The sequence below is a fragment of the Filicampus tigris genome, chromosome 14 (assembly GCF_054856515.1).
Source record: "Filicampus tigris isolate MCC_2025a chromosome 14, RoL_Ftig_1.0, whole genome shotgun sequence".
NCBI lineage: Eukaryota > Metazoa > Chordata > Actinopteri > Syngnathiformes > Syngnathidae > Filicampus > Filicampus tigris.
Window position 1 is genome coordinate 1,788,414 of NC_141230.1, and position 72,089 is coordinate 1,860,502.

A 72,089-nucleotide genomic window follows, 5' to 3' on the forward strand; every position below is an offset into this window, starting at 1 on the left:
CAGGGTAGTATCGGCCGATACCGATACGATACAGATACTTTCTGCTTGGAAACGTTGCTCTCACCGAGGCTTGCCCATCGAATTTTAACTTTTTATTTTCTACCAGGGATGGGAAAAGAGGTGGTGGGACTGCATCAATTTTTAATAATACTCTTTTCTAAAAGGAGATGGTTTTTAACAGCTATTTATCATTCGAACATCATGCATTTGTTTTTAGCAGTCCCCCTATTCTCTGCATTACAATTTATAGACCTCTCCATCACTACCCCTTTTATATTAAGACTTTTCAGAATTCTTATCCATTTTATATACTACGTATAACAGAATTTTAATAACCAGCGATTTTAATGTACACATTGATGATTTCTCGGACCTGCTGTCCAGAGAATTTTTAAACCTTTTAAACAGCATGGATTCTAAACAGCATGTCTCACAGCCGACTCACCGACCGACCCTGGATTTGGTCATAACCTATGGCCTGTCCGCTGGTGTGTCCTCTGTTGTTGACCTGGCTGTGTCAGACCATTACTGTGTGTATTTTAACATCGCTGGTTTTAACCAACTGGCAGGCCCGGTGAGAACCGTGAGGAAACGCTACCTATCTTTTTTCTAATTTTATCTTATTTTTAACTTTTTTAAGTGCACTCCTGCTGACATTTTACCTGCAATTTTATTGTTGACAATTTTAACCAGAATCTGAAATCAGCCTTGGACTCAGTAGCTCCACTTTTAATAAAAACGACAAAAACAAAGACTGTTCCCCCGTGGAGAAATAATTCAATCACATTTTCAAAAAGAAAATGCAGGAGTGCAGAAAGGAGGTGGAGAAAGAGTAAACTTACAGCACACCATGGAATATTATGTGAACAACTAAAATCCTACAATAAAACAGGCAAACGGGCAAGAATTTCCTATTTCTCAAACCTCATGACAGTTAATAAAAACAACCTTAGAATCCTCTTCTCCACCTTTGAACTTTTAACTAGCTCTGATCTTAACAAGTCCCCACAGAGACCAACAGACGCTCTCTGTGAGGACTTTGCAGACCACTTCAGAAGTAAAATCAATAACATAAGATCCAGTCTTTTAGCCCGTCACATCACAAGTTTCAGTAAACCTGGACAATCACATTTGCAAGAGGAAACACTGAATTATCCAGCAGAGAGCAAAGGAAAGTCAGAAGAGCATGGAGCAAAAGACGAGACCACCGGATGTCTCTCAAAAAACAGAGAGAAAAAACAAAAAACAGCTCCTCCGAGGATGTGGTCAGCCTCCAATCTTGTAGCAGTCAGTTGCTGTTGGATCGAAATAGCAACCTCCAATTCGGTCGTCATCACCTAATTCCCAAGCCTGGGAAAAGAGGGCAGAAAAAGAATAGAAGCGGCAGTAAAGAGGCCAAAATAAACAGTTCAACTAAATGCAGAATCATACAAATAAGTCTTAAGTCGTGTTTTAAACATTTCTACTGAGGTAATGCCTCTAATATCTGTGGGTAGGGCATTCCAAAGCATCGGTGCCTGAATAGAAAGTGCTCTAGAGCCTGCGAACTTCTTTTTGGCTCTCGGGATAACTAAAAGGCCAGCATGTTGTGACCGAAGGTTTCGGATCGGAACATATGGTATCACTAAGTCGTCAAGATAGGAAGGTGCTAAGCCGTGCAGTATTTTGTAGGTAAGTAGCAAAACCTTGAAATCGCATCTCAAGTGGACTGGGAGCCAATGCAATTGGCTAATATCGGAGTAATATTATCGAACTTTCTCGTCCTTGTCAAGAGTCTTGCTGCGGCATTTTGAACTAACTGCAGACTTTTAATACTAGACATGGGAAGACCAGAGAGCAAAATGTTACAATAATCGAGGCGAGACGTAACAAATGCGCCCCCATTGTTTACAGCCGGAATCAGCTGTTAGCACTCCGTGCTAACCCTGCGCCGGCTCCCGGGGCGAGACCCGATATCCCCGATGAGCAGAGGAGGATGAGACGGGGATCTCGTGCAGGGGTTAAACGCCGGGAAAGGAGGAGACGATACCATCCCGTCCTCACGTCTGTTATCATGGGGAATGTTAGATCTCTCCCCAACAAGATGGACGAGCTAGCGGCACTTACCCGGCATGAGAGGGACTTCCGGGAGGCTAGCCCGATGCTATTCACGGAGTCGTGGCTAACAGTGCTAACGCCCAACGCGGTCGTAGAATTGGACGGCTTCCAAATGATACGCGCGGACAGGACACTGGAGAGTGGTAAGAGGAAAGGAGGAGGGCTGGCTGTGTTTGTGGACGATAGATAGTGTACTCCTGGGCACATCACGATTAAGGAGCAGCTTTATTTTTTTTTTTTTAGCAGGGATATTGAGCTGCTAGCTGTTGGCGGAGGCCATTCTACATCCCGCGAGAGTTTAGTCATGTGATCGTGGTGACCGTCTCCGTCCCACCAGCTGCGAGCGGCGACACAGCCTGTGATGTCTTGACTGCAGCAGTGAGCAGGCTACTAACACAGCACCCAAATGCCCTGATACTCATCTCTGGTGACTTCAATCATGCCTCCCCTTCCTCCTCTCTGCCTTCATTCACACAGTATGTCACCTGCCCCACCAGAGATAATAAAACATCGACCTTTTCTATGCCAACACCTAGGAGGCATACACATCACTGCTCCTCCCCCCGCTGGGCAAAGCTGATCACGACCTGGTGGCTCTCCAGTCTGTGTACAAACCTCTGGTCCGCAGGCAGCCAGCTGGACCCGCACGGTTCAGAGATGGTCTGGAGAGGCCCAGGAGGCCTTAAAGGACTGCTTCAGAAGAACTGTGTGGGAAGTATTCAGTGATGCTCACGAGGAAGACATTAGTAGTCTAATGGACACTGTCACAGACTATATATATTTCTGCATGTAGAACACCATACGCACCAGGACAGTGAGGTGTTTCTCGGAAGACTGTGCAGCGCCAGCTGAGCAGGAGGATCAGAGAGGGGAAAAGGTCCTACAGGAAGAGGATGGAGGAGCAGCTGCTGCAGAATAATGCCAGGGGAGTCTGGAGGGGCCTGAAGACCATCTCAGGCCACGGACAACCCAAGACCTGGACTGAGGGGGACCTGCAGTGGGCAATTGAGCTGAACCTCTTTTTCATTAGGTTCGATCAGATGCCTGTCCCCACTCAGTCTCTCCTGCTGCAGCCTCCACCTACTCCTCCTGCTGGGTATGTCACCCCCTCCCCTCTTTTCTCCACAGTCCCCAGCTCCCAGCTACACCAGACAGCCACCACTCCCTCCCTCCCAGCCTTGGCCTTCACAACATCTCAGGTGAAGAACCAGCTGAAGAAGATGAAAACGAGGAAGGCAGCGGGTCCAGATGGCATCAGCCCCCAGCTCCTCAAATCCTGCGCAGACCAGCTGTGTGGAATTGTCCAGCACATGAGCTGAGCCTGAAGCTGGGCAGAGTCCCCCAGCTGTGGAAAACATCCTGCCTGGTCCCGGTGCCAAAGACCCCCCACCCGAAGGAGCTCAACAGCTTCAGACAAGTGGCGCTGACGTCTCACCTAATGAAGACCCTGGAGAGACTGGTCCATGTTCGCCTGCGCCCCCTGGTGAGCTCCTCAATGGACCCACTCCAGTTCGCATACCAGCCTGGCATCAGTGTGGATGATGCCATCATCTACTCCTCCACACTTCACCCTCCCACCTGGAGAAGGCGGGGAGCACTGTGAGAATCATGTTCTTTGATTTCTCCAGTGTTTTCAACACCATCCAGCCCACCCTATTGGGAGACAAGCTGGAGCGGGCGGGGGTGGCCCAACACCTCACCACATGGATCCAGGGCTACCTCACAAACCGGCCACAGTATGTGAGGACACAGGACTGTGTGTCTGACGTGCTCCTCTGTAGCATGGGGGCCCCACAGGGAACTGTCTTGGCTCCCTTCCTGTTCACCCTCTACACCTCGGACTTCAACTACAGCACCCCTACCTGTCACCTGCAAAAGTTCTCTGACGACTCTGCGATTGTCGGCCCCATCACAGGCGGAGATGATCGGGAGTACAGAGAACTTACTCAGGGTTTTGTGGACTGGTGCCAGCAGAACCACCTCCTGATCAATGCGGGGAAATCCAAAGAAATGGTGGTGGATTTCGGTAGGCGCCAGCACTCTTCACCTGCACCAGTGAATATCCGGGGACCAGATGTTGAGAGAGTCTCAACTTACAAGTACCTGGGTGTTCATCTGAACAATAAACTGGACTGGAGCGACAACACTGACGCCCTCTATAGGGAGAGTCAGAGCAGACTCTTCCTACTCAGGCGACTGAGGTCTTTTGGGGTTCAGGGGACACTCCTCCGGAACTTTTATGACTCGGTGGTTGCATCGGTCATTTTCCAGGGTGTGGTCACCTGGGCAGGCGGCGTCTCGGCCCAGGACAAGAAGCGGCTGGACAAACTGGTCAGGAGGGCCGGCTCTGTCCTGGGCTGCTCCCTGGACTGTGTGATGATGGCCAAGCTGTCATCAATGCTGGACAACCCGGCCCACCCCATCCAGGGCACCCTAACAGCACTCCACAGCTCTTTCAGTGACAGACTGTTACACCCTCGATATGCAAAGGAGAGATTCCGCCGCTCCTTCTTGCCTGCTGCTGTCAGACTCTTTAACAAGAACATTGTGTATTCTCTACAAACTGGCAGACATTAGTGCAATTGTGCAGTCCTGCACATGATCTTATATTGTGCAATATCCAACATTCCCCACTACTGTAATACCATGCAATACTCAACATTCCCCACTACTGTTAGTCTAGTTTTATTTTTATCCAATGCTGTTCCTTACATTTCACTGCAGCACTGCAACACTGTCACTTACTTAGAGTATTTTTCCTCTGTACTAAGTACAGGCTAAAATGAGTGTTCCTCATACTTTTCATGTAGATGTATGTTGGTGTGTGTATACATGTGTATATACACATAGTTACTGCGTATATTTACATAGGTTTGATCCTGAATGAGTGTTCCTCATACTTTTTATGTCGATGTATGTTGGTGTGTATATACACATAGTTACTGCGTATATTTACATAGGTTTGATCCTGAATGTTTGCCGTTAATGTTATACATTAATGGCTACATTATGCCGCCGTCCCTGTGTGACCTATATCTTTGCTGCTGTAACACTGAAAATTTCCCCACTGTGGGATCAATAAAGGCCTTCTTATCTTATCTTATCTTATATTCTTAATGTGCATGTGAAAAGACAGAGTTGGGTCGAATATAACACCAAGATTTTTTGTTGAATCACTTTGGGTAATACATTTATCAAGCCTCAGAGTGGTGTTCATAAATAGGTGCCGACGACGAGCAGGGCCTATAATCAACATGTTAGTTTTATTGGAGTTAAAAAGCAAAAAAATTGAGGGACATTGATTGTTTAATCTCGGCAAGGCACACCTCTAAATTACAGCAATTAGCCGGGTTTGTTATCTCGAGCGGCATATATACTTGGGTATCGTCAGCATAACAATGAGAACTAATGTTATATTTACGTGTAATATCACCAAGCGGAAGCATGTAGATGCTAAACAATAGGGGTCCTAGTACGGATCCCTGCGGGACTCCACATGTAACTTTACAAAACTCAGAAGTCGCATTGCCATGAATTACTTGGTGCATCCTTTCTGAGAGGTAAGAATTAAACCAAGAAAGTGCTGAGCCTGAGATACCAACACATCCTTCAAGACGTTCTAATAGTATGTTATGATCGATGGTGTCAAAAGCAGCACTAAGGTCAAGTAAGAGTAGTATTGATGAGGTGCCGGAGTCCATAGCTAAGAGAAGACCATTAGTCACTTCAGCAAGAGCTGTCTCAGTAGAGTGATGGGCTTTAAATCCTGACTGAAGAATTTCAAATCGATTACTAGTGGCCATATAGTCACTACGCTGTTGTGCTACAACTTTTTCGAGAATTTTTGCAATAAACGGGAGATTTGAAACCGGCCTATAATTACTGAGGTTCTCTGGATCAAGGTTTGGCCGCTTAAGCAGAGGTCGAATAACAGCGGTTTTAAAAGCTGCTGGTACAGTGAGTGATAAATTAATGATATTTAAGACGGAGGGTCCTAGAGTTGTAAACAATTCTTTGATGAGTTTACCAGGAAGCGGGATGAGCACGCAAGTTGTCTGTTTTGTCGCATCAATTAATTTTGCTAGGCTTTCAAGAGATACTATTTTAAAAAGAGATAGGGTTGTCAGACAGTTATCAGCCATAATACCCCTACTAGCATTAGTATTCGCGGAATTCAACAAGGTTTTAGGAGCGGTGACCTTAATCTTGTCCCGAATGCGCTCAATCTTCTGCGTAAAGAATTGCATGAAGTCATTTGGCTGTATGAGAGAAGCTATTGGAGGTCGGCAGCTGTTGCGTTAGCATTGCCACTGTATCAAATAAATATTTAGGATTGTTTTTATATAGAACAATTAATCTGGAAAAGTAATTAGTTTTGGCTAAGGCGAGTGCTTCTTTATATATTAGTAAACTATCACACCATGCCTGATAGAAGACCTCAAGTTTAGTCGCACGCCATTTGCGCTCTAGCTTCCTACATGATTGTTTAAGTGAGCGGGTTTCCTCAGCAAAACCACGGAGTAGGCCGTTTCGGAAGAGTTTTATGTCTTAATGGTGCAACGGAGTCAAGCGCATTTAATAGAGCAGTATTAAAATCATTTGTGAGATTGTCAATCAAAGCAAAATAAGCAGGTGCCAGGGGCAGTAGCTCAAGACAGCGTAGTTGAAGAACTAATGTTTCGGCTGCTAACGCTTTGATTGTGGTCAAGACGATGGTAATGAGCCCGCACTTCAAATTTTATAAAGTAATAGTCCGACATAACAGTAGTATACAGTAACACCATTACATTTGAGCATGCTAAACCTCGGGTTAATACCAAATCTAAAGTATTACCGTTTTATGCGTCACTTCGTCAATTATCTGTGTGAAATCAAAGCTATCAATTATTGTCTGAAACGTCGCTGTAAGTGGTTCTGACGGGAGATTCATATGAATGTTAAAGTCACCCATAATCACTATATTATCTGCATGAGTTACCAAATAAGCCAAAAACTAAGAACTCATCTAAAAATCCAGCATACAAGCCGGGGGGGACGGTAAATAACTGCGAGAAAAAAGGGCAATGAGGCTGTAGATCGCATGATGAGCACTTCAAATGTTTTAAAGGCGTCGCTAGAATGCGTGCTAAGTTTGACACCAGATTCATAAATAAGGGCTACACCCCCACCTTTCTTATGAGGGCACGCAACATGTGAACTAACGAAGTTTGCAGGCGAGGCCTCATTTAGGGGTAAAAAATTATCAGGTTTTAACCAGGTCTCGCAAAGGCAATCATGTTAAGTTTATGGTCTCTTATGAGGTCATTAACTAACAGGGCTTTCGAAGAGAGTGATCTAATATTTAACAAACCGAGTTTCCGTAAAATAGCTTTATCCGGATAATTGCCCATAATAGGATTCCTAATCATAATATTAATAAGATTGCTTTCCCTGGGTCCTGTATTATACCTCAAAGAACTATAAGCGCGGCGGAAGGGTACGGCTGTTGGAATAGGGTAGTTATTTATCGGCTCTCGAGTACTATTATTATCATATTGCACCACCTCATTAGAAACAATATCGCTATGTGATGCAGAATATGTGCTGTGTACGACTCTAATCTAAATAGAAAACTATGTGTGTTGTCAGAGTCTAGCATATAGCGCTAGTTAACACTATCCTTACAGACTCCATACCCGTTCTTACAGGCTCGCTAATCGCCTGTAGCCCGACCTGCACTGATGTGAACTGTCATGGAAGGCGCAAACAGTAATCTATATCTCTAGAAAGAGTGATGGCGCCTTCCCAGTTAAGGTGAAGGCCGTCCACCTTAAGCAGGTCGGGTCGGCCCCAGAAAGAAGGCCAATTATCTACAGTCCCTGCTCACTACAAAAGCTAGCTAGCCACCGGTTCAGCGAGAATAATCTGCTAAACCTCTCATCATTGCCTTTCGCAGGCAAGGGGCCAGAGACAATTATTTGATGCCGACTCATCTTTCTAGCGAGATCACAAGTCCTAGCTATGTTCTTCTTTGTAATCTCCGATTGCCTCATCCTAGTATCATTGGAGCCGACGTGTAGCACTATGTCGGAGTACCTAGTGTTGTTTGCCCTGTGCTGGTGTCTAGTCCTTTTGCGAGTCAGCGCCCTAAGATTAGCTTCAATGTCGGGTACGCTGGCCCCAGGAATACACATTACGGTGGCTGGATTTTTTAGCCTAATGTTACGGGAGTCACCTATTACTAAAGTGTGGGGGCCAGTAGACCGAGGTGGAATGGGACTAGCTAATGGGCTGAGTCTGTTATGCGTCTGAACAGGCTCACCACATTAGCAGGCCGCTTAGGGCTAATGCTAAACGGACTAGCAGGTTGGATACAACCCATACTAACAGTTGTGTCTGCCACATCTACGGTTACCACAGTATTCTGCTCTAGCTGACGGACACTAGCAGGGAAAGCCTTTCAATGAGACGAGTGCAAGTGAGGCACGAAGACATAGTTGCGTGAAGTCGCCCGGTGGATGAAGGCAGTTGAGCAGCTGAAGGGCAGCCGAGGAAGCCCGCCGGTGTCCGAGTTGTTGTGCGGCCAAGTCTGATGGAATCGGCGATCCGCTGCTTCCAAAAAATCTTCAGAGTAGTCTCAAAAAAAGAAGAAGAAACTCGTAGGATGCGGGGGGAAAAATTCTCGCTCGTTCGTCGTTCGTCTCTCCGGCGAATTTGCGGCGAGTCGGCGTGGCGCGTGTGATACGAGGTTGACCTGCCAAAGTTTTTCACAAGTTACTGTATTATACTGTACTCTTATTTCTATGCATGTTCAAAATACATTGTATTAAAAAAATAGCATTAGAGTTCAAATGGACATGAATTTGTGTTTGTGCTGCGGCCCGGTACAAATATTGATTAATGATGAATGTACATGTATACTTAAAAATTTTCCACATATTTTTTTGTTACAGCCTCATTCAATCAATGAATCAGTCATTCACATTTTATTTATATAGCACTTTTCATACATGAAATTACAGCTCAAAGTGCTGTGCAATAAAAACATCCAAAATACAACATAAATAGAAGACCCGCTCCCTCTCTTCCTCCTTCCCAACATACACAAAGACATATATCCACAAACACATCAGCACTCATACACACACACACACACCCCCCACACACACACACGCACACGCCCGCACACACATGCACACCCCCTGATAAACTGTATTAAAAAGACATGACAAGGCACAGAAAACCTATGAGGAAAGGGTGCACAAAATGTAATGAATTAATTTTTCCTCAAAATGCTACACACAACACCCCATAATGACAACGTAAAAAACGTTTTTAAAGTCTTTTGCAAATGTATTAAAAGTCAAAACTAAGAAATCACATATTAATAGGTATTCCCAGCCTTTGCCACGAAGCACAAAATTGAGCTTAGTGCATCATGTTTCAACTGATCATCCTTGAGAGGTTCCGATAGCTTAAAGGGACACTTGGATGATCTTAACATTGGCACTTATATAAAAGGTTTGCATGTAAAAATGACATCAGTAAGACATCAGCTTGCAGCCACGAGAGTGAAGCGGCATCAGAGTGAGGTAAGACCTCATTGAACACCGGGGGTGTCTTGAACGTACGCATCTGACTCCACAGCCGAGTGTGCATGGGCGCATTGGAACGCACCATTTCAGCTGTTACGTTCAAAATTGGACGCCGTGTTGTAAGTCGAAAAACTGGGGCCATTCTTCATCCAAATCCAATGTATACGTCTACTCATTCCCACTTCAGTCTCTGTAAATATCCTGACTGGTGTTAAATGCCTTGCTCGTCCTAACTGTGATCAGCAAAGAAGCAGTGTTTTTTTTTTTTTTTTTTTTTTTTTTAAACAAAGAAGCAGTGTGCGCTCATCCCAGCATAAATCTATGTAGCTCTGCTCACTTCCACATTTCCTCATTCTTGCATAAATCGGCCATGGAGAAGTTAAACCTTTTGATATGTTGAAGTGGGCATTAGTAGGGATGTCCACATACATTTTGGTGACAATTGATCACCGTTTTTGGACGTTGTGAGAGCCAATGCTTTGAAGCATTATCTCAATTCTGTCATCAATTTTCTCATCATAAAGTAGTACCTCAATTTCTGTCATCATATAGATTTAATGCACTTGCAGTAGTAGTAGCATAGCAGACAGTGTTTTAGTATGTGCTGGTAGTTATGGAAGCAAACAGCTTTTGACCGTGCACATAGTCTAAGTACATGTTATCCACCTGCTGATCTGAATGACATTGCTCACTTTGTTGGATTACAAAACCTTCAATACAAGAAGACAAAAAAGGAACTTGAGTCCGTGTGAGTAATTCAAAGAAATTCAAATCATGGATAAGAAGATGTGCTACTGGACAAGTCAGTACTACCTTCAACTATCAACATTGAAGCTAATGGTAAAACAAAATTTCTGCCATTGTAATAGTCAAAAGCTAGCTAGAAGAAAACGCTGCTAACTGTGAAGAAAAAAGGAACTGAAAAGGCTGAACATAACAAAATCCGATACAGAAGCGTATGAAACTAAAATAAATTAGCACGGAACATTGATGACCGCAATACGTCACGCTTTCTGCCTAACGTGGACCTATAGTGGACCAATCGTCACAAACAAACTCAAGAACGAGCCACGGTTGTTAACTGCTCAGAGTTCAAGACGCAATAAAGGAATCATGTCTGACAAATTTAATCAAAGCAAGTCTGAAGGAGGTGCAAAATCCCCTTCAAGCCGCAAGAGGGAGAAAAAATAAAAGACCTTACTGATGCACAGATAGAAAAGCTGAGACAGTTAACAAGGAAATCTTGTAAAATAAAAATAGAAATGCAAGATGAAGATGAAACCGTGACTGATATAAAGGTCATACAAAAGAAGCTAAAAGAATACAAAAAATTGTTTGATAAGATAAGATAAGATAAGATAAGATAAGATAAGAAGGTCTTTATTGATCCCACAGTGGGGAAATTGTCAGTGTTACAGCAGCAAAGATATAGGTCACACTGGGACGGCGGCATAATGTAGCCATTAATGTATAACATTAACGGCAAACATTCAGGATCAAACCTATGTAAATATACGCAGTAACATGTGTATATACACATGTATATACACACCAACATACATCTACATAAAAAGTATGAGGAACACTCATTTTAGACTGTACATAGTACAGAGGAAAAATTCTCTAAGTAAGTGACAGTGCTGCAGTGCTGTAGTGAAATGTAAGGAACAGCATTGGATAAAAATAAAACTAGACTAACAGTAGTGGGGAATGTTGAGTATTGCACGGTATTACAGTAATGGGGAATGTTGGGTATTGCACGATATGAGCTCAGGTGCAGGACTGCACAATTGCACTGATGTCCGCCAATTTGTAGAGACTACACAATGTTCTTGTTAAAGAGTCTGACAGCAGCAGGCAAGAAGGAGCGGCGGAATCTCTCCTTTGCACATCGAGGGTGTAGCAGTCTGTCACTGAAGGAGCTGTGGAGTGCTGTTAGGGTGCCCTGGATGGGGTGGGCCGGGTTGTCCAGCATTGATGACAGCTTGGCCATCATCACACATTCCAGGGAGCAGCCCAGGACAGAGCCCTCCTGACCAGTTTGTCCAGCCGCTTCTTGTCCTGGGCCGAGACGCCGCCTGCCCAGGTGACCACACTCTGGAAAATGACCGATGCAATCACCGAGTCATAAAAGTTCCTGAGGAGTGTCCCCTGAACCCCAAAAGACCTCAGTCGCCTGAGTAGGAAGAGTCTGCTCTGACTCTTCCTATAGAGGGCGTCTGTGTTGTCGCTCCAGTCCAGTTTATTGTTCAGATGAACACCCAGGTACTTGTAAGTTGAGATTTCCCCGCATTGATCAGGAGGTGGTTCTGCTGGCACCAGTCCACAAAACCCTGAGTAAGTTCTCTGTACTCCCGATCATCTCCGCCTGTGATGGGGCCGACAATCGCAGAGTCGTCAGAGAACTTCTGCAGGTGACAGGTAGGGGTGTTGTAGTTGAAGTCCGAGGTGTAGAGGGTGAACAGGAAGGGAGCCAAGACAGTTCCCTGTGGGGCCCCCGTGCTACAGAGGAGCACGTCAGACACACAGTCATGTGTCCTCACATACTGTGGCCGGTTTGTGAGGTAGTCCTGGATCCATGTGGTGAGGTGGTGGGCCACCCCCGCCCGCTCCAGCTTGTCTCCCAATAGGGTGGGCTGGATGGGGTTGAAAACACTGGAGAAATCAAAGAACATGATTCTCACAGTGCTCCCCGCCTTCTCCAGGTGGGAGGGTGAAGTGTGGAGGAGGTAGATGATGGCATCATCCACACTGATGCCAGGCTGGTATGCGAACTGGAGTGGGTCCATTGAGGAGCTCACCAGGGGGCGCAGGTGGACAAGGACCAGTTTCTCCAGGGTCTTCATCAGGTGAGACGTCAGCGCCACTGGTCTGAAGCTGTTGAGCTCCTTCGGGTGGGGGTCTTTGGCACCGGGACCAGGCAGGATGTTTTCCACAGCTGGGGGACTCTGCCCAGCTTCAGGCTCAGGTTGAACATGTGCTGGACAATTCCACACAGCTGGTCTGCACAGGATTTGAGGAGCTGGGGGCTGATGCCATCTGGACCTGCTGCCTTCCTCGCCTTCATCTTCTTCAGCTGGTTCTTCACCTGAGATGTTGTGAAGGCCAAGGCTGGGCAGGAGGGAGTGGTGGCTGTCTGGTGTAGCTGGGAGCTGGAGACTGTGGAGAAAAGGGGGGAGGGGGTGACAAACCCAGCAGGAGGAGTAGGTGGAGGCTGCAGCAGGAGAGACTGAGTGGGGGCAGGCATCTGATCGAACCTATTGAAAAAGAGGTTCAGCTCATTTGCCCACTGCAGGTCCCCCCCAGTCCGGGTCTTGGGTTGTCCGTGGCCTGAGATGGTCTTCAGGCCCCTCCAGACTACCCTGGCATTATTCTGCAGCAGCTGCTCCTCCATCCTCTTCCTGTAGGACCTTTTCCCCTCTCTGATCCTCCTCTTCAGCTGGCGCCGCACAGTCTTCCGCTCCTCTATGTTGCCAGACGCAAAAGCCCTCCTCTTCTCCTTCAGGAGAGCTTTTATGTCTGGTGTGGTCCAGGGTTTGTTGTTGGAGAAACACCTTACTGTCCTGGTGGGTATGGTGTTCTCCATGCAGAAATGTATATAGTCTGTAACAGTGTCCGTTAGACTACTAATGTCTTCCCTGTGAGCATCACTGAATACTTCCCACACAGTTGTGCTGAAGCAGTCCTTTAAGGCCTCCTCGGCCTCACCAGACCATCTCTGAACCGTGCGGGTCACAGCTGGCTGTCTCTGGTGTGGCAGGTGACATACTGTGTGAATGAAGGCAGAGAGGAGGAAGGGGAGGCAAGATTGAAGTCACCAGAGATGAGTATCAGGGCATATGGGTGCTGTGTTTGTAGCCTGCTCACTGCTGCAGTCAAGAAATTACAGGCTGTGTCGCCGCTGGCAGCGGTGGGGACATAGACGGTCACCGCGATCACATGACTAAACTCACGCGGGATGTAGAATGGCCTCATGCCAACAGCTAGCAGCTCAATATCCCTGCTGCAAAGTTGCTCCTTAATCGTGATGTGCCCAGGATTACACCATCTTCCGTTCACAAACACAGCCAGCCCTCCTCCTTTCCTCTTTCCACTCTCCAGCGTCCTGTCCGCGCGTATGATTTGGAAGTCGTCCAATTCTACGACCGCGTTCGGCGTTAGCGCTGTTAGCCACGACTCCGTGAATAGCATCAGGCTAGCCTCGCGGAAGTCCCTCTCATGCCGGGTAAGTGCCGCTAGCTCGTCCATCTTGTTGGGGAGAAATCTAACATTCCCCATGATAACAGACGGGAGGACGGGATGGTATCGTCTCCTCCTTTCCCGGTGTTTAACCCCCGCACAAGATCCCCTTCTCTTCCTCCTCAGCTCACGGGGATATCGGGTCTCGACCCGGGAGCCGGCGCAGGGTTAGCACTGAGTGCTAACAGCTGATTCCGGCTGTAAACAATGGGGGCGCGGCTCCGAGCCAAGTCACCGGAAACGATCGCGCAAAAAATAGCCACCAGTAGCAGCAAGAATACCGTAGTTTGGGTGTCCATTGCTACGCAAGTTTACCACTATCAACTATATGAAAAAGGTATGAGGTAGAGTTATAGTAAGGGACAAAAACACACGAAAAGGCTCACCGGTGAGCCGGAGCTGCTGTAGCGGGCTGCCACTCGCCGGAACCCTGACCCTTTGTTGAATACAATCAAATTAATTATGAATTCCATTCATATTTCAAACCTTGTGAAGTAAAGGAAGCAAGAAAGCTGGATTCAAAATAAGGAAACGAAAAAGTGTAGTGGAAACATGGATTCGGACTGCAAAATTTGATGATGAAGTGACGGCTGAAGATAGTGTGTCAAACAATGGTCTATCAAAAGCGACATCAAAGGCGATATCGACATCAAAATTATCAAATGTTTCTTCTGCTGCATCATCAGCACGAATAAAAGAACAAGCCGCATTGATAGCACAAGCAGAAGCTCTTAAAGAAAGATAAGCATTAGAAATAGAAGAACCACGTCTGAGAGCTAAACGGGAACAATTGGAAATCAGCGCATCTTTAGCTGCTTCCAAAGCAAAACTCAAGGTGTATCAAGAGTGTGAAGAGCATAGTAAAAGGTCTGTCGTAAGCATGCTTACCCACGCAAAAGATGAAGCATTAAGTGAACAGGCATGCAATCCACATATCGAGCCACAAAGAAAAACATCCACGTTTCATTATGAAAATAGCTTGGCCATGTCATCTGGTGCTTTCCCCAAGCAAAGAGATACAACTCAGATACCAAGATCCAAAATGGAACTAAATAATGACCAACAACCACAATATGAAAGTCCACAAAGTAAAGATAAAGCAGCAGATGTATATCAGCTCATGCAACGACAGACAGACCTTACTGAAATGCTCGTTAAGAAGCACGATCGGCCCTACCTACCACAAAAGGAAGTGCCAGTGTTCAGCGGAGAACTATTAGAGTTCCGATCATTTATAAGAGCCTTTAATTATACCATTGACGCTCGATCCAACAACTATACAGAAAAGCTGTATTTCTTAGAAGAGTACACCAGAGGTGCGCCTCGGGACCTTGTGAAGAGTTGTCAACATATAACTGCTGAGCGCGGTTTTGAAAGGGCGATGAAACTGCTTCATAACAAGTATGGAAACCCTTTGAAAATCGCCACAGCTCTAATAAGCAAGGCTTGCAAGTGGCCAGTAATAAAACCACAAGATGGGAATGCTTTAACTGATTTCTCAATGTTTCTGGTGAATTGTCTCAACGGCATGGAAGATGAAAATTATAAAGAAGAAATGGACAATCCAACAACGATGAAAACAATACTTGCCAAACTGCCATTCAAAATAAGAGAAAATTACCATGCATACGAGCTACAAGAACGCCGTAGTACCAGAGTCACGTTAATAGATTTAGTGAACTTCATTGAGCACGTCGCTAATGTCAAGTCTGAGCCTCTTTTTGGACACATCGACAGCACAACAGCTGAAAAGAAGGATAATAAGAAAACTTAAAAACAAAAAGACACAAATTGGAGAAGCAGCTTTGCAACCAATGCCAAATAAGTTAATGATGAACAAAGCCAGTCAAACAATGATGCGTCATCTTTCAACCGGGCCTTCACAAAGCCATGCGTTTTCTGTGAGAAAGGCCACACTATGGAAGAGTGTTGTAAACTGAGAGAAAAACACAAAGAAAGAGTGGAATTTCTGAAGAAAAATGGCTTTTGTTTTGGCTGCTTGGTGAAAGGTCACCTCTCTAAGGAGTGTAAGAAGAAAATGATGTGCAAACACTGCTCTCTAAAGCATCCTAGTGTACTACATTTTGTAAAGCAAGAAAAAAGAAAAGAGAATGCCAAAGACGTTGACTCTAAGGATGTCCAAAATTCTCGAGAAAATGTAGCCAGTGCAAACCCTCCCCAATACGAAGAGACACACATCTGCACTGGGTATTGTTCCTGTCAAAGTTAAGAATTAAAGAAGTAATAAAGTTGTGGAAGTGTATGCATTCATTGACTCAGGGAGCAGCGCAACGTTTTGTACAGAAACACTGGCAGAGCGGCTGAATGTCCAGGGAAGAAGGACGGAGCTAATTTTAAACACCATTACCGCAATGAAGCGAATGAAATCCTATATTATAACTGATTTGGAAATCAGTGATTGGAAGAGAATAACTTCATTGAACTATCCAAAGTGTTTACACAGAAGAGCATCCCTATTTCCACAAAGAATGTTCCACAACAAAAAGACATCGACAAATGGCCATATCTAAGCGAAGTCAGATTACTTCACATTAACGCCGAAGTAGAACTCCTTATTGGAACAAGAGAACCCAAATAACAGGAGCCATGGAAAGTAATCCATAGTCAGGATAACGGACCATATGCAGTAAAGACTGCAATTGGTTGGATTCTAAATGGATTTACAGCAGATAGAAATGAACATTCAGTTAATAGAATTGCTGTGGACAATGAGAACATAGAACAACTGCTTATTCAGCAATATAACCATGACTTTCCTGAGCGAAGTTCGACGACAAGCTAGAGATGTCACAAGAGGATCACCTTTTCATGGAATTCCTGTCAGGCTCTGCTTGTCACATGGATGGACATTATTACATACACTTACCGCTGAAGAAAACGAACATCCAAATGCCAAACAATCGAAATGTTGTATTGCAACGAGCACGCTATCAAAAAAATAAATTAAAGAAAGATCCTGTACTTCACGCTGAGTATACCAGCTTCATGAGATAAATGGTGAATGCTGGTTATGCAGTAAAAGTACTACAAAGACACCTGTGCCGTCAGGATGGCCGAGTATGGTACGTTCCTCATCATGGAGTACTCCACCCTCAGAAGAAAAAGCTTTGGGTCGTTTTTGACTGTGCAGCCGGCTATCAAGGAGTCTCATTGAACAGTGAGCTTCTACCAGGACCAGACTTAACGAACTCGCTTCTCGGAGTGTTGACTCGCTTCAGACAAGAAACAATCGCCATAATGGCGGACATCGAAAAGATGTACTAACAAGTGCGTGTTCCTGAAGAAGTCACCGATTTCATGCACTTCCTGTGGTGGCCTGAAGGAGATCTCAATCAGGATGTTGCTGAGTACATAATGACTGTATAACTCTTCGGTGCAACCTCTTCACAGAGTTGCACCACATTCGCTCTTCAAAAGGACAGCACATGAAAATCGGAGACAAGCTCAGCCTGAGGTTGTGGATACAGTCCTCAGAAACTTTTATGTAGACGACTGTTTAAAGTCAGTCGCCACCGAAGCTCAAGCCATCGACCTGAGAAAGGACCTAACAGCGTTGTGTGCCGACGGAGGTTTTCGCTTGACAAAAAAGTAATAGTCGTAAACTGCTTGCATCTGTTCCAGACAGCGAGAGAGCAAGTGGACTGAAATTCCTGTGGAAAGAGCCCTAGGAGCGTTATGGTGCATCGAATCAGATTCATGCAAATTCAGAATCAATGTAAAGGACAAACCCGTCACAAGATGAGGAATCCTCTCAGTTACAAGCTCGATCTATGATCCACTTGGTTTCATTGCTCAGTTGTCCTCCCAGTCAAGATGATCATGCAACAGCTGTGCAAGGAAGGGCTTTTGTGGGACGATGAAATTCTAGAACAGCTTATCACAAAAGTAGAACACGTGGCTACAAGAGCTTCATCAACTCTCAAATATGAAATTAGCCAGATGTGTACGACCAGTGGACTTCGGACCAATCAACAAAGCTCAACTTCATCACTTTTCTGATGCACCCGAAAATGGTTACGGAACAGCCTCGTACCTCAGACTAACTAACGAACATGAACGAGTCCACTGCGCATTCATGATGGGAAATCCCGTGTGGCCCCAACAAAGCAAACAACAATTCCACGTATGGAATTAACAGCAGCTGTTGTGTCTGTCAACAAAGACAAGATGTTAAGACGAGAGCTTCAAATGAATTTGTGTGATTCAACATTCTGGACTGACAGCACAACAGTGCTGAAATATATAGAGAATGAAGCCCTTTGTCTCAAGAACTTTGTAGCCAATCGTGTTGCTACTATCAGAGAATCTACAAAGCCGCACCAATGGTGGTATGTAGATACTACAGTAAACCCATCCGATTGTGCGTCTAGAGGGCTAAGTCCCACCAAGTTTCTTAACAACCCGAGCTGGTTTAATGGTCCAGCCTTTCTACGAGAACCAGAAAGCAAATGGCCGAGCAGACCTGACCAAACGAACAACGAAGAAGACGACAACGAAGTGAGACATGTACATCTCACGCATGCAGTCGAAGACAAAGACACAGTGAACAAACGGATTAATCAGTATTCAAGCTGGTACAGGTTGAAGCGGGCAGTCGCTCGGATTCTCAAAGTAAAGGACACATTGATACAGCACCGCAGAGAAACCAGAAGGGGTCTACGAACAGGGCCCAACCGCCGAACAAATGGCAATTGTAAATTGACTGTTGAATGTTGAAGGGTTTTATTATTAGTTTGTGAAGATATATAAATGTATGTTAACCATTTATTAATGATTCAAAGTTGTATTACAAATGAGTAGAAGTAGAGCTGTTTCAAGGTTGCAGTATCAGGGGAGCGGATGTATCAGAGGAACACAATGTGTGGGCGGTTTGATGGTACCAGGTGCCGCCAGTCAAAAACAGGGAGACAAAGGCAGGGTCCACAGTTTCTCTGAAGGCTCCGGCCTCTTGGAATGCAGATAACTTGGTGTTTTCAGGAGCTACAACCCAGCGAGTTGAGACGGCGGGGAAAAGAGAACCAATCAGCGTCTGAAGAAATATATTGCAGATACCATGTAACTAATGAAATGATAGTGGCTAGTGTTTTTGGTGTGTTTAATTTGCATATTGTTTTCTATAACTGTTCGGGGCAACTCGGGTGTGGTGTCGCTCTCTGATGGCCACAGGAGCGCACAGATCTGTATTGAGAGGGAACCGAGCCCCTGATACTGTATTAGCTTTTGCTGTTAGGAATAAAATCTCGGTGATTCGGCTGATTGGCTTTCTGGTCTTCTCTCTTACGGAACGAGCACGCATAATTGTTAGGTAAGGTGAACCTAAGGTTAATGTCGGTTCAAATAATAAATATATGGTAAATCATTTGGAGTCAGACAATTAGGGTAAGTATCGTGATTTAGACCTTAAACTAACAATGTCTAGAGAGAGCCGAAATGGAGATAATCAAATACATTCAACGTCAATGGTTCCCTGAAGAAATAATCATGCTGTTGAAGGGAAACAACCTAAAGAAGAGCAGTCATCTAATAAAGTTCGACCCAGTGATTCAGGATGGAGATCTGAGGGTTGGAGGACGTCTATGTGCATCTGCCATGCCAGATCATGTGAAGCATCCAATAATCATCCCAAAGAACTCACACATCACCACACTGATCCTGAGAGACATTCATAAAAAGATTGGTCACTGTGGACGGAACTACATGCTCTCAAAATTACGACAAAGGTATTGGATACCTTCAGCGAACTCAATGGTGAGGAGAATCTTATCAAAGTGCGTGGTCTGAAAAAAAGTAAAAGGCAAGGCCCTTCAACAAAAAAATGGCAAACCTTCCTCCAGATAGAATAGTCCCTGACAAACCCCCTTTCTCAAACCTAGGGGTGGACTATTTTGGCGCGTTCGACGTGAAACAGGGACGCAGCCGTGTAAAAAGATATGGAGTTCTCTTCACTTGTCTCACTACGCGGGCGGTGCATATCGAAGTTGCTCACTCTTTGGACACTGATTCATGTGTAAACGCAAACCGTCGTTTCCTGTGCAGAAGAGGACAAGTGGAAATTATGAGGTCAGACAATGGGACTAACCTCGTAGCAGCTGAACATGAATTAAAAGAGTCTCTTCAGCAATGGAATCAATCAAAGATCCAAGACGCACTTATGCAAAAAGGAATTCAATGGGTTTTTAACCCGCCTGCAGCTTCCCATTTCGGAGGAGTTTGGGAAAGACAAATACGTTCCATAAGAAAGGTGATGAGATCTCTGCTCAAGGGACAAATCCTCAAAGATGAGTGTCTGCAGACACTGATGTGTGAAGTGGAATACATACTGAATGATAGACCACTTACAACAACAACCAACGACCCCACAGATCTCGAAGCGTTAACACCAAATCATCTATTACTGATGACGAAGCAGCCGGTGATGCCACCCGGATTGTTCAGTAAAGAAGACATACATATACACGCAGGATATGGAGGCAGATTCAATATCTAGCGGATTTATTCTGGAAATGATGGGTGCGTGAGTACCTCCCGCTTTTACAAGACCGCCAAAAGTGGAATCAACTCAAGACAAACCTGTCTGCTGGAGATATTGTCATGATAATGGATGAATCTGCGCCCCGTGGATCATGGTTGATGGGAAGAGTCGATCGTGTCATCCCAGATGCACATGGACACGTAAGGCGCGTCATGGTCAAGACAAAGACAAACACCCTGGAAAGACCTGTCGACAAGTTATGTCTCATCTGTGAGGCGGACAGTTAAAGGATTTAATTTATTGTGTTAGATCGTACGGCACTGTATAATATCTGTTCTTAATTATTTGGCTCTTGTTTGCTTATTGAGTAATTGTAAGCCTGCTAGTCTTCCAATTAGGGGCCGGAAATGTGAGAGCCAATGCTTTGAAGTGTTATCTCAATTCTGTCATCAATTTTGTCATCATAAAGTAGTACCTCAATTTCTGTCATCATAAAGATGTCATGCACTTGCACTAGTAGTAGCATAGCAGACAGTGTTTCAGTATACAGTGTGCTGGTAGTTATGGAAGCAAACAGCTTTTGACCGTGCTCATAGTTCAAGTACATGTTATCCACCTGCTGTACTGAATGACATTGCTCACTTTGTTGGATTACAAAACCTTAAATACAGGAAGACAAAAAAGGAACTTTGAGTCTGGAGAGATATGAAAATGTCTGCGCACCGTTGCTCCTCATCCAACCTGATAGAGCTTGAGAGGTGCAAAGAGGAATGAGCAAATCTGCTTAATAGATAGGTTTGCCAAGCTTGTGGCATCATATTCAAAAATACTTCAGGCTGTAAATACTGCCAAAGGTACATCAAGAAAATATTTAGCCGCGACTGTGAATACTTATGTACATGTGATGTTTTAGTTTTTTGGTTTTAATAAGTTGGCAAAAAAACAAACACTCGCTCCACACTGTAACAGCCACAATGGCGGGGGCCGCGGGCGAGCGTGTGTGCAATCGTGGTGGTGGCGGTGGTCTTTAGAATTGAATGTGCTGACAAGATCACGATACGTGTTTATTTGAACAAATATAAGAACATAAGTAGTTAAAATTGACAAAAATACCAAAAGGGATGAATGGGTAAGTGTATGTGATATTGGAAAAAACACTTTACACTTAAAGGGGAAGTCAAAACAAATACTATATGTTCTTTCCAATAATGTTTTATGCACCACAGTCTAAAACACAGTGTTCTGATTCAAATTGTGATTGTGGAATATGAATTCAGCCCAAAAATCCATCTGTTTTTATCCATCTCTGGAGGGCTGCCATTTTGCTTTGTGCTGCCACTTGCTGTCGACTTAAAATGACATCACAGTGCCCAAGGGCTCAGTTAACTATATGGCGATAACGATAAGTTCAGCAGCAGGACCAAAGCCAAAGTCTGCAGGACGTTAATTCCCCTGTTCGAGAGGAAGAGGAGGAACCAAGCATAGTGGTGCCACATGAGCCCAATCTGCCCAACATACCTCATTGTATCGTGAGTGGATTGAATTGTTTAACTGTTTAACCAAGATGGTATTTAGCTGCCAACACAAACATGTCGGTTACTAGCCCCCACTAGAACCAAAAATTTGCTTTGTAACGCAATACGTTTCCAGTTTTTATTGCGTTATTTTGCTATAAAATAATTATTGCAAAATAACGCAATGTTATTTGAAGAGAAAATGAAAGACTTCCACTTCTTGGGTTGTACGGCGATGCTTGCAGCGATTTTTACACTTTAGAGATGTCACAGACAAGAACATACTTTGAATGCAAAGGGATAAGGTACGTTTCCAAATGTTAACAGTTAAAAAAAAAACTCAATTTCTATCCACCTTTTTCCTACACACAATTACATACCTTATCCTGGATTTGTGAGAGAAATCAACAATTACATTAACATCATGTTAAAAGTTTCATTTCCTTGAATGTCCTGTGGTGACCGTTTGTTGACCTCACCCACATAGTCTCCATATGCAGTAAAATGTGCCGTTCAAAGTGTGAAATAGGAAGCTGTCAGCAGAAGACGTTTAACCGCAGACTGTTGCAAAATGCAGATAAGAGGAAATAGCACTATTGTCATGTGTGTCTGTATCTTTGAATGCATCTTGCTTGTATTAATAAATGGAGCACGAGGGGGGCACGGAAGCTGACAGACTGGGGGAGCAACCACCTCGAGTGGCCTCCACTGTCCCGTGCGTAAGAAAAGTCAATTTTGGCTGGTCTGAGTTGCTTTTTACAGTCCTCTATTAGGCTTGTCTCGGTCTTCCGAGTGGAATTCCCTGGCAGGATTACACACACAAGAAAGGCTGGGTGTGTTTCTATCAGTCGTCTGTGAGTAAAATGGCATCCTTTGGCGTAATCCATGGCATTACATGTGTTGAACCACTAGAGGGCAGACTATGCCTGTGTAATGTGACTGTAGGAAACGCAGATAAAAAGTGTTGTGCAGGCAGTAAATAATGGTGGCTCTGTGATATCGCAGAAGAGAACAGTGGTCTTGCTTTTTAAAAGAACCCAACACGTCAGATGGTACTTAACCTGGTTAGAGATGATTAGAGGGATGGACAAAAACCCATTTCCATCCTTGCTTAGTCCTTCCTTTTTAAAAGACTCGTGTCCTCCGTCATCCACACAATGCCCATCTCTGGAAAAGACAGTAGCAACATGCAAGGTTTGAAGCTGAAAGATGAGAGAGACAACATCTACACGTTCCGTTTCATCTGTCTGACGCATCTAAGATAGCCTTGTGAACCTCAGCTAGCTAGGTTAACTTGACAGTTTAGCTCACCAATCGCTATGTCAAATACTTATTGTCGATTCTGCTTATATAGTAATTGAGAAGCCAATAAAGCAATAGATTAAACACCAAAGAGACAGTAATCTTGAAACTATACCATTTAGAAACAGAGATCATTATTCAAGCATAGACTTGATAGATAGGGTCCATACATAGTCCTTTTCTGGCATAAAGTTGATACATGAAGCGCTTTTCTGAGTGTGAGCGTTTCTGTCATATTTGATGTGGCAGCACCCCCATAAACTAATGCACATCACATTCACTCAACTTCAAAAAGTGACAACCGACAAAGTGCACAAAGTTACTGCCTTTCATTCACCCATTTACACACACTAACTAGATTTTGTTAACAGATTGGCACAGGAAACAAACAATGTGTATAGTTTTTAAACCTGATGATTATACATGTTTATGTCCTCAATCAGCGTATTTCAGTTTTTATCACCACATTAACAGTGTACCACTCATATACGATAGTATGAAAAAATAACATGCATTCTTCTAAATAATTTGTGTAGACATTCATTTTATAAATTAATTGTTTTTCATTTAATTTTTAGAGATGTAAATGCTAGAGATAAGGTAAATGTAAATGAGATAAGGTACTTTTTGTAGGATGATCAGTGAATAATTTCTTGTGTGTGACTGAGCAAGATTTTATGACTTGACTTACGACTTGCTTGAACTAAGTAATGACTTGACTTACGACTTGCTTGAAATTTGGTGGCAAATGGACTTGGCTTGTTTTTTTTTCTTCCCCATAGTGACTTGGGACTTGCTTGAGACTTGAAGGTTACAACTTGAGACTTATGTGTGACTTGCACAAAAGTGACTTACTCCCACCTCTGATAAATTATCACAAGCACTTGCTGATTTCAAAACAGATTCGCAGGCTGGAATAGCACCCCGAGCAGTGCATATATCAGAAGTTGTCCAGAATACCAGTCAGGGTGCAATTCGATCTTTTAGTGTAATTGCGACTGTCTCTTCATTTCAACAGTAAGGTGCTTTGTTGGAAGTATTTGGGTTTTTTGGTGGCCCTTTTGTAGAGGCAGCAATATCCCCTAATAAATTAAAGTCAATACACATTGGTCACTCCAGGCCAAACATGGATTACATAGTAAAACAAATGCTTTATCCCATGCCCATCACTATCAAAACAGCCATTAGCATTTCCGTTGTTCGTAATCACTGTCAGTGAGAAAACAGCGTGAAGGTCCTCTTGGCTGACTTTCCACACATTGTTACAAAATGGCTTTAGCAAGCCTTCTAGTCATGCTGAAAAATGGCATACGACACCCTATATGTGTTAGCTGGTGTGTGCACAAGCAGCTCATGCATACACAAAATCTCGAATAAAAAATGTTATATAAGCACAAATAAACACACGGAGACATTTTGTTGCAGTTATTCACACACTCTCGCTCTATCAGTGGATTCAGTGTCCTCCGGCGAATGGCATACATGGCAAAATCTCAGGGGAACATAATGCTAGGCAGTCAGAATCCAGAAAGAAAACAATTAAGTCATCAGGATTACCTCCGTGGGCGAGGAAATGGAAATAACCATTAATGAGTTCAAGAAGGAAATTGCTTTCCAGCTAGAAAAACATGACATTCTAAAATACTGAGATTAAAATTACATTTGAAATTCTACATGATAACCGTATTTCAAAGATTTGAGGGGATTTTTGTACATTATTTCAAAGGATAATGGGTCAGAGGTTTACCAACACCCAGAAGCTTATGTAATTCATTTATACGGATTAATAATCAGGAGGGCACAAATCTTTTTAGTCTGACCTGTAAATACTGCAGACCAAATTGTTATTATTTTTTTAATGCAATTTTATTCTTTATGTTATTTTTAAAATTTGCAAGCACAGGTACAAATTTAAAACTAGTGCTGTTACATTAAAAGCACTACATGTTTGTAAAGCTTCTGTCATAATTGCTCAAAGTTTATTTATTTATTTATTTGGCCATCAGGCCATAATCACCGTGGATGGCTTTTTAAGGATGGATTTTTAAGTCATGGTGCAGATGAGAAGCAGTAATACTATTAGTAGTAGTAAAGATTTTCTGAGAATAATGGGTTTGGCTCTTTTAGGACAAAAGATGAATCAGTGAATTTGTTCTTGACCGAAAACTAATATTATCATAGTGACAGAACAGTGAGGCATAATCAGAATGTGATGTGTCAGGAGGGAACGTAGTGCCATCTGTGATAAATGCTGTGTTGTGCTGTATTGTGGCATGCTTCCCAGATAGCAAAAAGACGTTGAATCAACGTTGAAATATGGTCATGGCCTAATGTTGAATCAACGTTTGATGTCTGACGTTGAAATTAAGGTTGAAAGTGCTCGTTATGTGCAACATTGAAACAATGTTGAATCTTCAGTCTTCAACGTTGATTCAACATTTATTCAACCAGATCATTTCAACATTGAAACAATGTTGAATCATCAGTCTTCAACGTTGATTCAACATTTATTCAACTAGATCATTTCAACATTGAAAAAATGTTGAATCTTCAATCAGTCTTCAACATTGATTCTTTATCAACTAGATCATTTCAACATTGAAGCAATGTTGAATCTTTAATCAATCTTCAATGTTGATTCAACATTTATTCAACCAGATCATTTCAACATTGAAACAAAAGGTAGAATTGTTAATCAGTCTTCAACATTGCTTCCATATTTATTCAACTGCGCCATTATCAACATTGAAACAATGTACCGGTAGAATTGTCAACATAGAATCATTGGTGATTCATTTATAAATGCATTGAAATTACATACCAGTGACATGAATGCGGTTCAAACAGATGACAGGTACAACCCAAATGCCACTGAAGTTGGGACATTGTGTAAAATGTGAATAACAACAGAATACAATCATTTACAAATTATATTTAATTGAATTATTTCCTAAAAACAAATTTATCAATTTGAATATTACATATCTTGTCTTTGTAGTAGTCAATTAAAAATAGGTTGAACATTATTTGCAAATCATTGTATTCTGTTTTTATTTGTTTAACACAACGCACCAACTTCATTGGAATTGGGGTTGTATTACAATTAGTGAGCTTGATTTCACTGGTAGACAAGTTTAGTGCAACCCCTTCAGAACTAACAACAACCAAAAAAGTAAGTGTTTGGCATGAATGAGGTATGTTAAAAACATACAGATGAAGGTTGAATGTGCTGACATGGACCCTTTCGTATGATTTACTGCAAGTGGCTCTCAACCTTTTTATATCAAGACATTTTTCGGAGGACCCCACGCTTGCAACTGTCACATCTCAGCGTCCACATTTAGCATGCTGAACAGCAGGTTGAGACTGCTTTAATGCATTCTAACAAACAAACAAAAAGAAGAGACCATTCTAATTTTTACTATTTATTTAGTACAAATATTAACATATTTTCTGCCTCGACAAACAACTGCAAATAGTGGGCTTTCTGACAGTTATCATATACGTCTCAATTTCAAACAAAACAGTCGAAAGCATGTTAACATGAACACAACAAACAGGAAAGCACCTAATTAACTTTCCTTGATAAACCGCCACTCCTCTCTGGTGCATAACGTGGCCATTTCTTCACAGTCGCGCTGAATTGAAATTCCATCAACTTGCAGTCAAATTGCCGAACAGCCACTACAAAAAAAAGAAACTTGTTATAAACGTGTCTGTCCATCTATCTATCTAACTGAGAGAGAGAGAGAGAGAGAGAGAGAGAGAGAGAGAGAGAGAGAGAGAGAGAGAGAGAGAGAGAGAGAGAGAGAGAGACAGAGAGAGTGTGAGAGAGAGTCGTTTTTACTGTAACCTACTAGACTGTCACTCAGCCTTAAAGACCCAAGTGTGACATAAATTTATGGGTTGAAATTTGTGCCACAAGAAACTGAACCTGGCTAATGTAATTTGAATTTGAATAACGGAACTTGAATAATTGAATTGAACAACTGAATATGAATTACATACATTGAATTTTTTATTGTTTAATTTGAATATTTAATTTTAAAAAATGAATCTGAATTATACATTTTGAATTTCTCACAAAAATTCTATTCTGTATATTTTTCCATATTCAGTTTTACAAATTCAAATATTTTCCAGGCAGATGCCCTTTGCTTGACTTTTCATTCAGTTTCACGGGTAAAAATTTAAACTTTCAATTCTTGCTTTCAGTTCCATCCTGGCATTAGAGGATGAGCAATAGATTGCAGACCTCACAATAACGCCAGCATTGAACTCCATGCCTTAGGCATTAGTGATACCTAGTAGTAGAATCAGCGCACAGCATGTATCCATAGACAATGGGGGGCACTTCTGGCATCATGAGCATCTAGCTCATACATGTGTGATCCAACATACATCATGCTAACAACTTTCTCTTCCTCCAACTCATCAAACACATAGATTGCCTCAGATAAGTTTGATAAGTTTCTGACTGGCTTTGTACACTTATGTTGCGCACTGTGTTGTTGTCTTGAACTGATGTTACACATCCAGGTTGTCGCTCGTCAGGGCCACACTTCAGAAAAACTATGACTTTGTTGAATATACGAATAAGAATTTTTTTTTTTCATGGTTTATTTTTTTGTACGATGTTTAATGACTTTACTTAGATTTCATTTGGCATTTTCTGAAATTACTTCACGCTTGAGCTTTAAGAATGGATGAATCTCCCTCACCATGGAATGACTCATTTATCTATGTGGATTCTTTCATTTCATTGTGAAGAAAATGCATTCAATCTTGTTTAATTATGCAGTCAAACATAAAACACATAAATTAACTTCAGTATTTGCCAAATCTATCGCAAAGTAGTAAATCTAGTTTGTTGAGATGTTGGCTCACCAAACATGCAGTCTTGCAGTAGCATGTCTTTGAAGGCCCTCTTCTGTAATTTTTCCGCCTGGTTAAAGAGGCAGGCAAGACTGTTTATCATGGTGGAGGACAGCATTTGCCAGATCATGTGTGAGTTGGTCCCTCCGACTAATGCCAGGTGGGTAATCTAAACCGATAAGGGAGAAAGGGTCAGTGTGGAAGTGTAAAGTGTACCATGTCAAATGTATTGAATTGTAAGAACTTTTTATTTCATCTAAAGAGACAAGAAATGTGCTAACCAATTAAGTGAAATGAATTTATACATGCTAATTACCTTGAAGAAATGGATTATATTATATAAATATATGGATGATTTTCATTTAGATTTATGAATTAATTAGTTGAAATAATTTATATTTACTAAATAGCTGGAATATATTGATTAAGATTATTAGGTGAAATTAATTTGTACATAATCTTGAAAAAATTGATTTGTACTTTTAAAATATACAATATTTATGACACTGAGAATTAATTAAGATTACATTACATTAAATTATTTATATATATTCATACCACAATGAAAGTGAGTTTTATTTATCAGTACTAGCGTGAATATGTGGGATGAGATTACTTTAGATAGAATCCATCCATCCATCCATTATCTGTACCGCTTCTCCTCACAAGGGTCGCGGGGCGTGCTGGAGCCTATCCCAGCTGTCTTTGGGCAGTAGGCGGGGGACACCCTGAATTGGTTGCCAGCCAATCGCAGGGCACACAGAGACAAACATCCGCACTCACAATCACACCTAGGGGCAATTTAGACAGTCCAATCAACTTACCATGCATGTTTTTGGAATGTGGGAGGAAACCGGAGTACCCGGAGGAAACCCACGCAGGCACGGGGAGAACATGCAAACTCCACACAGGGAGGCCGGAGCCGGGATCGAACCCACGACCTCTGAACTGTGAGGCGGACGTGCTAACCAGTCGACCACCGTGCCGCCCTTAGATAGAATCATTTTATGGATAAAATTGAGGCTATCTTTCTCAATCTGTGAATAATAATGATTTGGATTCAATAACTAAAATATGGTGAATCAAGTTATGATTGGTACCACATGACCTATTTAATGTTATTGTCAATTTGTTAACATAATTTGTTCGTCAAATTAATTTAATATCATGCCTTCTTGTTTTAATATGTTACAGTCAGTTTACAAATTACATTCAACACAAGTAAAAAGCAATAGAAGTGCAGGTAATATCAAGTAAGGGGAGTAAATATATAATATATTGTAATTTAAGAAAAAGACAAGTGTGCATGTCTGCACTGTATGGCTTATGGCGTTGACTGGCCTCGATCGCCGTTCGCAATCCATCCGCATTAGTGAACCTTTGTCGACATGACCCTGCCCCGTCCCCCCCATTTCCAAAGATTTTAAAACATATAAGGGGTATATATATATATACATATTAGGTGGTCGACTGGTTAGCACGTCGGCCTCACAGTTCAGTGGTCGTGGGTTCAATCTCCCCGTGCCTGCCTGCGTGGGTTTCCCCGGGCACTCCGGTTTCCTCCCACATTCCAAAAACATGCGTGGTACGTTGATTGGATACTCTAAATTGTCCCTAGGTGTGGTTGTGAGTGCGGTTGTTTGTTTGTCTCTGTGTGCCCGCGATTGGCTGGCAAATAATTCAGGGTGTCCTCCGCCTACTGCCCGTAGACAGCTGCGATAGGCTCCAGCACGCCCGCGACCCTTGTGAGGAGAAGCAGTATAGATAATGGATGGATGGATGAAAACATGTAAAGTGAGGGTTTTCAGCCCGCTTGTGGCCACTATTCTCGCCACCGCTACGCTTCTCCTATGAATGCTGAGTCGACGACCGGATTATACTCGTGGACATTCATTCATCATCCGTAGCGGTTACTTGCTGATCCTCACTAGGGTCGCGGATGTGCTATACAGAATAATTTAAAACCCGATGTGCACTCCTTCTTAACTTTACTCACCTCTCAGAACAACGTTAACTTCCTCGTTCGTTAAAGTGTAAAAGAAGCGTCTTGTGGAGGTGGTTGAGAGGTGGAGGGGTACACTGACACACTAGTGTTAGCTAGAATGCTAGCGCTAGCTAATGCTAACGACGGCAACAAACAACAACCTCATTACAATTATTTAGTAACAAAGTTGACATAATAGGATTTTTAGGTGAAAATACAGTATAATGTCCTCAGGACCTACCAGTTTCTTGTCAGTTGTCTTCTTTTGTCACTCACAAAAACCACCAAACATCCCAACTGCTGCTAACTGGTAGCTGGAACTGGTTTGAAGAGCAAGTCATGTGAGCGGTGATTTAACGGCATCTTTTCATCAGAAATCCAACGTTGATAAAATGATGTTAAATCAACATTGAATTACCATCGATCTTCAACCGAAACCAAAACCAACCTTCTTAACCCAAATCCAACGTTGATTCAATGGCATCTTTTCATCAGAAATCCAACGTTGATAAAATGATGTTAAATCAATGTTGAATGACCATCAATCTTCAACCGAAAGTAAAACCAACCTTAACCCAAATCCAACATTGATTCAATGGCATCTTTTCATCAGAAATCCAACGTTGATAAAATTATGTTGAATCAACGTTGAATGACCATCAATCTTCAACCGAAACCAAAACCAACCTTCTTAACCCAAATCCAACGTTGATTCAACGGCATCTTTTCATCAGAAATCCAATGTTGATAAAATGATGTTGAATCAATGTTGATTGATCATCAATCTTCAACCGTAACCAAAAATCAATCTTCTTAACCCAAATTCAACGTTGATTCAACATCTTTTGCTATCTGGGTTGTGTGTGACGTGTGGGTGTGGTGTGCGCATGCATGAGGAAGAGGGCAGTAGAGAGTAGAGGTGTGTATACGCTGGTGTGATGAGCGAGGAGAGGTACGAGCGAGGGAATTAAGAAAGTATAAGAAGCCAGAGGAGAAAGTGTATCAAAATAAAGTGGGCTGCAGTGCAACCCTTGTCTCCCTGCGGCGTGTTATTGAGCTATTGAGCTCCGCTTTTCCGACGACGTGCGGTGGCCGAAACCACGGAGGCAACTCCGGCCTTGGAGAGGGATTAATATTGCATTTGCGGAATATGAGGTAAGCAGCAAAATTCACCCGTTTTTAGCCTTCTCAGGGGGCGTCCATTTTATCACCTGTTTTCTGAAGCTGAGCCATGGGTGGTCATTACCTGAGCCCTGAGCAGTTGTGATGTCATTTTCAGTCGACAGCAAGTGGCAAAATGGCCGCCCCCTGAGGTGTACAAAAATGGGTGGATTTTACCACTCAGCTCATATTCCACAGGTGCATTATTAATCAGAATGCTGTGTTTTGACTAGAAGTCCTGCATAGAACCTATTCTTGTAAAGAACATTTTTGAGTCTTGAGTCTTTGACTTACTCTTTCAATTATCTTCTTAACTAAATTATTCCATCACATTTGAATTTTGAAGGGCATTTAAACCGTTTTCATTTATTTTCTTCCAAGACTGTTACAGTGTTTAAATCAAGCACAGAAAACCACTATCTTAAACCAATAATCTTCATCTTGTCTTCTTATTCGTTAAGTGAGTTTCAAGTTTCTGTTGTTTGGACAATGACAATGATCTTACCGTGCTGACAGTTTCGGCTGTCACTGCAGCCTTTCTCGGAGCTGTCACTGCTTCCATGTGACGTGTCTAAAAAGAGCTGACCGGGTCGGGGGTACCTTCAAAATAAGGCTCCCTGACCTGATCAAGGCTGCGCTCCAACCCTCCGCCGCCGTTGGAGGATGATGTCCCAGGTGTGTGGGAGCATGTAGGCCCCCTCGCCCCTGCATTACTACACGGAAGATACGGACGCGTCGCCCTCCGCTGCCGGGAAAAACTGGAAAAGAAGCTTGGATGCCAGGAAAACCATTTGAGATTCAACCTCTGATGCAAAGAAGAAGAAATAACCCCATCAAGACGCCCATCCCAACAAAGAATGCAGAAAATATCACATATAACGCGAAGAGGGTACTTGTCAGAGAACGAATAGGGACCACAGCAAACAGAATAGATATCCTTAACACGGAAATTTAGGAACAATGCGACGTATTCAGATCACAATACACCCTGGACCACAACATGGAAGAAGCAATAAACACACATTTAAAACGAGTCTAAAAACAGGAATTCAACATCACAAAACAACGAAAAACTCATGGAAAGGAAAAACAAGACAAAACCATCACGCCACACGAATGAAAAATGGGTATGCAACTTGTCAAAACGCACACTCACAGACACAGAAAAAGCTATATTATCAAGAAGTTTAAACTATGCTATCACGCCCAGAAGAATTCCACACGAAGAATACATATTAGCAACAGAACTTGCATGCCATAAAATTCACGAACAGGGAAAAAGAGCTGACCTCCGCAACGCCATAGCATAACAAAAATAGAACAGCAGGCAATAATGTCACTAAAAACAGATGACTCCATCAGCATACTTCCAGCAGACAAAGGACGCACAACAGTAGTAATGGACGTGGACACATATCATAAACAAATGGAAACTATGCTACAAGACAACAACACATATGAAATTTTGAAGGAGGACCCCACAGAAGAAAAGAAGAACACGCTGAAAACACTACTCAAACCATTTCTGGAAACCAATAAAATAACACGGGAAAACTACAACCATTTAATACCCACCGCTAAAACATCACTCCCCAAATTTATGGAACCCCAAAAATACATAAAAAACACACACCACTCCGCCCAATAGTAGACAGCATAGGATCACCAACATACAATTTGTCAAAAGCTCTGGTAGAAATCATTGTTCCTCTCCTTGGAAAAAACGGAACATTATTGAACATCAGAACTCGCAACAACTGGCAAAAGAACTCCAAAACATAACAGTCAAAAAGGACGAAATATTCATATCACACAACGTAATTTCACTGTTCACAAAAACCCCAGTAGATGTCACACTACACATAGTTACAGAAAGACTAAAACAGGACAAAACACTCAAAGCACGCACCAACCTGATAGTCACCGACGCTTCATCATTATTACATTTCGTTGCCAAATCCACCTATTTTCAATATCGGTCAACAATCTATAAACAAAAAGAATGCTTTGCAATGGGAGACCCACTGTCCATGGTTATGAGCAGTTTTTTCATGGAGGACCTGGAAACAAAAAAACATTCAAACCACACCGCTGCAATACAAACCCACACTCTGGAAACGATACTGGGAGAACATACTGGAAATAACAAAAACGAGACACACACAAGAACTCACAAACCATCTCAACACCATGGACAACACCGGGAACATACAATTCACACATGAAGCACACCAGACCATATCGTTTTTAGACCTAAATATTCACCACAAGGAAGACGCAGTATAAAAATCACAATACACAGGAAACCCACACATACAGATCAATACCTCCTCTGGACATCAGAACATCCCACAGCACACAAACTCTCCGTAGTAAGAACCCTATACAACCGAACTAGCATCATAACAGACAATAATGACAGATTGGAGGAAGAAAACCACATACAGCACACACTCACACTCTGCCAATACCCCAGATGGGCCATCAACAAAGGAAAACAACAAGCCAGACAGAACCAACAGGGGAAAAAAGCAAGAAAAACAAAAACAAAACCAGCAATCAACAGTGAAAACAAGGACATTGAAGGATGGTCACCCCTATGAGGTTGTCATATCCCTGTGTGAAATAGCGTGTCTGCTCCAGACCCCAGGCCACAGCCAGGGCCTCTCCTTCAACGGCTGCATAGCGTTGCTCTGCCGGGGACAGGAAGCGTGAGCCTGCAAGGGTCATCCTCCAACCTCCTGGACAACAGTCGGGTATGCCCGAGGCACAGCTGCAATGCTGTTGGAGCAGAAAGTAGCCGATACCACGCCTGGACCAGTCGGGGCGGAGGCAGGTGCGCTTCTGCATGTCATAGATCTCCACGCCTTCACGGATGGCTTCAATAATAGCATGTTTGGACGTTCGGAAGGCCTCCTCCAGTTCTGGTGACCGTGAGAACTTACAGAGCGGGCTGAGGAATCATGTCTCGCAATTGGGCATAGTTGGCCACCTGGTTGACAAGGCCGAACCAGCTCCTGATATCTGTTGTAGATTCTGGTGCAGGGAAGTCCCGGATAGCATCCAAGTATTTAGGGAGTGGCTCGATGGTCTCGTCTGACACCCTGAAGCCAGCGAAATCAACATCCCTCTCTGCGAACTGGAACTTGTCCGGGTTCAACACAACGCCTGAACGGCCGACACGTGTCAAAATGTCAATGGTTCTCCACCAGTGCTGTTCAAGGTTGGTGTCGTAGTGGATAGTGTCATCCACGCATCGCTCCTTGCACTCATAGAGAAGACAGCGTCAAAATGGCGGTTGTATCCATCCCCCGATGAGAGAAAACCCTGAGGCGCCCTTGTATAGCGCCATCGGCCGAAGGGCGTGATAAAGGTGGTCAGATGACGATCAGACTCACGCAGAGGCCCACTGTGGTAGCCATTCCAGGCATCCGTGACAGTCTTCCAGGTGCCCTTCGGGATACGACGCGCAAGGTGGAACGGGGACTCATAGGAGAATGTCTCGCGCTGGCAGAACTTTTTGAGTATCGAGAGGCCCACAGTCCTGCGGGGGGAGCTGTCATGCTTCCGAGTGACCACCATATGATGGCACCAAGTCACAGGTTCACCGTGCGGTACACGTTCAATGACCCCAAGGGCCTCGTCGCAGAGATCATCGTGAACTCTCTGCTGCCAGTGTAGAGGCATGCTTTCGGCGTGGCTGTGGGATCGACATGTATCTCTACAGGTGGCCCGTCCATGCACAGCAACGCTCGATGAGGGCAGGTGTTGAACATGGACGAGGCATACCTCTGGAGTAGCCAGTCCTTCATCCGGCTGTTGTTTTCCAGCGTACAAGGGAAGGGCAGGGCTGCAGGGCGTGTCGGCGGGACCGTCCGCTGGGGACATGAGCACCAAGTCACTCTGATCCGTGCAGCCGCCATTGACAGACCTTATAGCAGAGACGGGCAGAGGACCGCCAGGCGTGTAAGGAGCGTCGGGCACACACACATCTCTGGGTCCCCCTCTGACGTCACCCAAAGGGAGGTTTTGGGGTAGGAGCCCAAGGTTGAGCAGGGAGTCATAAGAGAGATACATGGCCTGGACCGAGCTGCTGACGTACACCATGGAACGGCATGACAACACCGCCCCGCCACCGGAGGTAGCCGAGAGCCTGGCAAAAAAGGCCCCTTCGACAGATATGGGGGAGCTGTTAGCGGCCGACATGCTGAGGTGGACAGGGCGCAAGTCATCTCGTGAGAATCCGCAGGCAAGGAACTCCTCCAGGGACCAAAGGTCAGATTGCGCGCCTGTGTCTGCAATGGCGGATACCCTTGCTACATTGGATGGGCTCACGCCAGTAGGGCCATTGCTCAGTCCGACCAGCCTGTCAACGGAGATGGAGATAAGTGTTCGAGAATGGCCCCTCATCCTGGCTCGCCTCCATTCACCCTTCGAAAAGATGTGGTGTTCGAGCTTAATGGGCATGAGTCATACATCCCATTAATAAGGATATCACGGGTAATGTGGTCAGTGTAGTCCACCACATCGCCACACCTGCATACAGTAGTGTAGGCACATGTCTCTGCTTTGCAGCGCACCCTGGCCGTGAAGGCGTGGAAGGTCTCATCACGTTCCTGGCGTAACTGAAGAGCTCGGTGCGCAGTACACACATGGCAACCGGGATGACAGCTAGTGAACGCATGGCAGCAATGATATCAGGCAAAGTCCCTGAGGTGATGTCAGGAATGGCTTTCAGCAGGCTGTCACCAAGGTCAGGCCCAGCATATTGGAAGAGTTGGAAGGGGGCCTGTGCAGCCCCAATGCCCGAACCAGCGCGGAAGACTTCCCACCGAAGGAGGAACACGTTCCATTCCTCAATGGACACGCCAACGTCGATCTTCGGCCGGTCCAGTTTTGGACCCAGACCCTAGGCCTGGGCTGGCGCGGCCGCGACCTGTGGTGTACTCTGATGGACAAGTCCATGAATCGACAGCAGAGCAGCGACGAGGGCATCTGATACGTCATCTGTCTTGAAGGCGCAGCCAGGCAGAGGCCATTCAATGATGATTATTGGCTTCCTCATGAAGAATGACACTCCTCAATGTCAATATGAGTTTTTAATGACAAAGATGAGGAAACCCTGCATCAAGATAAATCAATAGTAAGGATGTGAAAAACAATATAAATCTACCAACATGACGACTGCAACAGATTAACAGTAAACCTCCTGCATTCAGCAGTAGTGGTCTAGCTGTCATCTAACTAACAGCAGGGTAACATACTCATCACAAAACGTAATTAAAATGATACACAGATATTGTGGGCATAAAGATGACACAGCAATAATATATGAGTGTCAAATAAACATCAGGCAAACAATTACAATAATCAAAGGAACGGCCCTCCAACATCGTACAACGCACGTCTGCTTTCATTTGTTGGGATCGTGACACTGAGCCAAATAACGGCAGCTGCTTCCATCTAGCACCGCAGACAAGACAATCAATCCGACACTGCCCCCTAGTGGAGGGTGAAACATCCTTCAGACATCATAACGCTTCTATACATCAGAGGAATCACAGAACCCATCATGAGAAAACACCAAATACACACTGCAATGAAACCACATCAGAAATTACGACAACAACTTGTGCACCCAAAAGATACCATAACACCCGACAAAAAATGCAACATCATTTACAAAATCCCATGCAAAACATGCAATAAAACATACATTGGAGAAACTGGTCGAACATTCAGTACACGTTAAAAAGAGCATCAAACAGAATGCGAAAAAGAAATTACACCAGAACCCAAAAACAAAAAGCCAAACAAGAGAACAAGAAATCAGCCATAACAGACCACTGCTGAAGGAACAACCATACCATGGACTGGGAGAAGGGCAGAATCATAACATCGAAAACCAATAAACTCAAAAGATCAACAGAGACGAGGGGGGCCTACATGCTCCCACACACCTGGGACACCATCCTCCAACGGCGGCGGAGGGTTGGAACGCAGCCGTGATCGGGTCGAGGAGCCGTATTTTGAAGGTTCCCCCGACCCGGTCAGCTCTTTTTAGGCACGTCACGTGGAAGCAGTGACAGCTCCGAGGAAGGCTGCAGTGACAGCCGAAACTGTCAGCACGGTTAGAGAGTTTTCTCTTCACAAAAATAGGAAGATCATTGTCATTGTCGAAACAAAAGAAACTTGAAACTCACTTAACGAATAAGTAGACCAGATGAACATTATTGGTTTAAGATAGTGGCTTTCTGTGCTTGTTTTAAACACTGTAAGAGTCTATCTTAAACGTTGTTCAATTTAACAACAATTTAATGAAATGTGCCTGTTTCACACGAAACAACAGTCACACAGAGAACGATACTTCAAACATTGTAGTCATATTTACAGTATTTTTAGTAATGTCTTTCAACAAGAGTAATCGTGACATCTCCACTCATCTGTATTGAGTGAGTGAAACGGTGGTCATCCAGCATGGTCCAAACCCATGCAACCCCAATCTCCCCACTTGAGAAGTGTATAGCGCCACTAACTGCTAGGCACACCTGCCAGCTGGCACCACTTGATTTTTATTTTCAACATAATTGAAAAATCACATAAAAAAAATAATAAAATAAAAAAAAAAATGTTTAAAACAATAACTAACAATAACAACAACACCCGGGGAGTCACATTTCTTTCACAATTCAGTTTCACTTCGTCTTCTTCCTTTTGTCAATCGCCATTTGTCAGTCCGGTTTTATACATTGTCCATTTTTCCCATCTTCAGTCTCCTTGAGTGCCCTGTAGTCTCATACCAAAAGTCAGTATCTCCATCATACGGATTTCCTCCACAATTGCCATCCATTGATCCTGATCAGGTGGTTCTACATTACACCATTTTCTAGTTATAGCTTTTTTACATGCCACTAATAATATTTTCACTAGATATTTATCCTCGTCATATATCATTCCTTCACCAAAATCATTCATGTATAAGATTTTACAGTCAAAACAGACATTATACCTTAAGATTTTTTGTATTGTACTGTATTGTACAGTATGTATTTTTTTCCAAAAAGGAGTTATTTTATGACATTTCCAGAAGATATGCACATGGTCTGCATTCAATTCAACACAATCCCTCCAACAATTGAGATTCGTTCTTGAATACCTATTCTTAATTTTGGGGGTTACAATAAACCTTATTAAAATTTTTCCATGAGAACTCTCTCCATGATTGTGAGCTTATGGTCGACTGATGTGCCCTCCACATTCTACACCATTGTTGTTCTCTGATTTCTGTCCCAAATTCAGATTGCCATTTCGTCTTTACATAATTAGTTGAATTCTTATTTGCCATCAATGCTTTACATAGTGCAGAAATAATTCTGAAAGAGTTACCCTTATAAGATTTAAGTAAAAGTTGAGGTACACCCCATATTTCTTGAGAGAGATCAAGTCTGATCTTCTTCCTATAATAATCCCTTGCTTGTGAATATCTGTAGAAGTCGTGATTGTCCAGAAGACCTTCTTCCTTCATGTCTTAGAAACTTTTCATTTCCCTTCTGTCCAACAAGGTGCACCAAGCTGTTATTCCCTTACATGTCCACGGTTCAAATTCCCTGTCATATTTGTTTGGTTTGAAAGTTTTATCATGTCACCCACTTCAACAGCTTTATATCCTCAATTTAATGGGTAACCCTCAAACTCTCTTTCGATACCTTTCCATTTAGCAGCATATTCTGTAGTACACCAGTATATTATATATCTGAATTGGGGAGTGAAGAAGTACTGCTTTAAATTTGGGAGAACCACACCTCCTTGTACTTTTGGTAATTGTAAAGTCGCTTATCTCACTCTTGGGTGTTTTCCACTCCAAATGAATCTAGATATTGCCCTATCCCAATGTATAAACTGTGTTTGTGGGACCTCAACTGGTAAGGATTGGAACATGTAGATCTGATCACCTCTATTCGTGAACTAAAGTCCATTGTTAAAGTAGACCATCTCAATATGTCCTTTTGAATTTCCCGATTAATAATATCATAATTTACTTTGTACAAATCAATTCGTTTTTTGGTGATGTGGAGCCCCTAATCGAAATGCATCTTGGTTCCTGTTGAATTGATTGTTTCTTGTATGAACCTCGATGGAGTGTAATATATCTTCAGTACCTGTGTTTTTGAAATATTAACCTTATATCCAGATATATGACCATATGTTTCACATAGATTCATTAGAGGGGGTAAAGAGTTCTCTGGTTGTCTGAGGTACGCAATAACATCTTCGGCATGAAGTCCAATCTTATTCTCTATGTTGTTTATTGTTACTCCTATAATTTCTTCACTCTGCCTTACTGCTTGCGCTGATGGTTCAATAAAAAGGGCGAACAAAGTGGGTGAGAGACAGCAACCCTGTCTAGTTGACCTTTGTAAATATATTCTGTCTGTGAGGTTGCCATTAATTTTAATTCTGGCTTTGGGTTGATGGTATAATGACATAATGACCTAATACATTGCACAGACTTACTATTGAAGCCAAATCTTTCCAATACTTTAAATAAAAAAAATCAAATTTACTGAGTCAACGGCCTTTTCCGCATCTACACTTACTAATAAGGTCTCCTGTTTGTCCTTTTGAGCTTGGTTTACTATATGTAGTGTCCTTCTAATGTTATCTTGTGCTTGTCGTTTTTTTATCAATCCTGTCTGGTCCTCGTCTATCAAGTCTGTTACAAATTTGTTTAGTCTTTCCGAGATAATAGATGTATACATTTTATAATCTACATTCAGTAATGAGATAGGTCTATAATTTCCGACGTATTCTTTATCTTTTCCAGGTTTTGGTATTATACAAATGATTGCTTCCTCCCATGATGGAGGTATTTTGTTTTCCTTAAGTTGAATGATGTCACAAGCAAAGGTGTTAATTCTTTGCTAAATGCTTTATCCCGTTCTGCACTATATCCATCATTCCCGGGGCTTTATCTATTCTTCAATTTCTTAATAGGATCTGACACCTCTTTTTCTGTAATTTCTGCTATTAATTTCTTATTTTGGGATGAGCCAATCGAAGGCAAGTCTACTGTTTTCAAAAATTCCTCCATCACACCTTCTCCCGCTGACAAAGGTTGCTCATACAACTTACTATCCATCCATCCATTATCTATACCGCTTCTTCTCACAAGGGTCGCGGGGCGTGCTGGAGCCTATCCCAGCTGTCTTCAGGCAGTAGGCGGGGGACACCCCGAATTGGTTGCCAGCCAATCGCAGGGCAACAACTTACTATAGTATTCCTTAATTACCTTCTCAATCTCCTCCGGAGAGTGAAGCAATTCCTGTGTACGTGGATCTCTTATTGTGTTGATACTATTAATACCTTTCTGTTTTCTTATGCGTCTCAATAATAATTTGGTGGCTCTCGGGCCTATTTCATAATAACTCTTTTTAACAAATTTACTCTTTTTTTCCACTTCTTCTGCCAATATTATGTTTATTTTGTTCTTTAGGCCTTTTATCCCCTCGTAAATAGTAGAGTCCTTTGAATCATAATTTTGTTCTTCTAGCAACCTTAATTTTCCAATGTATTCCCTGTATAATTCTAATTTAGTCTTTTTTATCCGAGCGGCCTCTGCAATTAGTTTTCCTCTAACAACCACCTTCATGGCATCCCCCAGTATCGTTGTATCCACCTCACCATTGTCATTTTCTGTCACATACTGTATGTGTCAATGTCCTTTCTAATCGCTAACTTCCTCAGTTCAGTATTGAATAAGCTTGTGTTGAATCTCCATACTGTATTTCGCTTCCTCTTGTTCAGACCTATTTTCAAAGTCAATGGATTGTGGTCTGATACTACTGCCGCACCGATATTACACTCCTCAACAAGATGGAAGTCGCCTACATTCATGAAAAAATAATCTACCCTTGAATACACTTTATGAGCAGCTAAAAAATGAGTATATTCCCTCTCTAGTGGGTGCATATGTCTCCACACATCCATCAGTCCCATCTCTTCCAATGACATATTAATATAGTGTGACAATGTTTTCGTATTTCTGTTTAGACTGTAGTATCACTTCTATGGCACAAAGTTACACTTATATCTCCCCTGCAAATCACGATCTCTTCTGATTCCACTGCAATGAGATCATATAGACATTTGAAAAAATACTTGTCACTTTCAGGGGGTGCATATACATTAACCAATGTGATTAATTCTTTAGCTACCTTCCCCCTCACTATGACAAACCTTCCCTCTTCATCTTTGATTTCCTTTTCACATTCAAAATGGATTGAGTTCACCATCAAAATTATTACTCCTCTCTTGCGGTTTTCCGAGTTTTTCATGTTCTAATTGGGGTAAACGAGTCTTTTGCAACATTATAATTTGTGCTTTTTCTTTTTTAAGATAAGATAAGAATGCCTTTATTGATCCAGTTTTGTCATAACCTTCCCTCTCTTTGCTGGCGTACTCAAGCCATTTACATTTAGCGATATTATCTTAATACTGTTATCCAATACTAACTTTTTGTTTAATCCTCAAATATGCTCCCCAACTGGAATGAACTATATAACAATGTAAACATAACATCACCTGAAAAGAAAAAAACAAAAACATAATCAGGCGGTGGGTCAAACCCTGGGGCTGTCTCCCAAATATCCCGGTGCCCCTAACACTACATGGAGAGGAAGTCCTCTGAGATGAGGGCCTCTCCCTAGGCCCAACACTGTACTGTCCATTAGGTCTAAACATCCCCTTCCTAGACCACCCAATTAACATCTCTCCCCCGAGTCGGTCGCATTTGCCCAAGACTATTAAATTCACAACTTAACATTAAATTACATTACATACCAAGAGTAAACAAATATTAAATGGATCTCTAGAGTCATTCCTTTCATCTTCTCTGTTATTAGTATCAGAAATGAACCATTTACCTGACCTGTGATTTTCCCACCCTTGTACCTCCAATACTATGTCCAACGAGTTTCATTTTCTTCTGAATTGTTGTAGCCTGTCCGTCATTCGCTGCACAGCCTCCATTCCTCCTTTCCCGCCACCGGCTCACCGCCACTCTGTTCCCTCCACTCCTCGTTCCAAAGCCGCATCCAATGTTGCTCCTTTGCGTTGTCTGTGTTCGTCCATCTTCGTCCGGGTTCGCCGTGTCGTATCCTCTTCTTTCCAAGTCTCTCGCCGCCTCTTTAGCGTCCTCGTACGTTTTCACGCCGTCCGGGCAGTGTGTCCGTATTTTGGCGAGCAGGGTCTGGAATCGAATTCGTTCCTGTTTCAATCTTCTCTTGATATTCATGTAAGTCTTTCGTTTCTGAAGGACTTTGCATGCATAATCATGGTCAAAGAAGACTTGTTTATTTCCTATTTTCACCGTCTTTGGTTTTCTTTGCACCATACTTTTTGCAAGATCATTTCTTTAGCGTCATAAGTGAGAAAGTTGGCGACTATAGATCGTGGAGTCGCCCCCGGGCCAGGCTTTTTCGTGAGTGCTCGATGACAGCACTGGCTATGTAGTTCCGTGTCATCAGGCAATTCGAGTGAAGTTTTGAGCAGCTGCGCCACATAGTCACCGATTGAATCCGAGTTTTTTTCCGCATCCTCCGGGACCCCGTAAATACTGCCTTCTAAATCGGTTACTTTCTCTTGAAGCCGGCGTGAGTGCTGCAACATCTCCTGAATCCGCCTGCCCTTCCTCCATTTCAGCAATACGTGCCTGTGCTGCTTCCATGTTTGCCGCTTGGGCCTGTATCTCTTTCCTGTCTTCGGACCATTTGCGGTCTATTTCTTCTCACATTGCGTTGATCTCCTTCTTCATCTCCCCTCGGAATGTGGCCAAGTCTCCATGGAATTCCCTTCTAAGTTCTTTTATTTCTTCTTTAATGGCGAAAAGCCCAGCTATGAGTTCCTCCGTGAAGTTTGCCACTTCCAAGCCCTTGCTAGCGTCTGCTTCCTCGCATACGCCTCCAACTCGTTCCGTCTCCATTTTGTGTTTATCCTCTTCTTTGTTCTTGCTCTTTTGTTTTCTTGATACCTTGTTCATCATTTAAAGCTTTTGGTTTTGGAGTTGTAACCCAGGCGACGCAGTGTAACCCAGGCGACGCAAGAAGTAATGTCATTCGGCGACGCATGCAGTAAATTCATTCGTGGTTGGTTGATTCCGGGTTCGATTGTCCAATTACGGTAATGCGTCGTGTGACGTCATGATGCGACGCGGCCGGTCATCACGTATTTAACGCGGAAGTCATTTAATTTTGCAAGTAGGAGTGGGAGGGAGTCGCCACAGGATCGAGCCACAGGTAATGAAATAACACTTTTGCCATAACCGCAACCTTTTTTATTGCTAACTCGAGCTACGTTTAAAACCACATTTTGGTGTGGATTTGTAGAAGCCCTCTACCGCGTCTGGCCAACGTGTTGTGTGTGTGTGCGAAGTGCTACATGTCAACAGGTGAGTGTATTGTTTGTTCTTTACCGAGCCAGCTGGATTCACTCAGTATTAGTGACAGACAACGATTGAAATTCTGCCTGATCTTCAAATATTAAAACATTTGCTATATTATATGTGGGGGAGCCACGGAAGGATTCGTGGGGTCAGCGGGGAATGCAAGTTGGACTTCTCGTCCAAATTTCCCTTAAGTAGATTTAACTATAGTCGACGAACCAGGATTATGCGCTGATTAAATTTATATTATTTATTGTATATTCTATCTATGCACTGTATATATCTATGTCCAACAATTGGTGTATTGTCACTTATGTGGTTTTTGGTAATACATATCTAAAGCAAAATCTCAGTCTCCTGTCCACTCTCTTCTTGAGCAAAACCTAGTAAATCTTCTGTTGACTAGCCTATTGATTGTCACATTGCAATTGTGCCCTGGTTCTTTCCTGAACCAGGTGCCACAGAGTAATGTGCATTGAGCGACTTTTCTCAACCGACTCGGAGGAGCTGGTCAACCGCACGTCCGCTCACTCCGCCATCTTGACCCCTCTCCCAGCCGGCACCACTCTTAAGGCAGGAATTTGACTCCATACTTGCACAGCGTAAGAAGACATCCACTATGCAGTCACCACACCAAGTAAGCATGAACGCAAGATAGAAACCAATGTTAGCAAATGTGCATTCAAAATTGCTGAGGTGTGATGAGATGTAAAGTTGGTATGTCAACGCAAACGCAATAGTGCTGTGTGCAGACTGAAGGCGTCTTTATACTCACTTGTTAAAAACAGCCCTGTGGGTAATCCATGGTAAACTTCACAAATAGTAAAAACAGACAGAGAAGAGAAGTAACAGAGAAGTTCTTGTGATTTGTCCAAAAATAACAGATTTTTTTTTAAGAACCGGAATCGAATCAAAGAACCGGAATCGTCCAAATTCAAACAATGCCCAATCCTACACATACGTGACATCGCACCCACGCCGCTGCCAAACTGGTTTGCTTCGCAGCAGCAACAAGCTGCGTGGTAGATCCTGTCCTCCGTGGCAACAAATAAATTGCCGGGTCGAGCTGGGGGAAACTACATCATCGCAACATGTGACATCACAGACCAATCATGAGAGAGAATGCACATGGTGTAATATAATGCAGCAACAACTTCTGACGTGTGCATGGCATATGTCGCAGACATGTCGTCGACATGTCGCGTAGCACTCTGCGTTGGTCACGTAATGCAATGTGGCAGTTGTCGCCCGTGCCGACGCAGGAGTATAAAGGATCCTTGAGACCAAGCCACGACAGCCGGATGTGATGTCGGCCAGCTCAGGGTACTGGAGTGAAGCGCCGACCTTGTTCCTATCTATTGCGTTAGAGAGGACCTACTGTGTATGTCAAACCTTTAACAAGATCAATGGGTAAAGATTTGTATGGCCTAGATCAGAAATGCATCATAAAAGCAGACAACAGAGATAAACGAATCAACTTAAGTCATCATTAACTTTATACTATTTATCAGAGGTACGAATTTTACTAAATTTTGCTGGTCCATCATTCGTCATCCGTCAGTGGCCAGGGTACCCGTCTGTCATTCGTCAATCCGTCGTTTTTCGTGATGAACTTAATTGCAATCGTCAGTCAATCAATCAGTTAAGTCCGTCCCCCCCAAAAAACGTCAGAATAACCGGCGTCCCTCAGTGACACTTTATTGACGCCGACCAGCCGACACTGGCACTGCTGTATGTAAATCAGTGGGAACCTCAGTGTGAGATTGACTGGAATGTCATTTCTCATCCTCATGACCTCACTCTTTTCTTAGCCCTCCACCATAATATCACTTCCTCCTTTTCGCAGAGTTATTTTAGACTACAATGATCTTCCTGTGACACTGACATAGAGGGACACAGACACCAAGTCCAACAAGGAGGAACAAGCTAAGGTAAAGCCTAATATAAGCCTGTTAAGGGTAATTTAAAAGTTCAAATACCAGACAAAGGTAATTCAAGATCATTCAAAGAAACTACAGCACCAGTCTTGCCTGATATTTTGGTTCTGTTAGTTAGTTAACAGAGATGCAAATCATACTTTTGTCTGTACTGTACATTAATGTGTACATGGATGGAAAACTCAATTCTTTTTACAGATTCAAGTTTAGATTACCCACAATGACCCTCAAAATGTGCTCTTTGATTTGTTTGAAGACTATAAATGCCCCATACTGTAGGTGTAAATGCTTGTTTGTCTATATGTGACCTACGATGGACTGGGAAATAGTTCAGTATACCTTGCTTCTCATCACAAGTCAGCATGCATAGTCTCCTGGTGCCGGGGGGAAAAACAAGCCAAGCTCCAAAAGAGGGCTGGCCAATTTATGGTAAAGTTTATCACCAAAAAATACTTAAATCACTACAGATTCTTTTCAGGGGGTGGATTTTAGAGTGAATTTTAGTGCTGACATATTTTTACATGCATACCAATTTTATATGTGTTATATAAGGGTTTTATAATGTTCGGCCCGTCCAAGTGTCACTTTAAAGTGATAGTCAATGGTTAAATGATAACACAGGTAGTTGCTTCAGTGAGAGCACACCAAAAATAGCATTATTTGCGATCCCTTCATTTTGACACGTCTATTATATGGCTGCTGGCTATGGGCCTCAATGGATGCGTATCTTGTGAAATATCTGTACATTTAGCACCACCTGGGCTTTGAACCTGTTAGCCACTGAACCAAAGGTTAAACCCCACAGGGGCCACTTACTACCCCACTGTTGTCTCTGTGACAAACCCTTTTCACATAGACCATCTAAGCACGTCTTTTCTTTCTTTTTCCTTTTTTTTTCAAATCAAATTCTGACTGAAAGGGGAAAATGGATAAATGGCAGCTCTACCGTTATGTCTCTGATGGGAAGATGGTGTGAAAGCAGTAATTTTGTTAGCTACTTTTGTTTTCTCCACTTTGCTTTTGAATGTTGTTAACTGTTGTGTTTTGCTTGTAGCTGTTGTCTTTGCTTGTGTGAACCACATTGAGTTGCCCTGTGTATGAAATGTGCTGTATAAATAAAACTGCCTTGCCTTACTGTGTATTGTCATCTACTGAAATACATACAAACTCTCACTTCTTAATTATTTCTCTGGCAGACTGAATTTGAGGTATTTTTTATTTTATTTTTGGTGGAATGAATACAGAAGCTAAATTGAGAAAGCAAAGGACACATCACATCCTAACCCTATCACAGCAATATTGAGCCACCGGTTGTTAAACTTTGATATAGTACATACACCAAAACAAGTCATGCAGACCTAAGGCTCGTTTGTGTTTTAAAATGTGAAAAGCTAAACATCTGCAGACCCCTCCAAATGCACGTTGATCAGAGGTCTTCATTGTGAGATGTCACTCCTTGGGGGAGCAATGGTGTTCAAAGTGGACCATAAAGGGAATGAAGTAAGATATTGCCTGAGGATAAGTAGTCAAGTAGGTTTATTGTAGTTTGTTTGTCCACTATTTGTAAACATTGCCACCGTCTTGTGGGAGCAATAAACAATTTCTACCTCTGGGCAACATGGGCTAGTTCTTTGACAATGCCATTCATGTACTTAATAGTAGAAACAAAAATGTAAGTGTATGCATAATGTCTGCCATCTCTGTCTTCTCTCATAGGAAGGTTTTAGACCAAAAACTGTGAAACAATAATTTTGGGGAAACACATGCTTAATGCTTAATTGAAATAGCTGTCTTGTTCTATTAAAGAATTGTATTAAATGGCAATGCTTAATCAGGAAACCTGAATAGTTACCTGCTAATTTCAAAATTATCTTTTTTGGCAAAGTTATGACAACGTTTGATAAGCAATCAAAGGTTTTCCATCTTATAAGAACATGACATCCTAAACATTTGGTTTTATAATGTGTTGGGAACCACAAAGGTGGTGAATTATACTGCACATGCTTTGGATAACAACTTTGATTGTGTTGCCATTTTTATGTATCTTGTTGACCATGTTGTACTTCTAGGGCAGGGGTGTCAGACTCATTTTTGTCGCGGGCTACATCATATTTATGGTTTCCTTCAGGGGACCATTATGACTAGGGATGGGTTACCGAGCCCCTGTACTAAACTGGCCCCAGGGCTGAATTTTTAACAACTGCTATATCGATATGCTCCACCCTTAAATACAATAATGCAGCTGTTACTGAAACCATGCTACTGAACACCAATTGATTGGCTAACCTTGTCTTGCTTTAGAAAGCAACTAAAAATGACAAACACAACGTTGCATTTTAAGGGCAAGCAAGGAAAGTATCTAATCTAAGCAATTTATGTAATCATATGGTACCATATGATATATCTGTATGTACAGTATTTATGTATATGCTGCAACTACGTATGATATAAGCTAAATACGGTATTAGCTAGATATGTGAATTTGTGCGTTGAACTTGCTGGCTCAATGCTGCAATTAGATGTAAGGCCGAATGAGCTGGCCAGGCCGGCCCGGGCAGGATCACGACTCCGTGAAGGGCGACTGCTGCCACCGCGGTGTCCCAGCGGCCGCCGCAGCTGTGGAGATCTGTGGGAAGGGCCCGCCCAGAGTCGCCACCGCTGCCCACGCTTGCCGGCCGGGACAAAGCGAGCCGAGGAGCTGAGTGTGAGTGGGGGCAAGCTAACGTGGTATTGCTACGCAGCTTCGGAGGCAGGAGCCCCAATGCGCGCACACACTTTTTTCTTTTTTTTTTTAATCGGTCGTACTTCGTTCGTAGCTCTTCCGCGCAGCTATGGAGGAATCGAAACTTAGCACCGACATTCTAAAATCTGAACGTTATGGGAGAACCAGAATGATGGAACCGCTTCCACTTGATTCCGGGTTTTCGGTGCCCAACCCTACCTCATACTTCTCTGATCTTCCATCCATCCATTATCTGTACCGCTTATCCTCACAAGGGTCGCGGGGCATGCTGGAGCCTATCCCAGCTGTCTTTGGGCAGTAGGCGGGGGACACCCTGAACTGGTTGCCAGCCAATCGCAGGGCACACAGAGACAAACATCCGCACTCACCTTCTCTGATCTTGTTTCTAAAATTCAATATGTTTGTCTAAGATACATTTTCACAATCAGAGGCGATGCATCTCGCCCCACTCACGCAGCGCAAACTGGCCTAATTTACATTGGGTTAGCTCTGTTGCTATGAACGTACCAGCTGAGCGTTTCACTCTAGGCATGACTAACCAATTTACACTCAATGCGAATGTTGCACTAATGTAAAAGTTTGGTTATTCTTGGTTTGAGTGGTTATGCCTGGAGACTGGAGAGGGAAAAAGGGATGATGTCACAAAGTCGCTGCTCAATGCACGGTGTCACAACTGCAATCATTCATACAAATGTCAGGGGGAAACACAAGCAAGCAAGTCATATGTCAGTTTTTGTTGATAATGGCGGCGCCATGTGGACAAAAGCAGTAGTGTTTTGACAAAAATCAACCACATTTCCCATGCGTGCCGTAGTGTTGTGAAATTCTGAGTCGTCCTTATATCGAAAGGAGGAAGTGAGTATGCCGTAAAAAACAATTCAGGACATTTATATCTTTTTGGTGTGCCAGGGTTGCCAGGGATCCCATCCTCTTCAAAGTTGCTTTGTGCCAGTAAAAACGATACAGACCCCCTCAGGGCATGAAGTCCCATTCAACTACTGTACTTGTAAGTCAATGTTTCATCAAAGGAGTTGTGAAAGAAAATTATTAAGGTTGATTTCTTGCCCAGTGCTGCTTTAAACAAATGTCTTGAAAATGTGCATCTCACCTCTCAGAAGTGCTTTTTGCAGCCCAACTTCATGTCCCAGCATTGTTACTCTGCAGGGGTTGGGGGATGAATTTGTCACTCTTTGAACAAAGAATTTGTGAAAAATGGTGACACTAGCGTGCTGTCCCATTTTTAATGATATAGCTTAACATTGTACTTAGTGTATAGTAAATCTTTGAAATCACACTTCAATCAATCCTACTGCGACTGATTCAGAAAGAAAATTACATATTGTATTTCAAAGTTGTGACTCTTCATGCAAACTAATTCATGTAGATAATGCAAGCTGAAGAACTGTACAAAGGCATGAAACACCTTCATAATATTTCATAGGTTTGTACTTAAGAATTCATAGACAGAAAGTTTCCTTATGTAATTGTTCTGTGGTCCACAAAGACAGCTGCAGTTCTTGTGACTGTCCTTTTGGTGTCACGGGTCCCTGGAATGTTGGCATTGCACGGTAGGGGTCCTCCCCCATCTTGGAGACAAAACAGAGTCCCTCAATCCTCTTTGGAGATGACGAAAGGAGTCTCCTTGTGTCTTATGAACTCTCGAATCTGAGAAACTCCACTTTGGCTACACTGACCTAAATAAAATGTCAAGTAATATAAGTCTTACATGATGGACCTTGCCTAAATGTTTCATATTTCATATCGAGTTCCATATGATTCCTAGACTTTCTGCATCACAAATGGATCTATTCTATGAATTTTACTCACATTTTCAGACAATGTTACTTCCTTTGTTGCTCTCTCAACTCATGTCCTGGTTCCCATAGTTCAATATGGTCAGAGGAGTGATTCATTAGTCCATTATTGTTGTTGTTATGATAATTATTATAATCCACTAATGATATCATTAAGTGAATGAGCCCAGCTCCTGTTTCATGGTGAGAATTTATTCATTCTTCATGTAAACAGCCAGGAGCTTCAGAATGCATTTCAGATTACTGGTAATTGACAAACTAGTTGGTAGGAGCATGGGACCTTTTGCTGCTGGGCAGGAGCTAACTAATTGTTACTACCAGCAGTGATGACGACTTACTTTCTTGAAAAACTTTCTTTAGTCCATCCTTCTCATTTTTTATTCTCTTTCCTGATTTCAATCGCCGTGTCTGCTAAGGCAAGCCATAGTGTTTAGGGACCAGTGCAAGCAAGGTCACAAGGAAATCATGGACTGGGAATACAGTAATAAGGACATTCTCTATTCGATCAAGTGGAAGGGATTGGACAACGAAACCCAACAAGGACTCTTCACCTTACACCAGGGATATTCACCTGGCGGCCTGGGGGCCAGGTCAGTCCCGCCAAGCATGTTGGTCCAGCCCGCGGAAGATTGCCAAAAGGAAAAAACACAGGTAACAACATCACACCAGTAAGTAATTACAGTGTTTATCATTGATGCATTTGCCATTTCTTCATTAAAAACAAAAGCTGAATGATGGTACAATCCCTTTTAGTTTGGCATCTCTGGCTATGGACTTGTCTGGATGTCTGGATTAGTGGCCACTTCTCCACATGGGCTTCAGTGAGCAGGAAACACGGAACTGGGCGTTGATCCTTGTAGCAGGGATGGACAGGCCATTTATATTGTTTTTTTCCCAGAGACTGCTATATTTATATCTATTGTTTTAACAAGGAACAAACTTGTGACTTTGTGCGCGTGTGTGCGTTTGTGTGTGTGTATGTGTGTGCGTGCGCACGCATGTATGTGTGCATGTACTTGTTTGTATGCTTTGCTGGCTTGCCAGTTGGATTTAGTCCAGTGATGAAAATAACATCCATCCATTTTCTATACCGCTTATCCTGATTAGGTCATTGGTGGGCCACAGCCCATACCAGCTGACTTTAGAGTCAGAGCAAGACTCAGACGGGTCGCCAATTGCAGGGTGCATATAGACAAACAACTACTCACACTAAAGTGAATGTAAAAAGTGAAAGTAAATTTGGAGTCTTCTCTTCTTACATGCATGTTTTTGGAAGGATGCTGGATTGCCCAGAGAAAATATATACAAGCAGAGAGGGAACGTACAACCTCCACACAGTAATGTCCGGTTTCGAATCCTCAACTTCTGAGGCAGATGTTTTAACCACTCTTGCATAATGCTGTCCAAAAGACAACATATTTACAAAAAGATGACAGTAACAGTTGTCAATGAAAACTGTGACCAGTTGTCAGTGTGAGTGACTGATCCACAGGAGAAACAACTATTCACGCTCATATACATACATACACCCCCCCCCCCCCCGCCCCCCCACACACACACCTATATATGTATAAATATATATAATAATATCGTATCGCGATGTATCGTGATACTTTCGATACCTTATGTTATGTTATGCACACTCTCAAACATACTTTTCGAGCAGTTGAGGTCCTTAAAGTTGAGCTTTGTGAATGGAGTTTGATTTATTGCACTCCTGTGTATCAGGAACAGTTACTGGAACAATTTACGCACTTTTCAATCATGACACTCGAATAAATGTCAAATGGCACTTAAGTTAAAACTTTGGAAACACATGCCTCCATTTTTTTTAATATATATATTTTCATAATGTTTGAGTATCGCAATACGTATCGGATCGGAACCCAAGTCACGGTTTGGTACGTACCTCGGTATGGGGTCACGGTTCGGTACGGGTTCGGTACAGCAATAAGTCTCAATGCATTAGACTATAGGTTGTTTTTAAAAAAAAAAATAGTTTTAACAAAGAGCAAGCTACAATTCAATTTACTAAAAACATTCCCTGTTATAAAAGCACAAAATACAATAAAAACTTGCGCATTAGGGTTTTTCATAAATAATAATAATAATAATGACAACAAAGATTAAACACAGGAAAACAGCCTTTCTTGTATGGATAGAATGAGGTTGCAGATAAAGTCAGGTAGCACTTGCCAACTAGTAACTTTAACTTCATTATAAGAGAAGCAGAGAACAGCTCATGCTCCACCACGGCTCTTGTGCGATTGTATATGACAGGGACCATGGTCTTGCTAATATGCGCCCGGGATGGAACATTGTAACGGGGCTCCAGCATGTTTAATAAACGTTTGAAGCCCGGCTCCTAGACTAAAGCATATGGGCGCATAGATGTTGCTATGTATATGCCGATTGCTTCAGTAATTACTAATATATATATTTGTCTCCAGGCTGCTTAAAAGTAGCGGGGATAAGTTGTTGGTGTTTCTTTTTTCCATCCCCGGTAACTGTATCGGGTAATGCTGTCTTAAGGCCCTGATACACCAAAAAGACGCTGGCGAACAGTGACAGACGCTTACCCTCTGTGGCGTCCAGCCGGCTGTCGGCACGTCACGCTGGAGGAACACACCGCAACAACAGACAGCGACGCTGACCATTAAAGTACCTTCTGCGCATGCATAAGATGTAATACCCTTCCATACCATCAGCGGCGGTAGTCACCATTTCTCATGGTTAGAAAACTCCAACCGGAAAGCTGTTGCCCGGGGGCGGATTATAAAAACGTAAACAATGCATTCAGCTCTATTCTTCGCTCACGTTGAACTCCCACGCGAAGTAAACCATCACGTTCTTGACTCGGTATTGTGAAATACTTACATTGTCAACCCTCACTCTTGTACTTGTAAGAAGATTAAGGCAGCGGAGGCGTGCTCACTGTTTTTCCGCATTTGTCACTTCCCGTTGGTGCTCCGTGCGCTGATTTGCTAGCTAACAACCAATCAGAGTGACCAAATGTCATGACTGGCGACGCCGATTCAATATACGTAAACGCCTCCAAGACGCTTACAGACGGGTTACGACACTACGACGGTGGCCACTACACCAAACAGACGGCGCATTCAGACGCCACAACGCTTCACGACCTCCGATGTCGGTTTGGTGTATCAGGGCCTTTACATGTGTTAGCATGTTTGAAGTGTTACCTGCAACATACCTCACGGAGGTCGAACAACGCCGACACACAGTTCTTGTTCGCTCCACTGCTCGTACTCCATCGCCGTCGTACTCAAATCGGAAACCGAAATGCTCCCAAACGACTGATTTGTAAAGGTGCAGACGGCTCCTCTCGCGCCACGTTTTCTCCCGCACTCTGCATTTTTCTTCTACATTTGTTTTGATCTATTTTTTCTTCGAACAACAAACGTGGCGGTCGCTTGATCTCAGGCGTTGACTTTTTTTTTCCATCAGAAGTATTGGTCGTATGACTGCGTTTTTTTTTTTTTGTCAATCCAATAAAAAAGAAAAACATTTTATTCATAGTCATTGAAACCTTAAAACAATGATGGAATTGTTTTTTTTTTTTTAATTACGTCCTGTAGATGGCGTACTCCTGTACGAATGCATTCCTGCATTCCTGTACAAATGCATTCAAAAATTCCCGTTTTTTTGGGGGTCACCCTGTATATGGGTCAACGAAGCCTTCAAAACTGATTCATTAACAAATGTGGCTTGAGCGTGTCATACTTGGTGGCTGACCGCATTGCTAAGGCTAAAAAGTCATTCAATATTGCTGGGGGAAAAAAACAACAGTGGATTTGTGTTTATTGTTGTAGCACTGCACTCCTTCAAGCCAGTACCGCCAAATATAATGTCAATTTTGACAGGTGGGTCACGCCATCATTGAATATCAGCTGATAAAGATGAGCCGCACACCATTATGTGACACTTTGAAGAAGGCAAAAACTTGAGATAGAAGAACCAATGACTTCTAAGTCAAGCTAGTCTTCGGACGCTAGCACTTGGGACAACTTCAAAATAAAAGCATACAGTCAATAGCTTTGACATCCATGTATTATTCGGTAAGCTTTTATTTTATAATTAGACATTGCGTTGGCTGCGTGTTATGTTGATATTTGAAACTGTACACTTGCAGTGGGGTTAAACAATCATTTTCTGCTCGTTCTACTCTCAAATTTACAGTGCATTTGAATCATAATCATTTCTGCACATAATCACAACTTTACACCTTTTTCAATTCATCGAATCATTCAATCCATTATCCTAATGAATCCGCGAAAATGTAAAATTCATGTTGATTTGCGAATTGCATCCTTTTCAAATATCCTGTCTTCATCATACGTGTTGTTGCTAGGTCTTACTGGGACAGCGGTAGCTCATCTGTAAAGACTGAGGATTTAGAACTGGACAGTGGGGTGGTTAAATTTGGTTGCAGACAAATGGCAACTAGTTGTTGGAGAGATTCTAGTTCACTTCCTGACTTCTGTCGAGTTTTGCACGCCTCTTTTGCTGTGAAATTGCTTCTTGCATACCTGCATGTGTGTGATCTAGTGACTGGTTCTCTGTGTGTTATGGAAAGGCCCTGATACACGTCGGAGGTCGTGAAGCGTCGTTGTGTCTTGAAGCGCCGTCTGATTAGTGTAGTGGCCACCGTCGTAGTGTTGTAACCCGTCTGTTGGGGGCGTTTACGTTGAATCAGCGTCGCCAGTCGGGACATTTGGTCACTCTGATTGGTTGCTAGCTAGCAAATCAGCGCGCGGAGCACCAACGTGAAGTGACAAAGGCGGAAAAACAGTGAGCACGCCTCCGCTGCCTTAATCTTCTTACAAGTACAAGAGCGAGAGTTGACAATGTAAGTATTTCACAATACCGTGTCAAGAACGTTATGGTTTACTTCGCATGGGAGTTCATCGTGAACGAAGAATAGGCCGAATGCATTGTTTACGTTGTTATAATCAGCCCCCCGGCCAACATCTTTCCGGTTGGAGTTTTCTAACCATGAGAAATGGTGACTACCGCCGCCATAATGGAAGGGTATTACATCTTATGCATGCGCAGAAGGCACTTTAATGCTCAGCGTTGCTGTCTATCATTGCGGTGTGTTTGCCAGCATGACGTGCCTAGAGCCAGCCGGACGCCACAGGGGGTAAGCGTCTGCCACTGTTGGTGAACGTCGTTTTGGTTTATCAGGGCCTTAACACAAATAGACAGCAGAGTGTGAATTGAATTTCCTCTTGAGGGATTATGATGAGTATAATATTGTACATTTAAAAAAAAAAAAAAAAAAGAATTAAAATCCTTCTTAATGAAATGACTGCTGGCATCCGCATACACAGGATACTGCAGCTGGCAACCTACAGCCCGTATCCCACTGAGTGGCGAACTTGCCAGTGTTCGCAAAGGTACCTAATGTTGCGTTCTCATGAGAGTTTGTTGAAGTTCACAAACTTTCACCAAACGTCCTCTGGACATTCGCCAACAGTTTTAAAGTTCCTGTTCATAATTTTCTTGCGACAAAAAAAAAAACATTAAAACTGTAGGCGAATGTCTGGAGAACATATACAGACTAGAACAATATTTGCTACCTTTGTGAACTCTCTCAAATGTTCGCCCCTCAGTGGACTTAACTCAGGTCTTTTGTGTTTACACTGCTAAGAAGACCACCCCTATTGTGGTTTGGGTGATTGCATATCAAAGGCTTTGTGAGACCTGAGTGTTTTCACACCTGCACTAAAGTGGGCTGTCTGCAAGGGATCACTCATGACACATCAGATCTGAGCAGCCCCAGTCAGCCAGCCCGAGTAGCCACAAGTAAACATGGCCTCCCATTTTTAAAAACAATGTAGGTAGAGACGAATACTGTACTGATGTATTGCAAACACATGAATCTGCGAATATTTTTGGTAAATAATCTTCTGATCAATCTCACCTGGACCTAAAACTAATGCCTCTCAATTTCTATTCTAACCACTTGTCATTTGCTCATTCTCTGTTCTCCACAAATTCCTCTTTCTTACGTCATCTCTCACCTCAGTTATCCTATTTCTCACAATTGTGTTCTTCCATCCCAATTCTTAATCCATTGTGTTTACTTCTTTTTATCGTTTTTCATCAGGAGGTTAAGCTTTTCATGTTCTCTCTGGTTTTGCCACTCCACATCTTAGAGCAGGTTAAAGTAACAAGGAAATTGTGATCATACAAACCCCATAAGCAAGACAATTTATATTGATAATTACAGTTAATGTCACATTCAAATATAACTTCCTTTTGATTTGATATACCATGTTTTATCTCTGTGTCTCATGAAAGTGAAACCAATACAATGTTAACCAGAGCTGGGCACTTGACCCCTTTTTGCCACGACCCTCCACCCTTGACCTGGGTACCCTTGCGGCCGCGACCCCCCGCCCTTATTCATAAAAATTATCATCCCCCCGGCCCGTTAGTTCCCCCCCTCCAAAAAAAAGGATCCGTGATTGACGCCGCCGCGGGAGGGATGCTAACGGCAGAGGCTTTTTAAGGATCATTAGCTGGCTAATTTACTATTCAAACCCGCTGTGGACACGCTTCAAAATGCGCCACTAGTACTTTACTACTTACCCAACTGCGTGTGCTTACTTCCATTGTAAGCCCCGGGGTTGGTTTTGTCGTATTGCATAATTATTTGGGTCCAACAGACGGCCAGAAGTCACATTCAACAAGTTACTTATTTATTTTCCACACTTAGCTTCATTCACGGCCTTCAAAATAAAAGGATACCAGCAAACCACTATACACAGCAGGTTTGCTACGGCGTATTTCCGGAAGTAGGAAAGGCACTAGAAGAAGTGCATGAACTCTACCTTGATGTGCCAGCGTCATACTTGAGTGCTGCGCACAGCTTAATATCCTCCCGGAAACAAGTTGTTTTGAAACAGTTGAGTTACAAGTCGGGGGGCATCGCTTCAAAAAGACAGCGACAACAATGGATATCGTGCCTGCTACAACCATAAATATACCGAGATGACTAGACTATGAATTTGATTCTATTGCCAAACTAGTTTGCTGTGCAGCAGCAATGAGCTGCGTGCTGCATCCTCTCTCTCCTCCTCTCCGTGTGGGAAACTGTATGTCATCACAACATGTGACTTAATAGACCGATCAGAGCAGCAACAATTCCTGATGTGTGCGTGGCATGTGTTGCAGACCTGTCGCCAACAGCACAATGCGTCGGTCATGTGAATCAATGCGGCAGTTGTCGCTTGCGCTGACGCGGGATTAGAAAGAACCCTAAAAAGAAGCCTTTCACTGAGTAGGCTGAGATGAAATTTGGCCGCCTCGCGACCACATCACACGCATGAGGGCCGATTAGTGGGCCGGACTAAAATCCACTTCCGGCCATGCTTAGTCCAGCCTTTTTAAAAAATTTGTCAGCCCCCACCGCCCGCCCCAAATATGGGCATCCGGTCGGACCCTCCGGCCCGGCCCAGGGACGGACTGCCCAGCTCTGCCAATAACATATATTGTACTGTAAATTACCCACCCAGCACCAGATGTCTTCTGGATGTTGGATTTTGGGCTACATATGGTCGGTCTATGACTTGATTTAGCCCAGAAATAGTCGTTGAAAATTGGGCTGTGTTTGGGTCTTCCAAATGTGTCCAAATTTAGTCCAAAAATAGTCGTTGAAAACTGGGTTGTGTTATAGCCCCTCCAACATAATCCAAATTTAGCCCAAAAATAGTCGTTTAAATTTGGGTTGTGTTTAGCCTGACCAATGTGGTCCAAATTTAGTCTAAAAATAGTTGTTGATAATTGTGTTGTGTTATAGCCAGTCCAATGTGGTCCAAATTTAGTCCAAAAATAGTCATTGAAAACTGGGTTGTGTTATAACCCGTCCAATGTGGTCCAAATTTAATCCAAAAATAGTTGTTGATAATTGTGTTGTGTCCGTCCAATGTGGTCCAAATTTAGCCCAAAAATAGTCGTTTAAATGTGGGTTGTGTTTCTTCATCTTTGTTGTTGTATTATTGTTTTTTTTATATGTAAAATTTTTTGTTACAGTTGCAGCTGTTGTGAAATGTGCTGTATGAATAAAGTTGTATTGCTTTTAATGCTGCATGATGTTAACAAACTATCGTCTCGAAAATGTAATTTTTCTTTGCTATCGTAATTGGTATTTATTAAAGGTATTTAAAACATATGTCACTCCCGCGCACCACTTTGAATGGGGATGGACATCCTGGCTGGCAGCCAATCAGACTGATTGTCACTGACACACTTTGCAGACTGACTTAGGTCTCTTATTCATTCAATTCAATTCATCTAAAAAGCACCATGACACAAAATATATGAATGTGCCACAATTCTAAACACTACTTTCTAATTTAGATTTGTTCTCACTTCCACCATGAATATGCTGAACAAAAGTCTGGACACGTGTGCATTCTACTTTATAAAACCATGAATGAACACCGCACAACAAACAATGACCTCCGTGCCATGTTAACATATGCATATCACCGAGTAGGTTGAGATTGGCTGCCTTGTGACTATGTCACACGCATGAGGGCCGACTAGTGGGCCGGACTAAAATACATTTCTGCCCTTACTTAATTGAGCCCTTTTTTTCCCCAAATGTGTCCGCTCTGGCCCTGGGACGGACAGCCCAGCTCTGTTTTTCCCTTTTCAACCAAATTTAGACTGTAGAAGGATATCTTTTCAAAGCTTTCTTTTCAACGACATGAAAATGACGTCTTTTCACCTTTCACTTTTCAACCAAGTTCGGACGTTTTTTCAACGGACACAAGTGACGTCTTTTCTACGTCTTTTCAACCAATTTTTGCTGGGTGGGTAATCTTAAAAGGCATCAGACAAGTCACATTTCTAAATGTCCTATGTTTATTTAAACTGTAGGATTCTTCATGTTCAATGCAAACACCAAAATACTTTAAGATCATCATGTTTGTTTTATTACCAGTCTTGATAGTAAGTCCCCAGGACTGTAGGTACGGAAATCTAACATTAATATCTTGCATCATATAAAACTGATATACTGTGACAACAACCAAACAAAAGTAGAGTCACTTGAGTGGCAGTGAATATTATGCAGCGATTTCCTTGCTTCTGACTATCTCATATTATTTTTTGCGACATAGGGGAGGACAGTCAAGGGCAGTGAAATGGCGTTGTTTATTTCTATGGGGCGATGTTAAGCATTGACAGCAGGCTGAGGGATTATATGTTTTCTCTGGGGTGATGACAGTCAACTCCTCTCGAGGCACAACATGTCAGCTTGAGTTTTCCCGCACAACAGTAAGAGGGACAGGTGAAGAAGAGAAGAGATTCAGTGTACAGATTGTTTGTATGCTTGCGCCGTGTGTGCATGTGATTGACAGCAACAGGTCCATTACACCATGGGGGATCCCATCCAGCAATCAATGGGAGGATCTCTGTTGACCCACCTGGTTGTCAGCATCAACACTAATCACAGCTAGGTGACGAAGAACTAACAGGAGAGGGAACAGTCATTAAGAACCAAATCTGAGGGTACACAGTAGGATTTGCACAACTTCAACACTGGTCAACACTACTGTGCTGTATATTTGACATTGACTGGTCACTGATGATATTTTTTCAGTACAGTGCTCAAATTTTTTTTTTTAAACCGCAGAAGGGAGGAAATGCTTGGCAATAATCTACTGTATATTCTCTGACAATGAATTGCTCATACATCAAATTTATGCAGAACATACACGTTACAACACAAGCATATCCACATGGGCTGGATGATGGTATTTCCATATTGAGAAAAACAATCCTCTTCCTCGTTGCGCTTGCTGAAACAGTTAGTAATGTTTGCACAACTTGGCCAGAAATAGGAACCTGTCCTCGGTCTGGACCCATTTTCGGAATCCTGCGGATTGGGAGTCGGGATGGGATGGGAGTCACCTTTACCTTTAAACCTGGGATTGGGACGGTACAGGACAAAAGGTTCACCGGAGCAGATGGGAACGAGATTTTCCAGTAAGAAAATAAATACCCTCGAACAGATGCGCTGCCATCTTTAATATAACTGACTTCCAAAATGGGAGAGGTAAGGGAGTGGGAGTCATTCTGAACAGGAGAAGGACAGGAGTGGCAATTGCTTTCACCGGGAGAGGAGGAGGGACAGGATTTAGTTTTTTACAATAGCCCGGGACTGGGATGAGATGTGTTTTTTTTTCCTGTGAGATTGGGATGGGATGTCACTATCTACTCCAGACAAAGTCTACTCCCATCTACTCCATTTTGCCTGTAATATTTGAGAAAGCACGAGTAAATTTTTCATCCACTCGCACTTAGGTGACCTATAAATTTGGCTTTACAAAAAAAAAAAAAAAAAGGATTTTGAAATATTTTTTTCTGGCGACAATGCGGCGAACAGAGGCGTTATTGTGAAAAACGGATCCATATGAATGACACATTAACCGGTATTCTGTTCAATGCTATGCTCCATTTGTACTCTGCAATTTTTCAAGTAACAGTGTATCACCTTTTGCATGACTACTGCCAGTGATGTAACTTCACAATAAGAGAGCATCCAGAAGTTTAAACATAACAGCAGCATTAGCTCTCTATCTCTAAGGCCTTGTCTACACATAGCCGGGGTTTTTTATCAACCGTATACGAAGCTTTAACAACCGTATAAAAAAAAACCCGGCTACGTGTAGACAGGGCCTAAGTGCACCATCAAAAAGTATTTTTTTCAGTGTTGTTGACCCTTTTATTTTACTTTTTTTTCAAACAATGTCATTAATTCAAACCAAGTAACAAACCTTGCATCTAGCAGAAGTGCTAAATACTCAAATAAGGTTTTTTTAATATTTTCAGGGACAAATGTTCATTTTGTTTGGAAGCAGTCCATTTCATTCATTTTATGTTCAGTGATAATTTAATTGGTACATATTAATCCCAAAGGGATTTTTTTTTTATGTTTCATTGTTGAGCATTCGAAATGTATTCAAATTAGTGCTGCCAAAAAGATGAATCGCGATTAATCGCATTTTTCAACTTAATATTTTACGAAACTTTGAACCGTTATATACTTGAGTAAAATCTAGGAATTAATGTGGAAAAAAGGATATTCCAATCAAAGACTGTTCTAATAGCTTTCTTTGAATTCTTGAATACGATTCTTTTCCTGTAAAATACAACAGTTGAACGATACACCAAAGATGTACAACAAATATGGTATTTGAATTTGGCTGTGCAAAGTGTGCAAATTATTTTGGATTTCTCCAATGAGCCGTCAAGTACTTTTTTAGGTAAAACTATGTAAAAGTCGTATTTGCGATTAATCGCGATTAATCTTTTGTATTAAGGGTTCTACTGACAGGGTCATGTCAATTTTTATTTTCATTTTATCATCGTCACATAATTTTCATTTGTATTGAAAGGGGAAAAATTAATCAAAATCGAAAATTGTATTTTTGGGGTGGGTGGAAATCTGGGATTTTATTTTAACGCCATATCACCTAAATCCAAGGCTGGCCAAACAGTCAGAGACTAAGAGCCATCATTTTTTCTGCTGGTGGTACTGCAAAGAGCCACATCATACATATGGGCACACACAAACTGCCCCCATCCCTTCCCCTCACTCCCTAGCTCTCTTTTGCATGTTTTGATTAACTCCCCTTCTTTATATGGCTTTTTAGCTCGTGCAATATTCCAAGCATGTTGATACGAGTGTTTCATACATTTTGGGAACACGTGTGTCTACTTTGCTGCCTGACCTTTCAAAGAGATCAACTTGTGAAGTTCAGTTCCCTTTGGAAAATTCCTGGTTGATATTTGCATGGAGAGAACTGAAGTTCCACTGATAATGATGACATATAAGGCAGACTGACCTTGCTGAACACAACCCAGACGAGACAAGCGTATGTGCTCACAGAATATCATGGTTTTGCTGTATTTTGTTTATTTTGTTTTGTGTTGCCATTACATTCAACAAAAACTATTAAAATGCGTTCATCTTCATATTTTGGTTTTACTGGGCATCCCCCCCATTTTGAGAGTGAAATTGGTTGGCAATTTACTTTAATGGTAGAGTACGTGAAATGTTTATTGGGGGGGCTGGGGTTTAGGGTTGTTTTGATGTTGTTGTTTTTTGCAATATACTGTACATGGGAATCGTGCGTGCGAGGGGACAAGCCGAAAGGATAACAACAACTGTACATGGCTCTTTGTCTATGTACATTTGTGAAAGTTTGGATTGTTAAATGCCTGAGTTGTTTTTATTTATTCTTGCAATAATACAAAAAACGGAAGCTTGGAAGCAAAACTACCCAACTATGGCGATTTGTGCCACAATTACATAAGCGTAATGGGAAATACTGTGCACAGAAGCATGTTGTACGCGTACAAAAATGTTTTGTGTGTGCAAAACTGCTTGCTACCCTTGTGTCTTCGCTCTCTTCACGCATGTGATACAAACCAGGGCATGATAATTGTGCCACAATTTTAACCAATCAGGAGTAGGGCAAATTCTGATTGGCTGTTTGGAGGCGGGCTGTTGACTGTTTAATATCCAATCAGACAAAACGTATAAAACTTATGGCACCGAGTATTTCACTGATTTCAGTTTTTGTTGTTTTGCTTTTTTTTGTTTACCATACATACCCAGTTGAAGGAGTGATGCGACAGGCTGAATGTGTCCATTGGAAAACTGCCAGCATTATTTTTAATTGCTTTCCTGTGATTGTTTAAGTTCTTGGCACTTGTTTTGTCCCCTTTTTCTATCACTGTCTGTCTTTCAAGCAAGTTCTAATCTTAACATTGAGAATGATGTAATCGTGAATTAAGTTTTCTTTTTTTTTTTTTGTTTACTTTACTTTATTGCATGCATCCTAAATTAATTCCAAATGGGAAAAAATACGATGAATATCAAAGCAATGTGAAGTGTTTAAGTTTATGCATGAGTTGCACTTTCTCTGTGCTTCATAAAAGGATGACTCACAAATCATAATATTTTACTCATGCCCATGAAGTATTGGTGCAATTAATTATACGCCGCATTAACTTCTTCGGTTTTGGATAATTTACGGTAATTTCCCGAGAATAACACACATTCAAATATTTTACGCACACCAAAATCGCCTTCAAAACCTGATTTTTCTTTGTGAACAGTATTTTACACTCCCCTGATTTGCTTGTATCTACCCTCAAAAATGGAAGTATTATTGGCATAGTAATTTGATAGATTGGTATTTTTTGTGTAAAGAAAAGTCATCTTAACTGTCTTACATTTTCGTTTGTCAACACTCAAGCCTTCCTTGGTGCTTTTGCCGCTGCTTCACAAAATTAAAGAACAATACAAGTCCTCTATATGTATTGAGTGATTGCGAAGATGACCAAGCATTGTAAAATCTGCTATGAGGAGACGGCAAAGACTTGCATTGGAAAATACTTGCATTGGAAAATACTTCTTGCTGCCTGGGGAACCCACTTTGATATAAAATATGGCATCCGGTACGACATGTTTGCTTATTTACAGCCATTTACTTGTTCCACATCCCAACCTGTTTCATGACAAAGCCACACACAAGGCCTGCTTGGTGAGAAGCAAAAAATATGTTATTGTGGTGGCTAAGAAAGGGAGTCGTAGGGGGTGTATCACAGAACACTTGACTGAACATACTTCTCAAAATACACAAGGCTCAGAAGATAAACAAGGACAACCCGGCATGCCAAAAAACACATACGGGGGAACCCGTGGGGGAATCATTTTAAAACCAGCACATTGTTAAATCTAAATGTGTAACATTAGGCAGTAAGTACAATTTTTCACAATCCCTTGGTACTGGTAAAGGGCTATACAAGCTGATCAATTTTTGTCATTTCAGTGTACTCGTGTATAATAATACCCCTCGAATTTGGATGATTTTTCTGGACAGAAAAAGATGTGTGTAATTCTCAAGAAATTACTGTAAGCATAAATAAATGCTTTGAATACTATAAGAGTAAATATGGGATAATTTATGTACAATTATTCTAACATTTTTCCCACTACCTACATTATAGTAGGGGTAGAGCAGTGACTTATGCCGTGTCATGAATCTAATTTAAATGCTGAGGTGCTTGAGGGACCACGCCTGATGTGTGAACGTAAAACACACACACAACCCAAAGACATTTTCTGACCCGAGCACTACCAGGAAATAAGTGTTTCGAGTAATTTTGTTGTGAAAGCATCTTTTATCATCATCATTTAAAAGACAAATGAACAAGAGTCCCAGTAGCTCAAGTTATTTCTATATGGGGGCCAACTCAGGGACTATGGGGTGTCTTCAACAAGTTAACCCAACTGTGAACAAGCTTTGTCTATCAGACAAGGCCTTCATAGTTCGCAGGACCTCCTACTGTTGGGTGAGAACCCTATAGCAGTGCTCAGAGGGGCTACTATTTCAGCCACTGATAATTAAATAGATGATGAGGAAAACACAGAAAAGGAGAAACTATAAGACCAGTAAAATTTTAGAGACATGGGCACCAAATCCCAGAAGCTCCATACCTTAACTGCGCTGGCACAGTGAACAAACGGTCTCCTCAATTGCTTAAAAACCTAAAAGAACCAGGTTACTATTGACAGGGCCACCTTTACGTACTTCTAGGCCCCGGGCTAACCATCAAATATAAGCCCCCTCTCCCCAATCCTAACTGAGATGCTCAACTCATTTTTTCAACATTGATAAACAGATTAGCACACAAACATGTGCTTTTCATATTTAAATTGAAAAGCCAACATTTACCTTGTGTATACAATAATATAATTATGATATGGCGTTGCTTAGAATCGCCTGCGGGTTAGTCATCTCATCCCAAGAATGTAAAGTGATTGACAGAAAAATCAATCATTGGGATTTATTTATTTTTTTTTAATTATTCTGATTTACCCTAGACTCGTGTAGCACTCTGGGCTCCAGTCCAGGCAAGCCCGTTAGTAAAGGCAGGCCTGACCGTTGGTGGCGGGAGCCAAATTTGGTTTGTCATGCTTATATGGAACTGGGCATACTGGACACGCAAAACACAGATGTTACATTACAAAGCATATAGGAGGGTGACGCCATACTGTGCATCAGACAGCAGCGTGATGGATAAGATGGATCAATCACTTTCTCTGAGTTTAATCAGGACATCAGTCAGCAAACAGACGTAGATGATAGGTAAATTGAGTGGGGGGTTTGAGGGAAGAACACTGTGGCCTTGTCTACACGTAGCCGGGCTTTTTTTAAACAACCAAATATTTCTCCCCCACTCTGTGCTGGAATACACATCCTCGTTTGTTAAAAACGCAGCTACACTACACCGCGGAAGTGCGTTTTCAAACGCATGCCAAGTAGGGTGACCATATGTCCCGATTTGCACGGGACTGTCCCGCATTTTAACGATTTTTGATGCGTCGCGCAAATTGACTCGCTGTCCCGCATGTCTGATCGGCAGGCACCAATTTTCAATTGCGTCTAAAATCTTGTTTTTTATTAAACGCCTGTGTGCTGAGAGCAGACAACACACAGTGGAGGCTATTATGGATGCGGGTCGTGTGTGCGTGTGTGTGTGTGTGTGTGTGTGTGCGTGTGTGTGTGGGGGAGTGTGGGGGTGTGTGTGTGTGTGTGTGTGCGGGGCTGTAAGCTGTCCGGGCGGGTGTGACTGTCTACGTGCGAGACTGTGAGACAGGCAGGGGTATGCTGTCAATCAAACAACATGCAGGCAATAGTTGTTTTTAAAGATACGCCTACCAAATCAAGCATTTTAGCGACACATTCCAGTAATTTGTGATGAATTAATGAAAATGGAGGACTCTAAGGAAAGTAAGAAGACTGCAAAGAAAATGCAAAGCAGTTACAACAAGGTCTGGGAACTCATTGTCCGTGGGTGAAGCCAGTGAAAAATGAGTCAGATAAAGCGTTCTGTGAACTTTGTGGCTGCTGTTGCTGTTATGGAGAAAAGTGAAAGACTTGAGTCGTGATGGACATAACCGAAAGTGTTTCATCAGTGCTTTCCTTGGTTCTGGAAGTGCTGCTATTGTGGACACGTTTGTTTACAACTGAATTTATTGTAGTGACAGTATTGTTATCTCCTGACTAGTTTTGATATACTTCTTGTTTTATTTTCATTTTATGCTGTGGCTGTTTAATTTGAAAATAATTTGAATTGCAGTAGTTGTCGTAGCCTGTCTTTGTTTGGATTGTCTTTTTTACTGTAATAAATCGTTACTGCACTTCATGCTCTACATGTTGACTTGAGATTTGACAAGGTTCTATTGTGTGAGTGTGATTATTGTGAGACTGACTAATTTCAGCCTTTATTGTGAGCTCCTATTGCAAGGGCGGACCAGATTGACAGACTGCCCACCCAGTGAGATTCATGAAAAAAATATATACTTTTACATTTTTTTGTAAATTATTATGACATTATTTTTGAATTTGTGTTTTGTTGTGTTTTTTATTGTATTGAATATTTAAGAATGGCATAATTGTGGTTGTCTAAGGAGGATCTGAACTTCATATTATTCAGTTTGTCATTTTATTTGAATATACGATGTTTCGGGATAGGAGGATTGTGCTCAGTAAGAGAAATATTCAGGCCCACCCTGATTTTTCCAGGCCCACCCATTAGCCACGTTCTGGCTGCGCCCCTGTCCTATTGATATTAATGTCTCAGAGATTTACCTTTTTACTAGCAGTTTGTGTTGTATTTTTGTAATTGCAGATAATTTCAACTGCAATTCTGTGTTCTGTGTTTTTATTTGTAGATCTATAATTGTTACTTTGTTACAGTTTATTATATTATATGTTACTGAACAGTTGACAAGCTGTATCATATACATTTTTGGTGTCCATCGCGAGCGTCACCTGCGTCCCACATTGTCCCCTACAAGCATACTCCCTGTCCCACATCTGGTGAGTTTGGATCTGGTCACTCTAAAGACAAGCCTCTAGGTGGCAGTGGTTAGCCAAATACTAAGGAACTTCCGTCCTTTGACATCACTTCTACGAAACCAAAAACATGGTGCCAAACTCGTTCAGGAGGGCCGACAAGAGGTCTGAATTGCTTTTAAACCTTTCAACGAGATGCAGTAGTTGGTGGTGGACAAATAAGTAAGCAAATAGTGCCCTGAGAATGGCTATAACCAACGCAGCGCCGCGGGAATCCATGTTGACTCGCATGTCAAAAATGCCACAGCCAAATGCGGATCCGGAAATATCCACAAAACTCCACTGTGGCTGGAGTTTTGCGTTTTCAATGAAGAAACATCGGGGACGTGTGGATGATAGGGCTAACTGCAGGCTAATATCTGCCGTTTGCAAAAACCCCGGCTATGTGTAGACAAGGATGTAACCGTTGATGAAAATCTTTATTGGTTGATGGAAGGAAAATTCTACATGCTACAACACACTGTTCTGTTAAAATTTGGGGTATTTTGGTTTTCATTTTTTTAGGGTAATTACATTATGATTATATCTTTATCCATTCATCCTTGTGTAGTTTACAAGTGTGTATTTCACTCATTGTCTCATTATCACGGGCACCTGCATCATGTAATGGCACACAAGGTGGTGTAGCCCACATTTATGTCAAAATTGTGAAGTTTTGTTGTTTTTTTTCTCCAGAAAACAACTTCTTCCTTTGAGATAATCTGAAAAATCACAAACATTTAGAGTGACATGTTTTTCAATGGACTGAGGAGAACTATGGAGACAATTGAACAAAAAGAAAGAGGGATGGAGTAAACGAAACCACTGGAGCCTGCATACAGATTTGAATTACCCTGTCAAGAAAACCTGACATATGCTATCTTCATCCATTACAGTTGCAATACAGTTGGCATGAAAGCACCAGCATACATAAGCATAAGCAAGGGGCTATACATTCACTTAAACATACTTTGACAGTCTGGGCCACATTCAAGTCACATTCTTTAGCTTTACTGTATGCGTATGGCAAAGTAAACTGAGAAATACTCCTGCTTGCAACGACAAGAAATGATGCAGGAAGCCATGGATGAATCAGCCATTTGGTTTGTAACTTCTTTCAGAAAATCCCCTAGAGCAAGTTTTAAGTGTTGACTCAATGGCCCCTTCCTATTTGCTCATTTGTGAGCTTTCACACAGCAGCGGCTCATTGCTCACAACATCACCGTGAACCCAGTCATCAGGAAATATCCATTGTTGGAGCGCAGAACAGGGGCAAACAAGTGATGTTGATTGTGAACTGTGTGTGTGTGTGTGTCTGTGTGCGCGTGTGGGGGTCGGTGTGTGTGTGTGTGTGTGTGTGTGGGTGTGTGTGTGTGTGTGTGTGTGTGTGTGTGTGTGTGTGTGTGAGGTGCTGTGTGTGTGGGCGTGTGTGCGTGTGTGTGTGGCGGCTGCAGAAGGGGTGTGTTTGCTGGTGATAGAAATGTCTCTCTTCCTGTTTGTAGGTTCTCAGGAGTGCTCTTTTTCCCATGCTGTGAATTTCACACGCATACATTTACCACGCTTTCCTGTGTGCGCACTTCAGAAGCCATGATGAAAAAAAGAAAATGTATATATATTTGCAGAAAGGGCTGCAAGAAATCCCAGCAGCTTTGGTCCCAAAAAAGAGAACAGCAAAAAAGATTTCTTTATCTGTATTTTAGTTTAGGATAAAATTGCAGTCTAAAACCACACCTTTAAATGCATGCAAACACCTTAATTTGATTATATGTGACCGTGTTAGGTTAAAAAAGTTAACAAATTGAATTAACATACTGGGACTATTCAATTAGAAACTCAATTCACTTCCATCCACCTTTCTCTGCAGCTGACTGTGACAGGAAGTTCTTTGGGCTAACAAAGAAATGAATCAACAAATTAATTAATCCATGGATCAACTTGACATAGACGTCAATGTATTAAAAGCATAAAGATGGAAGGGAAATATAAAATAAAATAATATGGAAATATCTGCTTAAAGAGTGGCATCTATGAACAATGTTTTGAAGTAGACATTCAGTTTAATGTTCATATCAAATGCCTAGTACAACTAAAGTTACATCTGTTTGAACTAAAATATCATGTCATAATTTCCCCATATACTCTACTCAGCAACTACCCAGGATAAGACCCATTGTTACACTCTCTATCGGGTAAAATCCAAATACCGTAATCAGAAAAAAACTGTAGCATTTCTGGTTGCACATATCAAACATCACTGCATCAATCCCCAGACACCCCCCCCCCCCACACACACACACACAACCCCTACCCACCCCAGTTTCAGAGGGCATTGGTGCAAAGTTGATTAATTTAATTAAATAGAGTCTAACCTCACTTTAAAGAGGAAATCAACCCCAAAATTTTCTATGCAGCTCCACTAATCTGATCATGTTATTCTGCTTGATATCATGTTTGTGGAATATGAGTTAAGTAGTAAAATCCACCCGATTTTGTCCGTCACAGGGGGCCGCCATTTTGTCACTTGCTGTCCACAGAAAATTTTATTTTTAAAGGGAAGTCAACCCTAAAATTTTCTTAACAATAATATGTTCTATGTGCCTCCACTAGTCTAAATATGGCATTCTGATTAACTTTGAATTCAAGCAGTGAAATCTACCCGTTTTTGACCATCTGAGGGGGTGGCCATTTTGTCAACCTGATCCTATCCTCCCTGGTCACTTCCAGAGAAAACCTCAGCATCTTCATCTCTGCCACATCTCTGCCTCCTGTCTTTTCCTCAGTGACACTGTCTCAAGACCAAATAACATCGCTGGTCTCACCACAGTTCTGTACACATTTCCTCTCATTTTAACTGAAACTTCTCTATCACACATCACACCTGACACTTTTCTCCACCGTTCCAACCTGCCTGTACACGCTTCTTCACCACTTTTCCACACTCTCCATTGCTCCGGACTGTTGACCCAAAGTATTTAAAATCCTCCACCTTCTTGATCTCTTCTCCCTGTAACTTCACTCTTCCACTTGGGTCCCTCTCATTCACACACATGTATTCCGTCTTACTGCGGCTAACCTTAATTCCTCTCCTTTCCGGGACAAACCTCCACCTTTCTAGCTTTTCCTCTACCTGTTCCCTGCTCTCACTGCAGACCACAATGTCATCTGCAAACATCATAGTCCATGGAGATTCCTGTATGACCTCGTCTGTCAGCCTGTCCATCGCCATAGCAAACAAGAAGGGGCTCAGAGCTGATCCCTGATGCAGTCCCACCCCCACCATGAACTGCTCTGTCACACCTACAGCACACCTCACCACTGTCTTACAGTCCTCATACATGTCCTGCACCGCTCTCACATACTTCTCTGCCACTCCAGACTTCCTCATGCACAGTTCCTCTCTGGCCACCTTGTCATAAGCTTTCCCCAGATCTACAAAAACACAGTGCAGCTCCATTTGGACTTCTCTGTACTTCTCTATCAACATGATCAGAGCAAATACTGCATCTGCAGTACTCTTTTTGGCATGAAACCATACTGCTGCTCACAAATGCTCACTTCTGCCCTTAGTCTAGCTTCCACTACTTTTTCCCATAACTTAATTGTATGGCTCATCAGCTTTATTCATCGGGAGTTGCCGCAACTCTGTATGTCTCCCTTGTTCTTAAAAATGAGAACCAGCACACTTCTCCTCAGGCATCTTCTCACTATCTAAGATCCTGTTGAACAATCCAGTCAGAAACTCTACTGCCACCTCTCCTAGACACTCTGCAGGTATATCATCAGGACCGACTGCCTTTCCACTCTTCATCCTCTTCAGTGCCTCCTCACTTCATCCTGACTAATCTTTGCTAGTTCCTGGTCCACACCTCTTCTAGTCTTTGTTCTTTCTCATTTTCCACATTCATCAGCTCTTGAAAGTACTTTTTCCATCTTCCCATCACACTACTGGCACCTGTCAATAGACTTCCGTCCCTATCCTTAATCGCCCTAACCTCTCAGCGGTCTACGTCACGGGAGGGAGCGTGGTAATATTGCTCGCTTTGTCAGTTCTGTTGTCTAAAACGTCTAAATCAGTTCCTCCAGTGACTCTGACCGAACAAAGATAGAACGGTAGGGGGCATGGCCATTCTCCTCATTAACAAGGGACGTTATTCATGGAGTCACTTAATTCCTAATTTATCCCAAATTTATTGATGAAATGAAAAATGACAACTCTTTTCATTTTCCTGATCAGAAAATATATAAAATGAATTTGTTAGTGAAAACATGGCCATCCCATCCCAACCATCCCTTTAAGGGGCAAGTTATAAAGGTACTAAAGAGGATGAAAAATGCAAAGGCCTTGATGACATCCCCGTGGAGGTATGAAAGTATTTAGGAGAGATAGTTCTAGAGTTTTTTTTGACAAGGTTGTTCAATCGAATTCTAGACTGTAAGGAGAGATACCAGAGAAATGGAGGAAAACTGTGCTAGTGCCACTTAAAAAAAAACAAGAGAAATGTTCACAGTTGTGGTAATAAAGGCACAGGGAGAGATGGAAAACATCCAGGTTACCCTCAAGAACCGGAGTTGCCCACCCATGCCTTAGACCAGGGGTGGGCAATTCCGGCCCTTGAGGGCAGGTATCCTGCCTGTTTTCCATCTCTCCCTGCTGGAACACACCTGATTAAAATGATCATATAATCAGCAAGGTCTGCAGAAGCTGGATAACGATCCTGATCATTTGAAACAGGTGGGTTGCACCAGGGTGACATGGAAAACATGCAGGATACCGGCCGTCGAGGGCCGGAATTGCCCACCCCTGCCTTCGACCAATAATCGAGAACATTGACAAGGGCCACAAGTCAACACCCACAAATGTTTTTTTTATCAATACGCCTGACGGCAAGACTGCCTTTTTGAGTTTTTGTCTTAACAGTATATGTGGCATTGTTGTTTTGACTCAAATTAAAGCTTTGCTTCTTT

The 72,089-nt window shown here is 42.4% G+C and overlaps 3 long non-coding RNA genes and 1 pseudogene across 4 annotated transcripts; 2 read left to right on the forward strand and 2 right to left on the reverse strand.

Annotated features, from left to right (window-relative positions):
* Nucleotides 1–7,827: 7,827 nt before the first annotated feature.
* On the reverse strand, nucleotides 7,828–20,607 carry LOC147136050 (uncharacterized; annotated as a pseudogene).
* Nucleotides 20,608–26,243: 5,636 nt separating this feature from the next.
* Nucleotides 26,244–30,962, reverse strand: LOC147136051 (uncharacterized). The gene is made up of 3 exons (XR_015089620.1): nucleotides 30,320–30,962; nucleotides 28,107–28,263; nucleotides 26,244–26,903 (listed from the first exon to the last, which is right to left on the reverse strand). It is a non-coding gene; the product is annotated as an uncharacterized LOC147136051 (long non-coding RNA).
* A 12,537-nt stretch (nucleotides 30,963–43,499) lies between these two features.
* LOC147136052 (uncharacterized) lies at nucleotides 43,500–46,697 on the forward strand. Its single transcript, XR_015089702.1, has 4 exons — nucleotides 43,500–43,532; nucleotides 43,623–43,684; nucleotides 44,134–44,315; nucleotides 45,525–46,697. It is a non-coding gene; the product is annotated as an uncharacterized LOC147136052 (long non-coding RNA).
* A 2,367-nt stretch (nucleotides 46,698–49,064) lies between these two features.
* LOC147136053 (uncharacterized) lies at nucleotides 49,065–51,568 on the forward strand. Of its 2 annotated transcripts, none has more exons than XR_015089703.1 (3): nucleotides 49,065–49,364; nucleotides 50,589–50,823; nucleotides 50,926–51,568. It is a non-coding gene; the product is annotated as an uncharacterized LOC147136053 (long non-coding RNA). The 2 variants fall into 2 exon arrangements; XR_015089704.1 differs by having other exon boundaries at nucleotides 49,065–49,213.
* The last annotated feature ends 20,521 nt before the right edge of the window (nucleotides 51,569–72,089 follow it).